General features: G+C 44.2%; 1 protein-coding gene across 1 annotated transcript; it reads left to right on the top strand.

Annotated features, from left to right (window-relative positions):
- The first annotated feature begins 21,816 nt into the window (after window positions 1-21,816).
- On the top strand, window positions 21,817-48,757 carry ENDOD1 (endonuclease domain containing 1). Its single transcript, XM_077484947.1, has 2 exons — window positions 21,817-22,168; window positions 44,753-48,757. Exons 1-2 carry the CDS (start codon window positions 21,872-21,874, stop codon window positions 45,797-45,799), a joined length of 1,344 nt encoding a protein of 447 aa, XP_077341073.1. The 5' UTR covers window positions 21,817-21,871; the 3' UTR covers window positions 45,800-48,757.
- Window positions 48,758-72,089: the final 23,332 nt, after the last annotated feature.

The following is a 72,089-nucleotide window of genomic DNA, read 5'->3' as shown; positions in this document are numbered from 1 at the left end:
TAGAGTCAAGCCTTTGACTTTGTTGAGGTAGGTCGTCCCCTTGCCCTGGTAACATTTAGTTTAATGGCATGTGTGGATGGGGTCCTATACTCCTCCCTCCTACAGATCCTTGCTATATGACCTCACTGGCTGCACAGCCAACACCTCTGGTCCATGTTAGGGCCATAACAGATAAGGGCCTGACCAATTCCCTTTCAGAGACTTCTTGTTAGATGGATGCGATGGACTCAGTCAAACCTCTCACCATAGTTTCTAAGGCAGAGCGAGGAAAGGGAGTTTCCTCTCTTTAACAGTACAACTGAACCTCACTGCTACATTAGCTCTCACACCATCCTGTAACACTTTTATAAGGGGACCAGCTTGAATCTCTGAGATAAACTGGTCCCTTAAAGTGGAAGTAAACTCCCCTATCGTTTTCATCCACGGAAGCTGCCATCTTTGCCTCTGTTTAATCTACAGTTGCCACGGTGCTGCACATGTGATCCGTTATGACACCAGCCATTGGGTGATTTGACAGTTTGGTTGAGAGCACAGCCAACGTGCAGTTAGCATTCCCGGCATGCCATTTTTTGAAACTGTTTAACCAGTTGCCGACCGCCGCACGGCGTTGTACGTCGACAGAATGGCACGGGCAGGCATATTGGCGTACAGGTACGTCCATGCCTTCCCGATCGGGCCCCCCCCCGGTGCCAGCGGCGGTCAGATTCCGTGCAGGAGCGATCCGGGATGAGGGGGCGGCCATTCATTCATGGCCACCCTCTCGCGATCGCTCCTGATGAATGAAATGGTAGCACTACATCAATTCCTCTCCTGTAATGTAAACACAGGAAGTGATGTAATCTCTCCTCGTGTCGGTCTTTTGCGTTCCGGCACCGAGGAGAGAGGATCAGTGAGTTTCACCAACATACTACACTAACAGTAGAACACGCCAGGCACACTTTCACCCCCCTTCACCCCCCGATCAACCCCCAATCACCCCTGCACCCCCAGTCACAGTGACACCAATTTTTTTTTATTATTGCATTGGTGTCATTTGTGACTGCAATAACTGTTAGGGCAGTTAGGGTTAGCTCCCTTTAGCTCTAGGGTACCCCCCTAACCCCCCCAATAAAGGTTTAACCCCGTGATCACCCCCCGTCGCCAGTGTCACTAATAAGCGATCGTTTTTCTGATCGCTGTATTAGTGTCACAGGTGACGCTAGTTAGGCAGGTAGGTATTTAGGTTCGCCGCAGCTTTTTATAGCGTCAGGGACCCCCATATACTACCGCATAAAGCCCCCTGATTGCCCCCTAGTTAACCCTTTCACCAGTGATCACCATATAACTGTTACAGGTGACGCTGGTTGGTTAGTTATTTTTTTATAGTTTCAGGGCACCCGCCATTTATTACCTAATAAAGGTTTAACCCCCTGATCACCCGGCAGGTGATATAAGTTTGAGGGTCAGATAAGGTCAGCGTCGCCCCAGGCAGCGTCAGGTTAGTGCCAGTACCGCTAACACCCATGCGCATACACCTCCCTTAGTAATATAGTATCTGATCAGATCTATATTAGCGTCACCAGCAGTTTAGGTTTCCCAAAACGCATTGTTAGCGGGATACCTGCTAGCACCTGCGTTTAGCCCCTCCGCCAAGCCCAGCCCAGCCCACCCAAGTGCAGTATCGATCGATCACTGTCACTTACAAAACACAACACACATAACTGCAGCGTTCGCAGAGTCAGGCCTGATCCCTGCGATCGCTAACAGTTTTTTTTGTAGCGTTTTGATACAGTCGCTGACAGCCTAGGTGCTTTTTTACCTGTGAGTCTCACTAGTGTACCCCTAAATTTAGAGCCCAAAATGGCAAAGCGAAGGTACACTAGTGAAGAAGCCTACACGTTTCTGAGCATGACAGATAGTGAAGAGGAAGTCACTCATCTGTCAGATTCAGGCTCAGAATACGATCCTGTAGAGGACAGCAGCTCCATGACAGATAGCTCTGGCGATGGAGATGAGGTCCCTGTTAAGGGCAGGTGTACCCGATCCCGTATTTTTTCTGTTGTTCAGGTGCAGGAACCGCAGGTCCCTCGTATGGAGCAGAGACGTACTAGAGCCGCTCATCCTTCTGGTGAACTGGCAAGCACCAGCGGCCTAGTACACCCTGGACGTACATCCAGCACTGCAGTAGCACGTGGTGACATGGCGAGTCCCATAAGTGCAGTTCAAGCTGGCGAGGTGGCAAGCACAAGTAGTGTCCCGCTGCTACCAAGACGAAGACAAAGAAAGGCCTGTCGTACCCATAGTGCCCTTCCTGCAGAATTCGCCAATCCTGATTGGGTGCCCACCACTTCTGCAGAACCCGTACTTCCCCCATTCACTGGCCAACCTGGCATTAACGTGGAAACAGTTGATTTTACGACACTTGATTTTTACTCACTGTTTTTCACCGAAGATCTCTATAGATCTATTGTGGACCAAAGCAATTTGTACGCTGGTCAACACATCGCCACTGTTCCCCAGTCCGCCCTTGCCAGACAATGGAAACCAATTACGGTTTCCGAATTTAAGATCTTTCTGGGCCTCTCCCTCAACATGGGCATAACCAAAAAGAGCGAGTTGCGGTCATATTGGTCCACTGACCCAATTCACCATATGCGCGTGTTCTCTGCTTCCATGTCCAGGGCACGATACGAGCAGATTTTGCGGTTCATGCACTTCAGCGACAATGAACTCTGTCGTCCTCGTGGAGACCCTGCATACGATCGGTTCTACAAAATTCGGCCCCTCATAAACCACTTCAACCAACGTTTTGCAGACTTGTTTACTCCCCATCAAGTTGTCTGCGTTGATGAGTGCCTGATTAAGTTTTCTGGTCGCTAGTTATTCAAACAATACATTCCCAACAAGCGTTCCAGATACGGGGTCAAGATGTATAAGCTCTGTGACAGGGCCACAGGCTATACACGTAGTTTTATGGTTTATGAGGGTAAAGATAGTCACGTAGAGCCAGAGAACTGCCCTGACTACATAGGAAGCGCTGGCAAGATAGTGTGGGACATGGTGTCACCCTTATTCGGAAAGGGGTACCATTTATATGTGGACAATTATTACACGAGTGTGCCACTGTTTAGTCACTTGTTTGATCAGCAGATTGGAGTATGTGGCACCGTGCGACCTAATCGCCGGGGCTTTCCCCAGTGGCTTGTAGAGTCTCGTCTTAGGCTGGGATAGAGAGCCTGCTTGCGGAGTAATAATTTGCTCGCTATGAAGTGGAGGGATAATAAGAATGTTTTCGTTCTTACCTCCCTTCATGCAGACACGACGGTCCAAATTCCTACGGCGACTGGTATTGTGGAGAAACCCCTCTGTGTCCACAAATATAACCAAAATATGGGAGGGGTGGACCTCAATGACCAGTTGTTGGCGCCGTATCTAGTTGCCCGTAAGGCCAGACGCTGGTACAAAAAAGTGTCTGTTTATTTATTCCAATTGGCTATGCTGAATGCTTATGTGCTACACAAAGCTTCAGGACTGACTGGATCCTTCCTTAAATTCCAGGAGGATATCGTCAGGGCCCTTCTGTATCCAGGCGGTGCTCCACCTCACCTTCCCCAACCAAATGCAGTAAGCCTGCATGAGAGGCATTATCCTTATGTCCTCCCGAGTACCCCTACCCAATGAGCCCCCCAAAGAAAATGTTGTGTCTGCAGAAAGCGCGGATATAGGCGTGACACCCGTCATTATTGTCCCCGCTGTCCTGACAATCCTGCTCTTTGCATTGGTGAATGTTTTGAACGCTACCATGAACTAGTTGAGTATTAGCGTAGGGTACAGCATTGCACAGGCTAGGCACACGTTCACAGGGTCTCCCAAGATGCCATCGCATTTTGAGAGACCCAAACCACTGGAACCGTTACAACAGAAGTGTTAAAGTTACATAAAAAAGTGTTTAAAAAATAACAAAAAAAAAGGTAAAAAAACAAAAAAATATAAAATAAAAAAACAAAAAATAGTTGTCGTTTTATTGTTCTCTCTCTCTCTATTCTTTCTCTATTGTTCTGCTCCTTTGTACTGTATTCTATTCTGCAATGTTTTATTGTTAACCATCATTTGCTTAGCAGGTACGCCATTCTGCTGCAGCGCGGATTTATTTATCTTGACAGCAACAGCGTTTTGCTCCCACGATACATAAAGCCATGACTCCAGCACTGTTGGAGGTGATTTCACCACCACAGTTAAAAAAGAGCATATATGCCGAAGCATGGGGGCATAAGGGGTGGAGGAGCGATTTGCTCCTACCTTTTGCGGGAGGATGCCCCCATGCTTCGGCATATATAAATGGTGCATGTATGCCCACCATTAGAAGTGGGTGGATGAAGGGAGGTATTCTAATGGTGGGCATACCCACCGATCAATATTTTTTTTTTCGTTCAGCCCACAGGCTGCATGAAAAAAAAATTACAATATATGCCCAACCAGTTCCAGCAACCTACTGGTAAGTTGCTGGACTTTGAGTGCTTATACCAGAATGATGCCTGCAGGTTTAGGTATCATCTTGGTATAATTCTTTTCAGCCAGCGGTCGGCTTTAATCTAAAAGCAATCCTAGTGGCTAATTAGCCTCTAGACTACTTTTACAAGCAGTGGGAGGGAATGTCCCCCCCCCCCGCACCATCTTCCATGGTTTTCTCAGGCTCTCCTGTCCCAACAGGGAACCTGAGAATGCAGCCGGTGGTTCCGCCAGCTGACCATAGAGCTGATCAGAGACCAGAATGGCTCCAATCATCTCTATGGCCTAAGAAACCGGAAGCTACGAGCATTTCATGACTTAGATTTTGCGGGATGTAAACAGCGCCATTGGGAAATTGGGAAAGCATTTTATCACACCGATCTTGGTGTGGTCAGATGCTTTGAGGACAGAGGAGAGATCTAGGGTCTGATAGACCCTAATTTTTTCAAAAAAGAGTACCTGTCACTACCTATTGCAATTATAGGGGATATTTACATTCCCTGAGATAACAATAAAAATGATAAAAAAATATATAAATGAAAGGAACAGTTTAAAAATAAAATAAAAAAGCAAAATAAATAATAAAAAACAAAAAAACCACCCCTGTCCCCCCTGCTAAGGCGCAACGTCGAACGCAAGCGTCGGTCTGGTGTCATATGTAAACAGCAATTGCACCATGCATGTGAGGTATCACCGCGAAGGTCAGATCGAGGGTACTAATTTTAGCAGTAGACCTCCTCCGTAAATCTAAAGTGGTCACCTGTAAAGGCATTTAAAGGCTTTTAAAAATGTATGTAGTTTGTCGCCGCTGCACGTTTCTGCGCAGTTTTAAAGCATGTCGTGTTTGGTATCCATGTACTCAGCCTAAGATCATATTTTTTATTTCATCAAACATTTGGGCAATATAGTGATTTTTAGTGCATTAAAATTAAAAAAAGTGTGTTTTTTCCCCAAAAAATGCGTTTGAAAAATCGCTGCGCAAATACCGTGTGAAAAAAAAAATTAAACACCCACCATTTTAATCTGTAGGGCCTTTGCTTTAAAAAAAATACTTCATGTTTGGGGGTTCAACGTAATTTTCTTGCAAAAAAAATATTTTTTCATGTAAACAAAAAGTGTCAGAAAGGGCTTTTTCTTCAAGTGGTAAGAAGAGTGGGTGATGTGTGACATAAGCTTCTAAATGTTTTTCATAAAATGCCAGGACAGTTCAAAACCTCCCCAAAGTAGACACCCCAAGCTATTTTCTGAAAGGCATGTCGAGTCCATGGAATATTTTATATTTTGACAAAAGTTGCGGAAAAAATACATTATTATTATTTATTTTTTTTTGCACAAAGTTGTCATTAAATGATATATTGCTCAAACATGCCATGGTTATATGTGAAATTACACCCCAAAATACATTCTGTTGCTTCTCCTGAGTACGGGGATACCACAAGTGTGAGACCTTTTGCAGCCTAACCGCGTACGGTACCCCAAAATCCAAGCACCACCTTCAGGCTTTCTAAGGGTGTAAATTTTTGATTTCTCGTTTCAATATATTTTATTTGCATCAATAAAATGTAACAGAGACATTGTAGAAAAGATTAAAACACAGCAAGAGGTAATACAGATGTGAAACCATTCATAGTCCTGTACCGCCTAGCGGGTGTACAGGCAATCAATATAATTGGAGATAAACCATGAGTCAAAATAAAGTAAGGGTTATAGGGAGTACAAACTTATACATCTGGAAAAGCCAATAGCCTCTAATAGACCGGAACTAACTAATGCATTTGTGCAGAATCCTAGTTAGAAGAAATGTCCAGGAAGAAGGTAGAGTCCTCCACCACCCCATAAGGGCTCTTGCTGTGGCCGAGAACCCCCCAACCCCCACCTTAACTCAGATCAGAGAACACCAGGAACATGCACATCAGAGGTATTGATCTACTCAATGAAACCAAAATAGGAAACCCAAACAAATTGCATACTACTGTGCTAGAGAAAACCAGGGGTGAAAATAACACTATCCTGGAAGATTCTGGGGGCCCAACATAACTGGTTAGGTGTAAAGGAGCCCAGGTTCCCGGTAACCGAGAACAACATACTGAGGCCTACATGGTAGCGCAAGGGCAGGTACTGAGTTCAACTGACTTGACCTCGCTCTACAATGAAGCGCCTATTACAGATTGTACTCCGCTAGGCGTCATAGAAAAAGGCTACAAGTGGGGGAAAAGAAAGGGAACGGAGAAGAGGGGAAAAGAAGGAAAAGAAAAGGAAAATAAAGATAAAAAGATGAAGGATATCTTCAAGCAGGAGTCGACCGTGGGGGAGTAAAACTATATTCAGGGTCCAAATCCTAGCGCAATTATGAGGACAGAGCGACTCCCACGAAGCGCGCCCAGGGCTCCCAAATGGCCCTGAATTTGTCCGAGCGGTCCAGGAGTACGCTTGCCGTCTTTTCTTGGAGCATGATCCAGGACACTTTTCTCTTGGCCATTACAGTAGAAATAGTGGGTTGTTTCCAGGCTTTGGCAAGAGTGAGCTTAGCTCCTAGTAAAATAAAAGTGATGAGGCGTTGCGTATTCCTGGAGGCTCCCTCTACAGGGAAATTGAGGAGCGCCACCAGAGGAGACATCTGAACCGGTGTGGCAGAGAGTTTGGAGATCCAGGTAAAAATCCTATACCAGAACTGCCGTATTCTAGGGCAAGTCCACCAGGTGTGTAACATGTCACCCCGTAGGCCGCAACCCCGGAAACACAGAGGGGAAGTGGATGGAAACATTTTAGCTCATTTCGAAGGAACCAGGTACCATCTTATTAGCACCTTGACACCGGCTTCTATCATACTCGGGTTAAGGATGCCTTTGAAGGATTTGAGAAAAAGCCCTTGCCATAAGTCAATGTTCCAGGATTGGTTGAGATCCTCTTCCCATGCTAACATGTAAGTTGTTTTGGAGCGTGTGGAAGAGAGTGCTTTATAAACAACTGAAATCCCCCCCCCTCTGCTCGCTGGACTGACCGCACCAAGTTTCATATGAAGTCACTTGGGGACCACTAGAAAGAGATCTACATTTTTTGTGCAGGAAATTTGAGATCTGAGAGAAACGAAAGAGTTCGGTAGAGGGCATGTCAAGTTTGCTGATACAGTAGGCTTTAGAAATAGGGCCCAAAGGCCTAAGGAAGTGACCTATTCTATAAAGCCCCTTGTCCAGCCACCATTGAAAGGCTTTAATGTCCAGGCCCGGAGGAAATTCTGGGTTATGGAAGAGGTGGGATAAAGGTTTTAGCGGGGAGATAAGGCAACAATTATTTTTTAGACCATCCCAAACTGAAAAGGAGTGGGAAAGAGTTGGAGAAAGTATCGGGGGCCTCATTTTCTTGGGGCACCACATAAGAAAGTCCAACGTGTGCCTGGGAACCGCCTGCCTCTCGATCTGTATCCAGTCAGGCTTCTCCCATCTAGAATAGATAGCTGATACCTGTGCCAGCTGGGCTGCTTGGTAGTATAGACGTAGGTTTGGGAGACCCAAACCTCCTTCTGATTTGGATCTGAATAATATGGATTTAGAGAATCTATGTCCTCCCTTTCCCCAAACAAATTTAACAACTTTAGCTTGAAAACGTTCTAAGCGCACCCTGTCTACTGGGATGGGAAGAGCTCTGAAATGATACAGAATACGAGGGAGCAGCGTCATCTTAATGGTGTTGATTCTACCAAGCCAGCTCAGGGACAGCCCAGACTACCTGTTTAGATCCTCCTCCAGTTTGTGGAATAACGGTGGGTAATTGGCTTGATGGAGGAGATCAATCCTGGAGGTTAATTTGATCCCCAGGTATGATATCGTAGAATCACTCCAGGTGAGCTTGAAGCTGTCCCCGAGCCTTTCCAGGAGTGGGCCAGGGATATTAACTTAGAGAGCCTGAGATTTATGATAATTGACCCTGAGACCTGAAACTGAACCAAATTCCTCAAGGAGACTGCAAATGTTGGGTAACGAGGTCAGGGGAGACGAGACGAACATCAGAATGTCGTCTGCAAATAAGGCACATTTGTGCTGTTGAGAACCACAATGAATACCCTGAATATTTGGGTTATGCCTAATGGCTATAGCCAAGGATTCGATTGCTATTGCAAAAACCAAAGGGGATAGCGGACAACATTGTCTGGTACCTCTTGAAATGGGGAAAGATTCTGAGTAAAATCCCTGCAGACGAACCTGGGCTGTAGGAGACGAGTATAGGGCACGCAAAACATTGAGGAAGGAATCGCCAAAACCCCAACGTTGTAAGGTTGTAAAAATATATGACCAGTGCACGGAGTCAAACGCTTTTTGGAGATCTAAAGACAAGAGGCAACCCTGTCTGGCAGAATTCCCGTCCCAATTAGAATTAAGAAACGACACGATGTCTATGGCCCTACGAGTTTGATCAGGGCCCTGTCTTCCCGGAATGAATCCTACTTGATCTTTGTGTATGTATAAACTAATGAATGAAGCCAGACGGTCCGCAAGGATTTTGGTCAGAACCTTCAAGTCATTGTTGATGAGAGAAATTGGTCTATAATTACTGACCGAGCTAGCATCTTTATTTGGTTTAGGGAGGACCGTGATATAAGCCTCATTGAGAGAGGAATCAAGACTCCCCCCCCTACGGAGGTTGTTGAAGAAACGGGCCATGTATGGGGCAAGAGTGGGGGCGAACGCTTTATAGTACGGTATCGAAAAGCCGTCCGGTCCAGGGGCCGAATGCATTTTCAAATTTTTAATCACTGCACACACCTCATCTGCTGAAATGGGCGAATCCAACCTTGCTCTGTGTCTATCCTCCAACGAGGGGATCGGGAGGGTGTCAAGGAATTTGTTGATGTCCGCAGGGGATGGGCTGTGGGTACCACTGTATAATGATGTGTAAAAGTCACGGAATTCGTGCATGATGCGCTGGGGGTTTTGGGACATGGAGCCGCCTTGGATTCTGATTCTAGGGAGGGCCGGGGCTCGGAATTTAGGTGTCAGTCTCTTGGCCAGCATAGAACCAATATTATCGCCCTGATAGTAGAATCTGGCTCTGTTCCAGCGCAGCCATTTTTCGGCTTTGGTGGTCAGGGCCAGGTTCAAAGCCAATTTAGCAGCATCCAGTTTGGAGACTGGAACAGAACTTGGGTTCTTTTTATGTTGTTTGGCTAGCTTTGTGTAGTCCCTGTCTAAATTATCAATATTAGTTTTGTTGGTTTTGTTAATTTGGGAAGAAATTTGAATAAGATGACCCCTAATTACTGCCTTATGGGCGGCCCACAGACAGGTATCATCTATGTCGGGAGTGTCATTAGTAGCAAAGTATTGTAGAATACTTCGTTCAATTTCCTGTGCTCTAGCGGGATCATTCAAAACAGACTCGTTGAGTCTCCAACGTCTACTCGGCCTGTGGCAAGCAGGACGAGAGAGAGTCAAAACAACCATTGAGTGATCCGACCAGACCACTTCTTTAATACTAGCCCTTTGAGCAAGAGAAATAGAAGCAGATTCAACAAGAATGTGGTCTATCCGGGAGAAGGAACCGTGAGGATTAGAATAGTGTGTAAAGTCTCTTAAAGTCGGGTTAACTTCTCTCCAGATATCAACCAGGCCTTGCTGGAAAAGCAGCTTGGCTATACGTAGGCTTTGATTAGTGGGTCTAGTCAGGCGTTTGCCAAGGGGGCGTGATGTGTCTAAACCCTGGTCAAACGCGGTGTTGGAGTCCCCTCCAAAAAGTACTGTACCCTCAAGTAATGGTGTTAAGGTGGAGAGCATACGGAGGAAAAAGGCTAACTGGCCCTTGTTGGGGGCATAGTAAGATACAAAGGAGTATAGTTTACCATCAAGCTCACCCACTAATAACAAAAACCTACCCTCCTCATCCTTGAATTCAGATTTCAGTGTGAATTTGCATCTATTAGAGATAAAGATGCCCACTCCCCTAGTTTTATCCTCTGCGTTGGCCAGAAAAAATAGGGGAAATTTGGAGTGTATAAAGGAGGGGTTAAATCTTTTAGGGAAGTGTGTCTCCTGAAGCAGAGCTACGTCCACCCCATGTTTGTGTAGATACTGAAATACTTTGCGACGTTTAAGGGGAGAGTTTAGACCTTGGGAGTTGTGGGAAATTATTTTGAGTGGAGGTAGTGGAGGTAAGGTCGTATCAGCCATTGAGCAGAGAGGGAGGACCGCCAGCAAAAACATAAGCACTTACTCTGCAAAATCCACTATACCCAATCCAACTTACATTCCATAGAGGAGGACCCCGATGGGGATGAGCGCTTCGCCGAAAGGTCCCCCCGGCGACTCCTGCAATGATAAGGGAATAATTAATACAGAAAGAAGGAGAAAAGGATATAGGAAAGAAGAGAAAGTCGGGTGACAAGAGAGTCATCCGTAAAGTGGAGGGGACAGAGTCCTCCACCTGTGAAGACAAATCAATCAAACAACCCAACCCTACTAAAAGTAGGGATAAGGTTTGTCCAGTTACCAGGACCAAAAAGTCCCAGTGAGCCAGACAAATGGGGGGTACATGAGCACCGCCCCAGCAGGTAGGCCTCAACAATTATAGAAAACCATAATACATAGTAAAATAAACTTGAACACGGCACCCATAGAGCGATGGCCCTCGTGTCTCCTCCATTGGCAGTAAATTGGGATAAGCTAAAATGACGGAAGGAGGACCGGGAGCCCAATATGTAGCAATAATAGTAATACATATGAACAGAACTATATATAACACCTGAAACTCAGGGGAAGTGAAAGTCTCGGATATTTGGCAGGGGAAATGGTGTAACACAGCAGTAAGGGGAGGCAAGGAGAGGGGCCTCTGAGGCGACCCCCAGAGACATCAAAGGAGAAAAAGAAAAGTACCAATCTCTTTCACCCCCCCCCCCCACCCCCACCCCCAAAAAAATGTTAGGATGAGAAGGGGCATTGTGAGTCACAAAGGAAAGTCCCATGGGGATAGCACGGCCTAGACACCCTCCAATGCCCGCCGCACCACCGCTGTAGAAGGGTGCGAAAATAGGGGACAGAGGAAGGGGCTAGGGTCCAAGGCACAAGTGGGGTGGCAATTGCTCCCAGGGAGCATCTGAGAGGTTGCAAAGTACTCGAAGGTCTTGTGGTTGATACACTCAGGGGGGTCCAGTATCCTTAGATTTCTTGGATCGTACAGTCTCCCACACTGGGGGCAGGGGGCTGGTGGGCAGTTGTCGTTTAGCCGACTGGTACGTGTTTCCTTGAGGAGTGGGATTTGGAGTTTGGCTGACGAGGCCTAGCTGCAGCAGTAGTTTTTCCCCTTCATGCAGGGAACCAAAAGTGTAGGCTTTGCCACGCAGCATGAATTTGAGCTGGAAAGGAAAAAGCCACCAGTATTTAATTTCTTTGTCCAACAAGACTTGAAGCAGGGGTTTCAGGGCTCTTCTTTTTTGGATGGTGGACGGGGATAAGTCTGCAAAGATCTGTAAATGATGCCCTTGGAAAATGATCTTTGGTAGGGATCTTGATTTGCGCATTATTTCCTCTTTGACTGAATAAAAGTGGGGTTTAACCACAATGTCTCGGGGGAGCCCATCCGCTCTGGGGGGCCTGAGAGCCCTGTGAGCTCTGTCTAGTTCCAGTCGGTGGTGCGGAATATCCGGAATAAGTGTTTTGATGAGAGATGAGACCGTTTCAGGAACATCCTTGTAGGTTTCAGGGAGCCCCCTGATCCTAAAATTATACCTTCGATTTCTATTTTCGAGGTCGTCAATTTTAGCTTGTGCAGTCTCCAATTGCTCCTGTAGATTCTGTATGCAAGCCGTATTTTGATTGGTCCTGGAAATAGTGGTTTCCAAATTAGATTCTACTATTTCTATGCGGGAGCCAATATTGTGAAGGTCAGCCTTAATATCGCTTGTAATTTTATGTGCTGTTATATTCAGGAGATCCGCAAATCTTGCAAAGAGATCAGCCACATTCAGATTTTGCGGTAGGCCTGAAGCCTCAGGCTGTAGTGTGTGATGGGACTGAGGTGGGCCAGCCTCCATTGGTGAGAGTCCCAGGTCCGCTAGGGTATGCTCCAGGAGGGATGCTGTGGAAGCAGGAGATGTGGCTCCCAGGGGGGGGAAGTCAGGCAAGGGGTCCGGTGCCAAAATGGATGGGGATGCCGCATTATGTGAGGTAGGCAAGCAAGCGGGGCCCGGGCAGCGCGGGGCCGCCGCCATCTTAGCTGATTCTGACAGGGACACTGCTGCTTCAAATGCGGGCTTTAAGTTTCTCCTCACCGCTCCCGCGTACATCGGAGGTGTTCCCGAGGCTTCCGCCTGCTTTGTGGCTTCGTTTCAGGCGAAGATTGCTTCCGAGGGTGCCGGTATAGAGGCCGGAGCTGCTGCGGCGGGACGGAGCTCTCAGACTAAGCGTCCATCTTCGGAGCCTCCGCGCATGCGCCCCCGTAAATTTTTGATTTCATTCCTCACTGCCTATCACAGTTTCGGAGGCCATGGAATGCCCAGATAGCACAAAATCCCCCCATGTGACCATTTTGGAAAGGAGACACCCCAAGCTATTTGCCGAGAGGTATGGTGAGTATTTTGCAGACCTTCATTTTTGTCACAAAGTTTTGAAAATTTAAAAAAAGAAAAAATATATACATTTTTCTTTTTTTTCTTCATTTTTAAAAATAAATTAGAGCTGCAAAATACTCACCATGCCTCTCGGCAAATAGCTTGGGGTGTCTACTTTCCAAAATGGGGTAATTTGGGGGGGTTTGTGCCACCTTGGCATTTTATGGCCTTCAAAACTGCGATAGGTAGTGAGGAGTGAAATCAAAAATTTACACCCTTAGAAATCCTGAAGGCGGTGCTTGGATTTCGGGGCCCCGTATGCGGCTAGGCTCCCAAAAAGTCCCACACATGTGGTATCCCCGTACTCAGGAGAAGCAGCAGAATCTATTTTGGGGTGTCATTTCACATATGCCCATGGCATGTGTGAGCAATATATCATTTAGTGACAACTTTGTGAAACAAAAAAAAAGTTTGTAATTTTCCCGCAACTTGTGGCAAAATATAAAATATTCCATGGACTCAACATGCCTCTCAGCAAATAGCTTGGGGTGTCTACTTTCTAAAATGGGGTCATTTGTGGGGGTTTTGTGCCATCTTGGCATTTTATGGCCTTCAAAACTGTAATAGGTAGTGAGGAGTGAAATCAAAAATTTACGCCCTTAGAAAGCCTGAAGGCGGTGCTTGGTTTTCGGGGCCCCGTACGCGGCTAGGCTCCCAAAAAGTCCCACACATGTGGTATCCCTGTACTCAGGAGAAGCAGCTGAATTTATTTTGGGGTGTAATTCCACATATGCCCATGGAATGTGTGAGCAATATATCATGTAGTGACCATCTTGGGCAAAAAAAAGGTTGTCATATTCCCGCAACTTGTGGCTAAATATAAAATATTCCATGGACTCAACATGCCTCTCAGCAAATATCTTGGGGTGTCTACTTTCTAAAATGGGGTCATTTGGGGGGGTTTTGTGCCATCTTGGCATTTTATGGCCTTCAAAACTGTAATAGGTGCTGAGGAGTGAAATCAAAAATTTATGCCCTTAGAAAACCTGAAGATGGTGCTTGGCTTTCGGGGCCCTGTACGCAGCTAGGCTCCCAAAAAATCCCACACATGTGGTATCCCCGTACTCAGGAGAAGCAGCAGAATTTATTTTGGGGTGTCATTTCACATATGCCCATGGCATGTGTGAGCAATATATCATTTATTGACAACTTTGTGAAAAAAAATAAAAGTTTGTAATTTTCCCGCAACTTGTGGCAAAATATAAAATATTCCATGGACTCAACATGCCTCTCAGCAAATAGCTTGGGGTGTCTACTTTCTAAAATGGGGTCATTTGTGGGGGTTTTGTGCCATCTTGGCATTTTATGGCCTTCAAAATTGTGATAGGTAGTGAGGAGTGAAATTACAAATGTATGCCCTTAGAAATCCTGAAGGCGGTGCTTGGCTTTCGGGGCCCCGTACGCGGCTAGGCTTCCAAAAAGTCGACCACATGTGGTATCCCCGTACTCAGGAGAAGCAGCAAAATGTATTTTGGGGTACAATTCCACATATAACCATGGCATGTGTGAGCAATATATCATTTAGTGACAACTTTGTATAAAAAAAAGTCATTATTCAATCGCTTGAGGCAAAAAAATAAAATATTCAATGGGCTCAACATGCCTCTTTTCAATTTCCTTAGGGTGTCTACTTTCCAAAATGGGGTCATTTGGGGGGGGGGGTTTATACTGCCCTGCCATTTTAGCACCTCAAGAAATGAGATAGGCAGTCATAAACTAAAAGCTGCGTAAATTCCAGAAAATGTACCTTAGTTTGTAGATGTGACAACTTTTGCGCAAACCAATAAATATACAGTTATTGACTTTTTTTTTACCAAAGACATGTGGCTGAATACATTTTGGCCTAAATGTATGACTAAAATAGAGTTTATTGGATTTTTCTAATAACAAAAATTAGAAATTATTATTTCTTTTTAAAAATTTCGGTCTTTTTACGTTTATATCGCAAAAAATAAAAATCACAGAGTCAGTCAAATACCTTTAAAAGAAAGCTCTATTTGTGGGAAAAAAAGGACGCAAATTTTGTTTGGGTACAACATTGCATGACCGCGCAATTACCAGTTAAAGCAGCGCAGTGCCAAATTGTAAAAAGACCTCTGGTCATTGACCAGGAAAATGGTCCGGTCTGAAAGTGGTTAAATCGATGGGTTTACTTCCACTTTAAGGCATGATACAGAGTACATAAGGTGGTCCTTTTCCTCCGACCACTTCCTAAATTCCTGAATGACCACCACAGATTGCGGACAGGCTCAACCCCGCCTGCCAGCTCCGTAGGAAAAACATTTGCCGCAGCTTGACTAAAGGAGTTACTTCACAGTATCTCTCTAGGGAGGACTGGACCCTATGTACAAGACTCTCTCTGGGTTGTACAGGATTGTATTTGGAGTGTAAAGATCCTTATGTACAAGGCTTACTGGGGAGGACAGGTCTCTATGTACAGGGCCCTCTGGGGATGACAGGATTCTGTGTACAGGACTATATCTGGGGAGGACAGGTCCCTATGTACTAGATTCTCTCTGAATTGTAAAAGTCCCTATTTATTAAGCCTCTCCCTATGAACAAGGCCCTCTGGGGAGGACAAGTCCCTATGTACAAGGCTCTCTGGGGAGGACGAGTCCCTATGTACAAGGCTCTCTGGGGAGGATGGGTCCCTATTTACAAAGCTCTCTGGGGAGGACATGCCCCTATGTACAAGGCTCTCTGGGGAGGATGGGTTCCTTGGTACAAGGCTCTCTGGGGAGGACGGGTCCCTATGTACTAGGCTCTCTGGGGAGGATGGGTTCCTATGTACAAGGCTCTCTGGGGAGGATGGGTCCCTTGGTACAAGGCTCTCTGGGGAGGACGGGTCCCTATGTACAAGGCTCTCTGGGGAGGATGGGTCCCTTGGTACAAGGCTCTCTGGGGAGGATGGGTCCCTATTTACAAGGCTCTCTGGGGAGGACATGCCCCTATGTACAAGGCTCTCTGGGGAGGATGGGTTCCTTGGTACAAGGCTCTCTGGGGAGGACGGGTCCCTATGTACTAGGCTCTCTGGGGAGGACAAGTTCCTATGTACAAGGCTCTCTGGGGAGGACATGCCCCTATCTACAAGGCTCTCTGGGGAGGATGGGTCCCTTGGTACAAGGCTCTCTGGGGAGGACGGGTCCCTATGTACTAGGCTCTCTGGGGAGGACAAGTTCCTATGTACAAGGCTCTCTGGGGAGGACATGCCCCTATCTACAAGGCTCTCTGGGGAGGATGGGTCCCTTGGTACAAGGCTCTCTGGGGAGGACGGGTCCCTATGTACTAGGCTCTCTGGGGAGGACAAGTTCCTATGTACAAGGCTCTCTGGGGAGGACAGGTCCCTATGTACAGGACTCTCTGGGTGGGCAGGTCCATATGTACAGGACTCTCTGGGGAAGGCATGTCCCTACGTACAGGACTTATACAGGACAGGTCCCTATTTACAAGGCTTTCTGGGGAGGACTGGTCCCTATGTACAAGGCTCTCTAGGGAGGACAGATTCCTGTGTACACGGCTTTCTGGGGAGGACAGGTCTCTATGTACAGCCATGGCCAAAAGTTGCGAGAATGATACAAATATTAATTTTCACAAAGTCTGCTGCTTCAGTGTTTTTCAATCTTTTTGTTAGATGTTACCATGGTATACTAAAGTATAATTACAAGCATTTTATAATGGCTTTTATTGACCATTACATTTATGCAAAGAGTCAATATTTGAAGTGTTGACCTTTCTTTTTCAAGATCTGTGCAATTCTTCCTGGCATGCGGTCAATCAACTTCTGGGCCACATTCTGACTAATGACAGCACATTCTTGTACAATCAACGCTTTGAGTTTGTCACAATTTATGGGGGTTTTTTGACCACAGGATTGACCACAAGTTCTCAATGGGATTAAGGTCTGGGGAGTTTCCTGGTCATGGACCCAAAATTTTGATGTTCTGTTCCCCAAACCACTTAGTTATCATGTTTGCCTTTGCTGAAAAAGGCATTGTCCATCACCAAACTTTTCCTGGATGGTTGGGAGAAGTTGCTCTTGGAGGATGTTTTTGTACAATTTTGTATTCATGGCTGTGATCTTAGGCAAAATTGTGAGTGAGCCCTACTCCCTTGGCTGAGAAGCAACCCCACACATGAATGGTCTCAGGATGCCCTACTGTTGGCATGACACAGGACTGATGGTAGCACTCACCTTTTCTTCTCTGGATAAGGTTTTTTCTGGATGCCCCAAACAATCGGAAAGGGGAATCATCAGAGAAAATGACTTTACCCCAGTCATCAGCAGTCCAATCCCTGTACCTTTTACAGAATATCAGTCTGTCCTCCCTGATGTTTTTCCTGGAGAGTAGTGAGAAGTGGCTTCTTGTCTGCCCTTCTTAACATCAGGCCATCCTCCAAAAGTCTTCTCCACACTATGAGTGTAGATGAACTCACACCTGCCATCTGCCGTTTCTGAGCAAACTCTGCACTGGTGGTGCCCCGATCCCGCAGCTGAATCAACTGTAATGCCCCATACACACGGTCGGACATTCCGATGACAAAATCCGACGGATTTTGGCCCAAACTTGTCTTGCATACACACGGTCGCACAAAGTTGACGGAAAATCCCATCGTTCAGAACGCAATGACGTAGAACACTTACAACGGGACTATAAAAGGGCAGTAGCCAATAGCTTTTGTCTCGTAATTTATTCTGAGCATGCGTGGCACTTTTTAAATCGGAATTGTCTACATAAGATTGGGATTTAAACGATCGGACTTTGTTGTTGGAAAATTTTAGATCCAGCTCTCAAACTTTGTGTGTCGGAAATTCTGACGGAAAAAGTCAGATGGAGCCCACACACGATCGGATTTTCCGACAACGCGATCCAAACGCACATTTTCCTGGCGCTTACTAGACTTTTTTGGGTGGCCTAAAGCCTTCTTCACAAATGTAATGGAACTTTTATTATGGGATTAAGTTCATTTTCATGGCAAAGAGGGACTTTGCAATTAATTGCAATTCATCTGATCACTCTTCATAACATTCTGGAGTATATGCAAATTACCATCATAAAAACTGCGGCAGAAGACTGAAAATTTATATTTCTATCATTCTCAAACCCTTTGGCCATGGCTGTACAAGTCTTTCTAGGGAGGACAGGTCCTTATGTACAGGACTCTCTGGGGAGAATGGGTCCCTATGTACAGGACTCTCTGGGGAGGACGGGGCCCTATGTACAGGACTCTCTGGGGAGGACGGGTCCTTATGTACAAGACTCTCTGGGGAGGACGGGTCCCTATGTACAGGACTCTCTGGGGAGGACAGGTCCTTATGTACAGGACTCTCTGGGGAGGACGGGGCCCTATGTACAGGACTCTCTGGGGAGGACGGGTCCTTATGTACAGGACTCTCTGGGGAGGACAGGTCCCTATGTACAGGATTCTCTGGGGAGGACAGGTCCCTATGTACAGGACTCTCTGGGGAGGACGGGGCCCTATGTACAGGACTCTCTGGGGAGGACAGGTCCCTATGTACAGGACTCTCTGGGGAGGACGGGTCCTTATGTACAGGACTCTCTGGGGAGGACGGGTCCCTATGTACAGGACTCTCTGGGGAGGACAGGTCCCTATGTACAGGACTCTCTGGGGAGGACGGGTCCTTATGTACAGGACTCTCTCCTTTCTACTGACACAACACCCTACATATAGGGACCTGACACCACACATCCCTCCCTCTCCCTGTATGTAGGACTGTGCGATGTCAGTAGAAGGGAGGGATGTGTATGGTGTCGGGTCCCTGTGTATAGGACTGTATGGAGTCGGGTCCCTGTGTATAGGACTGTATGGAGTTGGGTCCCTGTGTATAGGACTGTATGGAGTCGGGTCCCTGTGTATAGGACTGGGTGGAGTCGGGTCCCTGTGTATAGGACTGTGTGGAGTCGGGGCCCTGTGTATAGGACTGTGTGGAGTCGGGTCCCTGTGTATAGGACTGTATGGAGTCGGGTCCCTGTGTATAGGACTGTGTGGAGTCGGGTCCCTGTGTATAGGACTGGATGGAGTCGGGTCCCTGTGTATAGGACTGTGTGGAGTCAGGTCCCTGTGTATGGGACTCTATGGAGTCAGGTCCCTGTGTATAGGACTGTATGGAGTCAGGTCCCTGTGTATAGGACTGGATGGAGTCAGGTCTCTGTGTATAGGACTGTATGGAGTCAGGTCCCTGTGTATAGGACTGTATGGAGTCAGATCCCTGTGTGTAGGACTGTGTGGAGTCGGGTCCCTGTGTATAGGACTGGATGGAGTCGGGTCCCTGTGTATAGGACTGTGTGGAGTCAGGTCCCTGTGTATAGGACTGGATGGAGTCAGGTCCCTGTGTATAGGACTGGATGGAGTCAGGTCCCTGTGTATAGGACTGTGTGGAGTCAGGTCCCTGTGTATGGGACTCTATGGAGTCAGGTCCCTGTGTATAGGACTGGATGGAGTCAGGTCTCTGTGTAAATGACTGGATGGAGTCAGGTCTCTGTGTATAGGACTGGATGGAGTCAGGTCTCTGTGTATAGGACTGGATGGAGTCAGGTCTCTGTGTATAGAACTGTATGGAGTCGGGTCCCTGTGTATAGGACTGGATGGAGTCAGGTCCCTGTGTATAGGACTGGATGGAGTCAGGTCCCTGTGTATAGGACTGTGTGGAGTCAGGTCCCTGTGTATAGGACTGGATGGAGTCAGGTCCCTGTGTATAGGACTGGATGGAGTCAGGTCCCTGTGTATAGGACTGTGTGGAGTCAGGTCCCTGTGTATAGGACTGTGTGGAGTCAGGTCCCTGTGTATAGGACTGTGTGGAGTCAGGTCCCTGTGTATAGGACTGGATGGAGTCAGGTCCCTGTGTATAGGACTGTGTGGAGTCAGGTCCCTGTGTATAGGACTGTGTGGAGTCAGGTCCCTGTGTATAGAACTGTGTGGAGTCAGGTCCCTGTGTATAGAACTGTGTGGAGTCAGGTCCCTGTGTATAGGACTGGATGGAGTCAGGTCTCTGTGTATAGGACTGGATGGAGTCAGGTCCCTGTGTATAGGACTGTGTGGAGTCAGATCCCTGTGTATAGGACTGTGTGGAGTCAGGTCCCTGTGTATAGGACTGTGTGGAGTCAGGTCCCTGTGTATAGAACTGTGTGGAGTCAGGTCCCTGTGTATAGGACTGTGTGGAGTCAGGTCCCTGTGTATAGGACTGGATGGAGTCAGGTCCCTGTGTATAGGACTGTGTGGAGTCAGGTCCCTGTGTATAGGACTGTGTGGAGTCAGGTCCCTGTGTATAGAACTGTGTGGAGTCAGGTCCCTGTGTATAGAACTGTGTGGAGTCAGGTCCCTGTGTATAGGACTGGATGGAGTCAGGTCTCTGTGTATAGGACTGGATGGAGTCAGGTCCCTGTGTATAGGACTGGATGGAGTCAGGTCCCTGTGTATAGGACTGTGTGGAGTCAGGTCCCTGTGTATAGGACTGTGTGGAGTCAGGTCCCTGTGTATAGAACTGTGTGGAGTCAGGTCCCTGTGTATAGGACTGGATGGAGTCAGGTCCCTGTATATAGGACTGTGTGGAGTCAGGTCCCTGTGTATAGAACTGTGTGGAGTCAGGTCCCTGTGTATAGGACTGGATGGAGTCAGGTCCCTGTATATAGGACTGTGTGGAGTCAGGTCCCTGTGTATAGGACTGGATGGAGTCGGGTCCCTGTGTATAGGACTGGATGGAGTCAGGTCCCTGTGTATAGGACTGGATGGAGTCGGGTCCCTGTGTATAGGACTGGATGGAGTCAGGTCCCTGTGTATAGGACTGGATGGAGTCAGGTCCCTGTGTATAGGACTGGATGGAGTCGGGTCCCTGTGTATAGGACTGTGTGGAGTCAGGTCCCTGTGTATAGGACTGGATGGAGTCAGGTCCCTGTGTATAGGACTGTGTGGAGTCAGGTCCCTGTGTATAGGACTGGATGGAGTCGGGTCCCTGTGTATAGGACTGTGTGGAGTCAGGTCCCTGTGTATAGGACTGGATGGAGTCAGGTCCCTGTGTATAGGACTGTATGGAGTCAGGTCCCTGTGTATAGGACTGGATGGAGTCGGGTCCCTGTGTATAGGACTGTATGGAGTCAGGTCCCTGTGTATAGGACTGGATGGAGTCGGGTCCCTGTGTATAGGACTGTGTGGAGTCAGGTCCCTGTGTATAGGACTGGATGGAGTCAGGTCCCTGTGTATAGGACTGGATGGAGTCAGGTCCCTGTGTATAGGACTGGATGGAGTCAGGTCCCTGTGTATAGGACTGGATGGAGTCAGGTCCCTGTGTATAGGACTGGATGGAGTCGGGTCCCTGTGTATAGGACTGGATGGAGTCGGGTCCCTGTGTATAGGACTGTATGGAGTCGGGTCCCTGTGTATAGGACTGTATGGAGTCAGGTCCCTGTGTATAGGACTGGATGGAGTCGGGTCCCTGTGTATAGGACTGTATGGAGTCAGGTCCCTGTGTATAGGACTGGATGGAGTCGGGTCCCTGTGTATAGGACTGTATGGAGTCAGGTCCCTGTGTATAGGACTGGATGGAGTCAGGTCCCTAGGACTGGATGGTAGAAGGGAGAGGGATCTCCCGGCAGGCAGTGCGCGGTGTCTGCAGTCGGTCACACTGCGGAGTTGGGTGGGTAGTGGGCGGTGTTGGGATGGTAGTGGGCGGAGTTGGGAGGATAGTGGGCGGGGAGTGGCTCTTCTCCTCCCGCATTCCTCTCCTCCTCCTGCAGGTAGTGTGTGCGGTACGGGAGGATTCCGGGCAGGACGATGTCGGTGGCGGCGCTGGTGATGATCTTGGCGGCTCTGCCCTGTGTTCTATACGGTCGGGTGGTGCAGGACGGGGAGGATGGCTTCGCGGAGTGTAATCGCTTCTTCTACCGGGAGAGCCCGCCGGAGGGATTCGCCCACCCGGGACAGGTCCGCATCTGCCAGAGGTACCGGGGGGACCCGCACTCCGCCACCTTGTACAGCACCGAGCACCGGATCCCCCTCTACTCCGCATTCATCTACCGAGAGGCGGAGGCGGCCACCCCGGGGGCGGAGGAATGGATGCTGGAGCCGCAGGTAAGAGGAGCATCACCGGGGACCGACCATAGACCACCAGGTGTGACCATGTATAGGCTGATCCCTGCCCATGTGTGACCACTGACCATACATCAGGTGTGATCATTGGAGACCATGGAGGACCGCTGCCCATAGATCTCTGGAGACCATGGAGGATCACTGATCACTGCCCATGGATCTCTGGTGACCATGCCCATAGATCACTGCCCATGGATCTCTGGTGACCATGCCCATAGATCACTGCCCATGGATCTCTGGTGACCATGCCCATAGATCCCTGCCCATGGATCTCTGGTGACCCTGCCCATGGATCTCTGGTGACCCTGCCCATGGATCTCTGGTGACCCTGCCCATGGATCTCTGGTGACCCTGCCCATGGATCTCTGGTGACCCTGCCCATGGATCGCTGCCCATGGATCTCTGGTGACCCTGCCCATGGATCTCTGGTGACCATGTCCATAGATCAGGTGTGATCATTGGAGACCATGTAGGACCACTGCCCATAGATCTCTGGAGACCATGGAAGATCACTGATCACTGCCCATGGATCTCTGGAGATCATGCCCATGGATCTCTGGAGATCATGCCCATGGATCTCTGGAGATCATGCCCATGGATCTCTGGAGATCATGCCCATGGATCCCTGGAGACCATGGATAGACTAATCATTAACCACTGGTCATTGGAAACCATGAAGGATCATTGCCCATCGATCACTGGGGGTGATCTTTGCCCATAGTCCAGGTGTGATCAGTGGAGGGTGCTCAATGGAGGATCATTGACCATGGAGCACTGAGAACAACGGATGTTACCATGACTGCCCAGGTCAATGGTCACTGTCTTTTAGACCAGGTGAACTCACTGGGAACGACGGATAGGCTGGTCACTAGAAACCGCATATGGGCTGATCGCGGCCCATAGACTAGTTGAGACAATAAAGGATCGTTGTCCATGGATCAACTGTCTATATATCACTGGATAATGCTGACTGGAAGGGGGTGGGGGTGATTACTGCCCATAGTATCACTGGAGACAGTAGATGAAGGGCCTTGTGAGCAATGCCTATGGACAAGGTGTGATCACTGGAGACACTGTATGGGTATCCTATGATCACTGCCCATAGATCCCTGGAGATCAGGGGTGCGTGAGGTTTAGTGACAACAGATCCACTGGATATAATAGTTTTGAGTCCTATGGTCACTATTAATAGACCAGGTGTTCTTGCTGCACACTATTTATATGGCAACATTGCCATCAGTTTAAATGGCCATTCAGGCAGTGTATGGGGTTGATAGTCCATTGACGTAAGTGGGTCATCACAAGATCTGTCCAATGACTCTCCACCTGGGGAATGTTTAGGTGTACCAACTCACCCGCCGCAAAGTCCTCAGGGGGAGGTTGATGGGTTTTCCTGGATGGTCACTCTGGTTTCCCAAAGATGAGGCCTGTACTGTGGTTATGAATTTGCACTTTACCTCGTGTGTCCATGCATGCTTCTTCCAATACAGGAGGAGCCTGCTGTGGTCAGTTTTTCCAACCAACATCTTATGTCCATGGGTACCCAAGTGGTAATGATGTAACCATACGGGAATTGTGCCTATATCTCCAAAAATGTCCATATGCATTCAGTCATTGCCCCAGATGGTCAGCAAAGCGGAGGCCAATCTGGCCGTGGATAATTTGGAGGCAAATGGGTAGACTTCCTAATGTTTTCTTTGAGATCCATCATCAAGAAGATCAAAGACCTGGTAGACCCGACAAGATTTTTTTACCTTTTTTTTTATGATTGGATTTGTGGAAAATAGATCAATAATTTTTCTGTGTAGCTAAGGCAATAATTGCCAGTCTGGTAACCCCAGGGCTCAGCACGTTTCATGGGGCTCCCCAGGGATCGTCGCGGGGCACCACGTGGTATAGCACGGTATGTAGGGCTCCCCAGGGATCAGTCCCATGCTGCAAGTTTCTTAAAACCTTAAAGTGTTACTAAACCCACAACTGTAAACATCAGTCTGTATATGCAGCATAGCATGCTTGTTATACTCACTGTGGAACTTAAGGTGTTAATCCTCTGCATTGTGTAAAAAAAAAAAAAAAAAAAAAAAAAGTTTGAGCCTGTATGTACAGATCCTCCCCCCTCCTGCACTGTCTATCTGGAGAAGGCTAGCTAACTCAGACAGGGTAGCCGAATGGCACATGCTCAGTTGTCTTTTATTCTGGAGAGAACATTTAGGCTGGGTTTACACCATTGTGAATTGGATGTGGTTTCAATGCATCCAATTTGCAATAGCAGGAGATTTTGACCGTCTCTCTATGTAGCCGGTTCACATATCTCCACAGCAGGTCAGGTGCATTTTGCAGAAAAGGCTGTGCGTCTTTTGGTCCGAATTCAGCCCAAAATGCAGGCTGAAATCGGACCTGAAATGGTGAATATAACTTATTTTTGTTTTATTTTTTTATTGAATTTTGATGGCAGCCAGTATCTTATTCTTGGTGGCTCTATGTTGCTTGACTGTCCATTTTTTTTTTAAATGTTGAATAACTACCATACTCAGCAAGCCCTGTCAGTTGAGTCGCTGTCTTGGAATGCAGTTGACACTGAACAGATTACGCATATCTGCAGGTTTGGCAGCAGTTCCTAATTTCTGTCCGGTCCCTGGATTTTAAAGCTTTGTCCCTGGAAATGACACAGATATTATTTATTTTTTATTTTTTTATGACTTGCCAACTGTTGGTGCTATATAAATCATGTATTATTAATAATTTATCATACAGGATTTATATAATGCCAACAGTTTGCAAGTCCTTTAAAAGACTATTTATTATTTAATAATAAATATTTTCCTTTATATGACTTGCAAACTTTTGGCGTTTATATAAATTCTGTATAATTATTTATTATTATACAGGATTTATATAGCGCCAACACTTATATATATATATATATATATATATATATATATATATATATATATATATATCTCGCTAGCTATTAGTATTGTCCTTTTTATATGACTTGAAAACTGGCGCTATCTAAATCCTGAATAATTTATTGTTATTATACAGGATTTATATAGTGCCAACAGTTTGCAGGTCAGATAAAGGATAATATTATTATTAATAATATTTTATTAATATTCAGGAATCTGTATAGGGCCAACAGTTTGCGCCATGCTTTTCAGCAATATTATAAAGGAATAGCTGGCACTCCCTGGCAGCACTGTGCTGAATCTTGTGGATATATCAGATTACAATAATTTAGTATAATCTTGCATTTTCCCCTCCTAGGTGTATAATGGATTGCCCTGGTGTACAGGAGAGCTTTGGGATTCTTTGATATCGGTATACAGAATATACAGGTCTCTATGAATCCTTCGCAGTTGATCTGCAGTCCCTGCACTGAGCCTGATTATTCTCTTGTAAATATATTCAATTCATGATTGTAGCCGTTTTGCTTATTTCATTGCAGCATTGCGGCTTCTCTGCGTGCAGCTGGAATAATCAGCGTTTTGTTGCACGCCCCACCTCGCCTTTCAGCCAGCCTTCATTACACAGACATGTGGGTTTGACAACCACTTTCACTGACGGCACAGGATGGGCTTTTAAAATAATCGGTCTATTTTGCATGGCTTTCCGCTATTTATGGAAATCCAGCCGACGGCTGCGCCGGGAAGCTTTTAATGTGACACAGCATATTGTGACAACTGCGGATGGGGGGGGGAGAAAAAGGGAATCTTGGTGGATCAGCTGAAAAGAATTAAGTCCTTGTATTTACTGTAGCAGAACGGGGTGACGTCAGCTGTGAACAAGGGGTATTGTCACCACGCCTGGCTTCCCTGCTGGTTGTGTTTGTGACTGGTGCCGGTGTCATTGTGTCAGGATGAGTGACACCATTGCTAGGCACATCGCATCAAACAATGCATTTTACAGGGATAACCATTAAGGCTTTGTTTAGAAAAATAAACGCTGTACTCTCCACCTTGTAAAAGCCATAGAAACACATACAAGCTTTGGAAATCTGATCAAAGGGAATGTGGAATGTTAACTGCACTTGATTCCAAAGGGAATGGATGCTGCATAGCTAGGGGCAGGCACAGTAAGCACTTTGCAATTGTAAAAGCCTTTTGTAGAAACAAACTGTTTTGGTTACCTGATTAGAAAGACAAAGGGCGTGTGTGTGGTGTGTGTGTTTTTTTTTTTTTTTTTTTTTGGGGCAGTGGTTACTAAGTGTGACGTGGTTACCTGGTTAGATATACAAAGGCCTCCTAGGCAGTGGTTCCATTGTGTGGTTTTAGAGGAATGTTGCCTTCTCAGGTGATATTTCAGCTAAGCAGGTCTTCAGCTGGGTATAGACACTAAAGGGGCAGTGCCATGTGCCTGCATAATGGTACCAGCGTATGCCAACAGCCTTCTGGTGGCTTGTGTTTAGGCCTATCGAAGGAAGTACTCTACAGGCACATTGGTTGGACAAGATTTTCTAACCTGTGAGCTTCATTATCTTCTGGTGGCTAATGGAAGTTGGACGTTCTCCGTGGGTGCCTTTAAAGTGAAAGTAAACCCTGCTATCGTTTTCAGCCAAGGAAGCTGCCATTTTGCCCCCTGTTTAATCTACAGCTTCCATGGTGCTGCACATGTGATCAGTTAAGCTGACACTAGCCAATGGGATGGTTTGACAGTCTGGTTGAGAGGACAACCAATGGAAGGGTTGCGTTCCTGGCATGTGTCAGAAATATAACTTATTTAAAATGGTTAAAGGGATGGGTTTAATTCAACTTTGGGTGGAACTCCACTTTAAAAATGGAAGCTCCGCTTATCTGCCTTTTCCAGGGGGAGTAGGCACCTGTGTTTGACAGGCTCCCGTCCCCACTTCCGGGAGACTGCGCTGGGCGACCTTGGGGGGAGGGCCTCCTTCCTCTGGAACCGGGGCCAGTTAGAAAGCGCAGTACGCTTCGCGTATGCGCAGTAGGGAACCGGCTGTGAAACCGAAAGGCTTCACTGCCAGTTTCCCTTACCACGATTGGCGGCAGCAGCACCCCGAGAGCTGATCGGAAAAATTGGCTGGGGTGCTGACTTTTACAAGATCCTTGGACAGGTAAGTGTCCTAATATTAAAGGTCAGCAGCTACAGTATTTGTAGCTGTTGGCTTTTTAAAAAAAAAATTTGGGGGGGGGGGGGGGGCACAAACTACTTTTTAAGCTGGCCATACATGGTTGAGTTCTGAAAGCATTTTCTTTCAAAAATGGTACCATTACTGGGCTGCAGCAATGGATGATTATCGGGTATGTTGGAAATTTATTCTGAAATTAGCAATTTTATAATTAATGATGGGAAAACTGTGCAAGAATTATAATCAAAAAAAGAAATGCGCATGAGCTGTGACCTGGAAAGAAGATTCCCGGCCACAATTTCTTTTCTGTAGCAACATGGGGTGAAATTGAAGGCTTGGTTGGTCAGATTTCAAAATCAATGGAGGGACCATCAGATCACAAAACGCACAATTTCTGATTTTTCAATAGAAAATGTATTTGGAGTTTGACTAGTATATGGCCTGTGAAAGGAAGTACACTAGATACCTCTTACTATAGGTTCGTCAGAGGGACAACGTTGGTTGAACAAGGTTTTATAACCTGTGAGCTTATGTTGGCATTATCAGCAGGTGGTGAATAGACATTGGAATTTGATTATCAGTGGGCATCTTGCGGAAAGGCGGCAAGATTGAATCGCTTGATTTTCAGTTACTTAGATGGATGCTTATGGAGGAAAGAAGGGTTGTAGTGCTAGATACCTTCCTGTTTTGGCATCTTATGCCAAAATGATCTAACAACTCAATAACTCCAGTTTCCTTCACCCAAGATCAGTTGGACAGCTTTGCTTAATGGGAGGGGTGATGATGGCACACTGAAGTTGAGCCCCAGGAGACACCAGAGGTGGACCAGTCTCTGGAAGTAGCATTCAACCATTCTCAATAGTTTTGTTCAGTTGCTGCTGCCCTAGAGCTAGGTTGGACTTGGAGTGCCTGGTAGTAAATCCTCATGTTGTATTGACTCAGAGGGATTTCAATCTCCTGTGTTTTTAGTATTTTATTTATTTTTTCTTTTCCTTATTGCATGACTTCCTCTACTCTCATGTCCAGATAATCCAGTGTTTGTCCTCCTGTAATTTGTAGTAGGCCGCCACATACCGGCCATGTGCCTTCACCAGCTCCAATGACTTGGCAGATGAAGATGATCTCTTCTGGGGCCTAGCCCCCCACGATGTGGCAGTACGTATGTGCCCTGTGTTCTACATTGCCTCAAAGCCTCTTGCTATGCTTGATTTGGGTATCGCAGGAATCTTCGTGGAGGGGGAGAAGGAATGTGATTCTTGTTTAGGCGAGAAAGGCAAAAGTCTGAGCTGTGCTCTCAAGAAGATATATTTCCTCCTTTTTTTTAAAGTAGAGCATGAGTGTAAGTCTGGCTTAAACCGTAAGGCCTCATGTACACTGCTGCTGGTAAATGGATGTTTAGGATCAGTTGCGTGGTGTGTTCATGGGAATTTAAAATGCCAAATGCCTGTAACTGCTTGTAAACGCGGTAACTCTAAACTATTTTTAATGGCGATACATTTCTGACCATTTGCAATGCAAAAAACGCTTCTAAACATGTGAAAAACTGACGCTTCTTTTTTTTTTTTTTTTTTAACCACTTCAATACTGGCCTATAGTAATATGACGTCTGCAGATGGGATCCTGGGCGGGCGTTCTGACGTCCTCGGCTTCCGGCCGGCATAGGGGGCGCACAGCCACCACCGGCGAGCCGATGTGCATGCTCAGCGGATGCAATGTCCGCTGGGCACCCACGATTGCTCGTGACAGAGCAGGGACGTGGATCTGTGTGTGAGAGCACAGATCCACATCCCGTTGGGAGAGGAGACAGATCGTGTGTTCCTAGTATATAGTAACACCGATCGGTCTCCTCCCCCAGTCAGTCCCATCACCCCTACAGTTAGAATCACTCCCTAGGTAACACATTTAACCCCTTGACCGCTCCCTAGTGTTTACTCCTTCCCTGCCAGTGACTTTTATACAGTAATCAATAGCTATTTATAGCTCCGATCGCTGTATAAATGTCAGTGGTGTCAAGTGTCCGATCTGTCTGCCGTAATGTTGTAGTCCTGATAAAAATCGCAGATCGCCGCCATTACTAGTAAAGTAAAAAATAATAAAAATGCCATAAACCAATAACCTATTTTGTAGATGCTCTAACTTTTGCGCAAACCAATATACGCTTTGTGTGTGTGTGTGTGTTTGTTTGTTTGTTTGTTTGTTTGTTTGTTTTTCTCCCAAAAATGGCATATGGGCCTAAACTGAGGTAAACACTTTTTATTTTTATTTTTTTTTTTATTTTATTTTTTTCAAAATTGGGATATTTATTATAGCAAAATATGTTTGGTTTGTCGCTCTTTTTGTTTATAGCGCATAAAATAAAATAAAACGCTGATGTGATCAAATACCACCAAAAGAAAGCTCTATTTGTGTGACAAAAAAGTACCAATTTCATTTGGGTACAGTGTAGCATGACTGTGCAATTGTCATTCAAAACGTTTCAGAGCAGAAAATTGACTTGGGGAGAAAGAGAGAGGGTGAAAGTGGCCAGTATTGAAGTGGTTAAACATCGGTTACTAGCTGTCAAGTTCCATTGTTAAGTAGAGGTTTTAAAATTGTCCCGTGTACATGAAGCCTAAAGGTGTAGATGTTCATTTTTTTTCCTCATAGTCTCTGTTCAGGGAAGCAATCCATGCACAAAGGTCTTTACAGTTGTTGTTCATGCACTTAACAGCATTGAGCTTCCAATTCTTGGCCTTGGAACTAAAAGGTAATATCTGTATATCTCGGTCCACAAAGGTATTCTAAGGAGCTTGGTGTTTTGCCCCTGGATTCTATATAAAGCTTGGCCCAAATTTTGTAACTGATAAGGCCCTAATACACAAAACCATTAAGGAGGAATTCCAGGTATGGATATATTACAATGTTACATTGGTGCAGCTTGGACCAACATACCTGGCTGATGCCCCTGGAAACTGGAAATCACTGGAAGTAGACACTGCTACTCCAGTGAACTTCACTTGGTTCCAGGTCCCGTGTCAAGCATCTGTCATGCATTCTGGAGGCTGGACACTCGGAGAATGCTTTGCATTGTGATGTCACCACCCACCTCTCCACCTCATCCATGCAAAGCATTCGCTGCATGACACCCACGTGGAGCGCCTAACCTCCCGTGCCCAGAACAATGGGGTAGCTGCTTGGCACATGACCTGGAAGCCAGTGTAGATCACCAGAGTAACGCGTGTATAAATCGGAGATGTATCTTTTTTTTTTTTTTTTTTTTTTTTTTTGTATTACTCTCTATCCACTGCACATGAACACCCAAAATCTTTTTGGCATAAGTCGCCTCGCATGACAGGATTTTAAGATTACCTGTCAAGGTAATGAATCATCTAAAGCAGACCTTGCATAACTATTTGAGGCAAATGTATAAGACGCCTTTTGCATTTTTCTTAATGCGTCATTTGAAGGAGTTGTAAAGCCTTTAATCAGATGACATTTAGGCCTCATTCATACTGGCACTGAAGATCTGTGATTATGTGTTTATAGGACATATCTAAATACAGGTAATGATTTTAAATGGTATTATTCACTGCACGTTTATCTTCTTTTAGATGAAAATTAAATAAATTCTGTGCATTCAGGATCAGATGTGAACGTGGCTAAAAGGAGGTGGCATGCATATGAAGGCACGTGAACTCGGGTAAGGGTAGGTATAGCTTGGACCATGTTCACACTGGGTGTTTAGCCGCCTATACCGGGTGTTTTCATGCACCCGCCAGGCACAGGTGTAGCCTGTCAAGGTCTATGACAGGCTGAAATATACTGCGGCTGGGCATTTTACAGAGTGGTACTCATGTTTTAGGACTTTTGTACTCAGGGACATATGTCTAGAACCTGATACCCACGTTCTAGGCATTTGCATCTGAATGTATGTGATGCAAGCGTAAGTACTGCTCAATACTGTCCTACCGCAGCATATTCCAGCCTGTAATAAGACTTTGGCAGTCTACAGGTCTGGACGCTGCCCCTGTATCTCCTGAGTGCTCAGATGCCTGGATTGGGTGCACGGCGACTAAACGCATATTGTGCATGTGACACACACACACACACACACACACACACACACACACACACACACACACACATATTTCCTTCTGTATTAAGAGATTAGCAGCAGTGCCAGTATGAATGATGCCGGCCATAAGGCCCGTACACACGATCGGACTTTTTGACAACAAATATGCAAATTGGCTGTTTTAAGACAACATCCGACCGTGTGTACACTCCTTCGGACAAACTCTTTCGGTTTTCATCGGACAAATGTTACCTGTCCGAACAGACAAACTTTTCGACAACATAAGTCCAATCATGCGTTCAGTAAACCTACGGACTTGACAAACCTGCTCAGAACCTATGCAAAAGATCAGACAACAATACAGAAATTGACCAAAGGTGGCGGTAAAAGTGCAGGAAAACCATGTGATTTGGTGAAAGTTGGCTGAAAAAGTCAGATCGTAAGTATGCTTAACAATTTCACGGCCGACGCCCTTTGTACAGAAATCCATGGGGAAGTTTGTTTAAAGTCTGATCGTGTGTGAGGCTTTACACAGATCAATTGTTGGCTGAAATGCGTTCGGTGGGTTGGCTTGTCTGGATCACCTGGCTGTGTGGGTTTTTTTTAATTTTTTCTCCTCCATACTGTCTCAATTATCACAAACATCTCCTCACGGCTGATCTTTTCCAGCCTCTTTTAGCGACTTGCTGTAAAACGCATTTAAAACATTGCGCAGTTTACTTTTCCTAACTTTATTGAAATGTTTCTTTTTAACTTTATGCACCCCAGTGCATCGTCCTCTGATGTAAAGGATAGGGCAGTCTAGCTTGTTTTATGTGAATGTGGCAAGTTTGGTCTTTCTTCACATTCCTGTTATTCCTGCTTTAATTCAGTCCTAGAACATGACTCCACCCTGACATACGTGAACCGCAGCATACCTCACCCTCTGGGCGTTCTCTGATCACTGAGCTTGTCTAAGTTCTATTCTCCTTTTTTATTTTCAGGTGTTTGTACTACTGGTTCACTAGCATATTTTAAAGGTCTTTGACACAGAGCAGGTGGCTCAGCTTCACCTTCGTCTCCCTCATCAAAGCATTTGGCAATGGCACCCGCTGCCATCAATCTGCCCAGTGAGGAAGGTGAGAGCAGTGAGAGCTGCTTCTCTCATGCACATCACTGGATCAGGCTTGGGTAAGAACGGGGGGGGGGGGGGAATCCTACAGCACAGAAGTTGGTTTTGTGTGTGTTATTTTATTTTAAATTTTTTTTCTCACCAAGTGATTGTAAAGGCTTGTGGTGTAGTAGTAGTAGTAGTAGTATTATTATTATTATTATTATTATTATTATTATTATTATTATTATAAACCCTGGTGAGTTTACTTCCTCTGATTCCCTGAAAAGGTAAAGCATAATGAACTACTATGCATCGCATAGTAGTCCATTATGTGGCACTTACCTGACACAGGAGCCAGCGAAGTCATCGCTGTCCCCTGTAGTCCGGAGCATTCATCTTCTCGGTGGGTCTCGCTGATCCGCCGCGGTCATTCAATGAAGCCGCGATGACGTCACTCCCGCGCATGCGCGCAGGAGCTGCCACTCGCGGCATAGCGCGTGTGCCGTAGACAGCAGTGCCTGTGTTTTTGGCAAATATCTCCTAAACCAGGGATATGCAATTAGTGGACCCCCAGCTGTTGCAGAACTACAAGTCCCATGAGGCATAGCAAGACTCTGAAAGCCACCAGCATGACAACCAGAGGCAGAGGCATGATGGAACTTGTAGTTTTGCAACAGCTGGAGGTCTGCTAATTGCATATCCCTGTCCAAAACCCTGTAGGTTTAGGAGATATTTATTGGATCTACAGGTAAGCCTTAATCTAGGCTTACCTGTAGGTCAAAGTGGTTTGTAAGGGTTTACAACCACTTTAAATGTCATACTTGCCTCCACTGTGTAGCTCGTTTTTAACAAAGTGGCCCAATCCTCGACCTCTGGGGCCCCTTATCAGCTCTCGTGGCTCCTCCCTGCATCAGATACCCCCCCCCCCCCTAGGAGAAGCATTCACCTGGGGGAGTTACCTTGCGGGCGCGCTCCCCAGTCGAGCATTTGCGTCCATAGACACAAATTCCGGACTCGGCTCCACCACACGTGTCATTGGATTTGATTGACAGCAGTGGGCGCCAATGGCTGTGCTGCTATCAGTCTATCCAATTAAGAGCCGGGACCCCGTGGAGAGAGGGTGAGCTGGGGTGAACATCACTGCCAGGGTGTTTTTTATTTTTTTATTTTTTTTTTTTCACTTTTTTAATGCATAGGATGCATTAGAGTGAAAAAACACAATGGTTTACAACCCCTTTAATGCATTAAGATATATATTAAAAAAAAAAAAAAAAAAAAAACCTTGAGGCTTTAGAACCACTTTAATTCAGAGCTGTCTTCTGTTCACCTGTTATTTTATTGGAGCTCTACCCAAAGCTTGTAGTAGATTTTCGGACAAACATTCGTTTTAAATTCTCAGTGCATTCAATGGTGTGGCGAGTGATTCAAAATGTTTTCAAAAGTACATTTGTTCCAAAATTCAACATTGAAAGCAAACGAAAATCACATTCACTATTGGGGATTTAGTTTAAAATTTTCTCATCACTGTGCTAGAAAACCAATGCCAATCTGATCCCAGTAAGGCTGGATTCACACCTATGCAGTTTTAGTGCTTTTTGCATTTTGCAGATTTGCACTGCAGTCCATCTAACATGGCTTCCTATGGAACACATTCTGTAGAGCAAATCTGCAAAATGCAAAAAGCACTAAAACTGCATAAGTGTGAATCCAGCCTAACGGAACATAAAGAGAGCCTTCTTAAAATTTTCTGACGAGATCCTACTAGTGTAGGGCTGAAACCACTAATTCACTAATCGATTATGAAATTAATTGATTATGAAAATAGTAATCGATTAATCGCCTGTAACATATTGGGGTTAAAAAAAAACTAAATTGAGCCCTTTATCGTACAAAAAGAGCTAATCGCTACTGTAAATATTACTTTCACTGTTCTACAGTAAAAAAATGAACCCCTTACAGTAGTCATTATCTGCTTTCTTTTGCTATAAAGGGCTAATTTTAGTTTGGTGTTTTTTTTTTATTTTTTTTTTGTTTTTTTTAACCCCATTATGTTACTAGACGTCTTAGACCGGGTTCTGATCTATGTGTTTGTTGGTGCTTTTTGCAGAAATGCACTACAGTTCATTTACATGGTTTCCTATGGGACACGTTCACATCTGAAGGAGTCGGGGACTTTTAACGCAAAATGGTGCTTTATTGGTTCAATATACTTCAATGGCTGCAGAAAAGCATGTAATGTGTTTTTGCAGCAATTTCGTATTTTTTAATCTGCCCAAAAAAAATGCTAATTGCAGTAAAATCACATGTGCAAAAAGCACTGCAGAAACAAAAAGAAAACTGCATAGGTGTGTACCGAGCCTTATGCTGGTCACACAGATTAATTTTCAGATGAGAATATTCAGACGAAAAATCGTTGTACATTAGCTGAAAGAATTTTGAAATTTTCACTTGTTTTTAACATTCCGTTTTTAAAATGAATGTAATTTCTGAACGAAAACCATACACTGTCTGAAAATTCCTTTTGACTAAGAAGTTTTCTATTTCCAAATTTTCCCATCACTGTGGTTGAAAATGTATGTCAATTTGACCCACTTTGAAAAAAAAAAAGTTATTCAAACAATAATTGGCCAACTAATTGATTATGAAAATAATTGTTAGTTGCAGCCCTATACTAGTGTATGGCCTGTTTTGGGCTTCATGCATGTGGCCGTACAGGGATTGGACAATGTACCTAGCTTGTGTAATGCCTCCGTAACGAATGAGAGAAGGCGGCTGTACAGTCTGTGTCAGGCCTTACACAAAGCACCCCTATATACTTTCTATCTACAATCAGAGACTACATCCATGCGCATGTGGTTGCTTTACGAAACTCTTGGTGCAAGACCGCATACAATCACCTCTTCCTATTCATTTCAGTGGGCCACTGAGTGTGGCTGCAGCAGGTCTCGGGGCAGGCATTAAACAAGGTAACCAAGCTGTACATCCCCTGTATGGCCATGTACATGTAGCCTAAGGTAGGCCATTGATTATGCCATTTTTATTTCCTGCAACCATGGGAAGCTGTCCCTGCCGGGAGAACACTATTATTTTTATTTTTTCTATAAAATGCCAATAATCGCATGCTAGAAATCCAATATGCTGGTTGTACCCAAGTTATTCCAATCAGCTTGCTCATAAATAGATTGAATCACGGCTGGTCTCTACTGAACAGGTCGAGATTCGAACCATCTATGGCTGGCTTAATGCTTGGGCACACCATGGGTCTTTTTCCATCAGCCAAGGAGACGATAGAGAAAAAAACAAATGGATTTTCCAACAAGAAGAAAGGTGTGCCCTGACACTCCAGGCTCCCCTTCACATTGGTCTGCATGTTAGTCTAGCAATCTCTCTGTTCCTGTCATACACCATTTTGTATGCCTGAGATCAGGTTCTCGCATATTGCTTCAGGTCGGTCTGCACTTTTATTTCTCTGCTTTCTACTGGTGGTCAATCTATTTTCCTTATTTCTCACTTCACTTTCCAATTCAGCCTTGGGATATTGGTCCTAGCCCCTCGCTTTTTGGTGGTTTCCATCCACTCCTTCATACCCTTCTTCCCAAGCATTTGTACTTGGGTTCACTCTTCACATTTAGATTGCTTAGGGTTTCTATGCTTGTCCCGGTTGGTGCTTGTGGGGCGCCTCTGGTGTGTCGTCCGCCGCGGCTCCCGCTGTGGGGTGCTTCCATATGGACGGATCTGGTGCCTGGTACCACACCATCACCACATGAACTATGGAGTAGTCAATAGGTTTTGCAAGTATGAGAGAGAGATTGATTCCGGTAAACCTTGGAAGGTTTTTTTTGCTTGCCATAGCATGTGCTACTATTTTATGACTTTATGTACTCCAATATGTTTACCAATTTATCGTTTTTGAAACCATGCTGTTGTATGCTGACAGTGGTCTATCCACTTACTATCTGCAATCTTGGCTTCTAGTAAGCTGTTCTACTTGCCTGCTATAGTAGTGGTGTTCAACTTTATTAGAGTGCCAGCTGTCTCAGGACCATGGGTATTCTTCTGTTGGATCACCCCCCCCCCCCCCAGTAGTCTCCATACTGCAGCCCCTTGCATGCCTTTTATCTGCCCTTTGGGATTTCCTCCTGCAGATATGAAGCGCTATTCCTCCTGCTGCCACCAGTGGTGGGGCACTGTTCCTGCCACCAGGTTTTATCTCTATCTCTCTCATCTCCCTTTTTTTTTTTTTTTTAAGTTTGGGGACCCCCCTGCCCTAGACAAAAGCATATACTGGAGGGTGGCAATTTTTTTATCCTATTGGGCAGCATGGCGTTCGGTTTTAACAAACATTGCTCCTTCTAAAGAGTATGTGGAGATCCAGAAGAATTGCTTATCGTTGCCCCTGACAACTTTCACTTTGCTTTCTCTTGGAAACTGTAGGACAGTGATTCTCAATCGGGGGTTCCTGCAGAGGTTGCTAGGGGTTCCTTCAGCATTGGGCAGTTTCTGCCTCTCAGATAAGTTCCCACTGACACCATTGATCTTATTCGCTATCTGTAAGGAGGTAATTCTTCCCAATAACCCAATAACAATAAAGTGTAAGGACCATTCCTCTCACTGACCATCACACAAATGTGTCATTAGTTGTAGATTTCACATTTTTAGAAGGGGTTCCCCCGAGACCAGAGAACTATTTCAAGGGTTCCTCAGTGTTGAAAAGGTTGAGAGAGGCTGCTGTAGGAGTTCATGAGAGGTTATAATTGAAGGCCTTTTTTCTTCAACCTAAGTAATTATGGATATGGATTCTTTGCACTGATTAAATTAAGCAGAAAGACTTTTTGAGGTTGCAGACCCTATTAAGTATGATGTCATCTCCTGGATGACTGTAATGCATTAGGCTTTGTCATAACCACCAAATTAATGTACATTGCATGATGTGATGAAGGTTCTTCTTCTGCTGAAATTATAAATGAATCAAAAACGCTATGGAAATATTGTCTGGCAAAGCATTTCCATTCAGCATTGTTGTCAGGATAATACAATTCTGCCTCTAGAAAGACCAGGCTTAATACAAAATGCTTCTAAAGACAATATTTCATCGTATTACCCCCCTAGTAGTCTATGGATGTGACATGAGGGAGATGTCTTGGCAGTAAAGAGCTTTATTATTTAAATGGATTATATTAGTGCTTTTTCTTTTTTTTTTTTTTTTTTTTTTTTACTACAATAATGAAAGGGATATCGTACAGCTTGATATAAACACATAAGATTGGCATATTTTTTATATCCATTTTAAACCTTTTTATGTTGAAAAGTAGACTTGAATCTGCAAGGTGTTGCACCGAAGGCAGTTCTTTACACATCTGCTGAGTTATTTTACTGCTGTGATGTGTATAGCCTGGTGTTGAGCTCCTTCACAACACACGAGCTGAATGAGACCATACAATAGTCGGCGGGCTCTGCTGGGTTTTAATAAAAGAATCCCAGTAAAACTATTTATGCTCCCTGCTAAGACCACCTGTGGAAGGGAATTCAACATCCTTGCCGCTCTTACAGTAAAGAACCCTCTACATAGTTTAAGGTTAAACCTCTTTTCTTCTAATTTTAATGAGTGGCCACGTGTCTTGTTAAACTCCCTTCCACAAAAAAGTTTTATCCCTATTGTGGGGTCACCAGAATGCTATTTGTATATTGAAATCATATCCCCTCTCAAGCATCTTTTCTCTATAGAGAATAAGTTCAGTGCTCACAACCTTTCCTCATAACATATATCCTCCAGACCCTTTATTGGCTTTGTTGCCCTTCTTTGTAGTCGCTCTATTTCCAGTACATCTTTCCTGGGGACTGGTGCCCAGAACTGGACAGCATATTCCAGGTGCGGCTGGACCAGAGTCTTGTAAAGCGGGAGAATTATTGCTTTTTCTCTGGAGATGATCCCGGTTTTCATGCATGCCAAAATAGTTACATAGTAGAAATGGTGTGTGGTGAAAGACAGACAGTACTGCTTGCACTTTTTTGCACAGTGGTCTGCAAGGCAAACCACTGCATTGCAATGCCGCCATGGTGCATAGCGCTGGAGTGAAATGTCACTCTCTTGGCATTTTATTAAAGTTTGGTGAAATAAAAGTACGCAATGTGGTGTGGCCAAATCGGAGTGATGGCAATGTATCGCACAGCATACGCCAGTGGCCATGCGTTCTTCTGATCACTCGTGTGAACAGGCCCCTAAACACTGTATTTTGATGCAGTGGCTTGTTGCGTCTTTGGAGCACTTTCCTTACAACGCTCCATAGGAATGAATGGTGAAACTTGTGAAATGATTCTAAAACGATTCACACGGTTAATTTACTAAAACTAAAGAATGCAAATTCTGGTGCAGCTCTGCATTATAACTTGTAATCGGCTTCTAACTTCAGCTTGTTCAGTTAAGCTTTGACCATTTAAAGCTGGAAGCCGATTGGTTTCTCTGCAGAGATGCATCAGATTTTGCACTCCCATTTTAGTAAATGAACCGTACCACCTTCCCCACTCTCTTCACATCGTGGTATCGAGAGCTTGGTTCACAAAACCGGCAGGACATCATTAAAAAAACATTTGGCAGCATTAAAATGTTAAAATATCAGAATACTGTAGAAAGTGTGTACTTGTAAGGGGGTGATCCTAAAATGCTCACATGAGCCCTTCAATGTACCCAGGAGAGCAAACCCAAGAAATCCAACAAATGAAAATCTGTATGAAATCCTGCCAATCAAGGAGAGCTGGAATGTGGTTTCTAGGCCTGGAATAGTTTGAATTAATGTGAGGTATGTGCCTCTCCCCAACTGTACAAACATTAGGAGTGCTACACTTAAGATTCATGTAAACAGAGGCTTATTTCTTCATCTCCAGCACGTTGGCACCTCAGCACACCACAAATAATGCTTCTAATGGCTGTCGACCACATGTATAGGAAGATTATTTTTTTTTTTTTTTTGGGACATTCTCTGGAATTGCTTCTGTCGCTTGACTTGCTTAAGGCAAAATGACAGGTTCTCTTCAAGGAGAACCCTAAAGCCCCATACACACTATCAGTTTTTCCTCCCAGATTTACCAAAACCATATAATATGAGGTCAAACCTTAGGAGTTTCAATGTGTATGCAATCAGGCAGGCCCTTGCATTACATGGTTTTGGTAAACCTGAAGGAAAAACTCAGCAGAAAAATTGATAGTGTGTATGGGGCTTGTAATGCAGAGCGCCACAATATATGGTAGTGCATTTCTGCGCAGTGATGGTGTGTTGAGGGGGCAATAAGGAATGGGTGGCACCGCAGTACATCAGCACACAGAACTAATGTGCTGCACATAACTGCAGTGCAGCAGTGTGAATCCAGCCCTATGGACATGGCCTCATGGACCCAAGTTGAAATTATTATTATTATTATTATTATTATAATATTTTTTTTTTTTTTTAACATATTGAAATCCTGAGATTTTAGAAATCTGGGTTTGTATCTACTGAAACCTCCTCCCTACACTTGAAATTGACTCTTTTGAAATAAACAGATTCTTGCCATTCCTCTTACTTCCCCATCTAATTGTACCTGTGCAGGTCCAGGCTAGTTCTTTATCGATCCTTCTCCAGTATCACAGCTGTAGACTTCCCAATAATCTCATGGGGTTTCCACAAACTGGTCAGTCTTTCCTTTACTGGCTTGCATCGGATGTCAGTTGGCGAAACTACAATCGTCAACCTTGTAATTTCATATTTAACATCATTTTAGCATCAAAAATGTAAACTTAATTGAACTGGGGGGTGGCTGCAGAGGTTTTGCCCCCATGCACGTGATATTAAGGTTTTTCTTTTGCATGCAAAATAAATTGTACTTATAATAAAATATATTTTATTATAATTACAATTTTTATTTTGGAAGTGTAATGTTCTGGCAAAGATTAAGAGCTCTTGCATTTGGGAAGGTTACAAGTAACCAAAATGGTGGTGAACGCAACCTTGCATTTTGGCATGTGGAGAATATCCCTGACTCCACGCGGGAAGTGGGCGTCACACACAATGACTCTGGGGGAATCCAGCTCTAGGTCTTCAGAAGAGTTGGTGGGTCGAAGTCCTGGGCACAGAAAAGAAAACCCTAGAGTTTAATGCGGCAGAGGCCCTATTGGGAGTATAGGGTGGTGGTCTTGGAAGGGTCAACGTAATCCAAAGTACTGAATAGACATTTATTGGCAACACCAAAGGCGTCTCTTGTGGCCAATACACCACTTCATCGGTTTGTGGTGTTTCGCAGAGGTTTGGCAATCCTCTGTCTTTGGTGTTGCCAATAAATGTCTAGTCAGCACTTCTGATGACTTTGACCCTTCCATGACCACCACCCCACACTACCAAGGGCGCCTCTGCCACATAGCCCCTAAGGGTTGTTTCTCGTCACCCATGAATCCACAATATGTTGACACCATATGGAAAAGGAAAAACATAAATGTACAAAACCCCTGCCATGTGTTCATAGAGTATAAGCTCCAAGTATGGATTTGCAATTTGCTGTCTCTTTTCTTGTGCTGTGTTGAAGTCAAGCATTCTCCATTGTCCCAGATCAATATCTGTGCTGCACAGTCAGCTGTTAAGACCTCCCTGATGAAATAAGAGATTCTGAAAGCTTGCATTGCAGGACATTATCTAATAGTGGTGTTAAACAGACATCAATCATTGGATCCTCTTAATGGGCACGCTTTTTCTAATTGATGCCATAAGCTTATTTCATTGCTCAGACCGAGTCAGGATTTTAAACATTTTTTTTTTTTATTTTTTTCCTAGGCTAGTATTGACTGTGCTGACACACAGAAGAGCAATAATCTGTCATATCAAGGTCATTATCTAAGGACGAGAGCAAAATATATATATTCGATTTTTTTTTTTTTTTTTTTTTATTAATGTGTTTCCGATTGATGCCTTAAAGGAGCAGTTCAGGAAAAAGATTAGCAATATTGCCAGTAAATTGCTAATGGTTATTACTATAGACAAGGCTGCATAGTTACGTCAATAAAATGTCCACTCCTAAATTAGTTTTGCAGGGCCTGCTGTTGTCTTGCATTCTGTCAGTGGCTGGGCTGGTGTGCTATCATTCTTGCCTGCGGCAACTGTATGAAATGACTTGGATGTGGGGAGGAGTCTGTAGCGGAGAAGAGAATCGGATGAGGGGGGGGGGGGAGCAAACCAATGGTGTTGATTATAATTATATTCAATTAAAAAAGAGGACACACACACATATATCCTGTTTCCCCGAAAATAAGTCCTAGCGTGATTGTCGGTGATGGCTGCAATATAAGCCCTACCCTGTTTCCCCAAAAATAAGCCCTACCCTGAAAATAAGACCTATAAGGACTTTAACTAGGGCTTATATTGCAGCCATCACCGACAATCGCGATAGGACTTATTTTCGGGGAAACAGGATATACCGTATATACTCGAGTATAGGCCGACCCGAATATAAGCCGAGGCCCCCAATTTACCCCCAAAAAACTGGAAAAAATTATTGACTCGTGTATAAGCCGAGGGTGAGACATGTCCGTCCATCCATCCCTGTGTGTGTCCATGCATCCGTGTGTGTGTGTGTGTGTGTGTGTGTCCATGCATCCGTGTGTGTGTGTGCATGCATCTGTGTGTGTGTGTGTGTGTGTGTGTGTGTGTGTGTGTGTGTCCGTGCAGCCTACCTGTGTCCAGCCTGCCTGTGTCCGTCCAGCCTGCGTCCCGTCCAGCCTGCGTCCCGTCCAGCCTGCGTCCCATCCAGCCTGCGTCCCGTCCAGCCTGCGTCCCGTCCCGGCCCGTCCCGAGCCGAGCCTCCGTCCTTCAGCTCTTCGTCGGCGGCCATTCTAGGATTCAAAAGCCGCGCCTCCGTCGGTGATAGGCGGAACACTCAATTTCCCACTGACTGCTGGGAAATTGAGTGTTCCGCCTATCGGATGTCCGTGATAGGCGGAACACTCAATTTCCCAGCAGTCAGTGGTCCGCCTATCATGGACGTCCGCTCATCCTCATACTACGGACGAGGATGAGACGATGTCCGTGATAGGCGGAACACAGACTGCTGGGAAATTCAGTGTTCCGCCTATCACCGACGGAGGCGCGGCCTTTGAATCCTAGAATGGCCGCTGTCTGTCTGCTCGACACGCTGATCGGGCAGACAGACAGCGATGACTCGAGTATAAGCCGAGGGGGGCACTTTCAGCCTCAAAAAAGAGGCTGAAAATCTCGGCTTATACTCGAGTATATACGGTATGTGTGTGTGTCCTCCCTTTTTTTTTTTTTTTTTTTTCTTAATATGCTGAATAAGAGTGCTGCGGCTTTTCACTAAGGCTTGTTTTTCAGTGACCATCATCAACTGGTTTCTGGTTCTAAGACAAAACTCTTGCAGAGGTGACCTGATGTGTCTCCTCTGCAATAAATCTAAACTTGCCGTATATACTCGCATATAGGCCGACCCGAATATAAGCCGAGGCACCTAATTTTGCCACAGAAAACTGGGAAAACGTATTGACTCGAGTATAAGCCTAGGGTGGGACGTGCCGCTTACCAGTGCCTGGTAATGAGATGTCACACTGTGTGTTTAAAGCTGGATCTGAATCGCTGTGCCGCTGCGGTAACCATGTACTGCCTCCTGTGACACACGGCACAATGATTCCTAGCATTGGATCAGTGTGCCGTCTATCACAAGAGGCGGTCTAGGGGCTGGGACATTGTTACAGCGGCTGCATAGCATTTCAGATCTCTGACACACAACTCGGGAGGGGAAGCTGATGGCACCCAGCGGCATGGCCCCGCCCATTTTTCAGCTCAATTTTCCAGACATTTTTTTATTTTTTCTTAAGTGGAACCTTCACACAAGTATAAGCCATTGGGGTCAGCCAAAAAAAAAATGTGCTGAAAAACACGGCTTATACTTCAGTATATATGGTACCTGCCTGTTTGAAATATTCTTTGCTGGGCAGCTTTACCCACCCCCACCCCCTCCCCCCAGAGTGTATGTGTGTGTGTATATACACAGTGGTAAATGACAGCCAGCTTCCTCCTCCATGCCTACTAACCAGTTCAACACAATGGCGGTGGGATATTACATGTAAATTAATGGTGGCTTCACCTCCCTCATATTCTACGATGCAGGCTGGAGGGGCGGGACATAGCCGGTGACTGGCAGAAATCTGCCCACACCAGGTTATTTCCACAAAATAATTAAGATTTGATTTTAAGTATATTTTGTATGCGTTTTGATATTTATTTTTTCTCTATATTCCAAAGGTGTTTTTTTTTTTTTGTCTTGAACATGTAACCTTCAGCAGATGACTAGAAGCTCCCCTTGCTTATGTTTCCCTGCAGACAAGCTAGGAGGGAGCTGGGTCATGAGATAGCTGTATATTGATTAGGAAAAATTTACTTGGATGGTGGTTTTTGTTTTTCAATAAAATTAGTGCCACTGTCTTGTCATATAACGTCCTCCATCCGATAGTGTCCGCTGCGTACTGCGCATGCGCAGTACACAGCAACACAGACTCCGAAAATTGCTGAGGATGAACGGCGCCTGCGCCGTGAGCCCAGGTTCTAGCCCCACCATCCAAGTGGACATAGAGTAGGAATAAAAAAGAGCCGAGCGCAGCGAGGCCGAGTCCGAAGCGTGGCGAGCGAAGCTCGCCCGCGAGGGGCCCTCCAATATTCACAACCCGCTTGGATGGTGGGGCTACCACCTCCACTCACGGCGCAGGCGCCGTTCAGCTTCGGAGATTCTCCGAAGCTTCGTCTGCTCCGTACTGCGCATGCGCAGTACGGGGCGGACACTATACGGCAGAACACCACCATCCATATACAGAAATAGACGGGAGAATGTAAATTAAACGGTGTGTGTTTAGTATCAGAAGGAATAGAAAGGGCACCAGATCAGAATGGGTTAAAAAGTTGCCTAAAATTGTAGATTGCAATAAATTTATGTTGCTTTTAACCCATGCTGATCTGGTGCCCTTTTTCAATTTCTTCATATGCTCATGAGGGATTCCCAGACCTTGATTAGGAGTTGCCGGTGATCTTATGTGTTTACCGTACCTGACTTGAACATCCAGACATTCCACCCCACTGTCTTCTCTACCAACTGATGTACTATATGGACTTGTATGTAATTTTGCAATCTGTATGTCATTGAAGTGCTGATTCAATTGCTATTTTTACTTGGTTTAGTTTTACTTTTAAGTGAGATCTAGTTTACTGTATGTATTATTATTCTAAGTTCTCAAAAGCTGGTATTACCATTTTTACTATGTATATTTAAGCATATTCTTAGAACTTTTTGTTCTTCTTCTTTCTGCAGCTGGATGATTCAAAAAGCAGTTTGGATGAAGCCACCAAAGGCTCGGAGCAGACTGAAGGCCTTGGTACTAACCAGGCCTTAGAGGAAGATTACGCCTCAACGGATTACCAGCCAGGACTGCTCTTTCACAGAGCTCCAGCCATGCTTACTAATGCTGTGCCACTCCCTCAGAACTTCAAGGAGAAATGGGCTGCGGATGTGGATGAGCTGATTAAGGAGAAGTTGGTACCTCAATGCGGCAGCGATGGGAATTTGCACATTATTGCTGGTGCTGTTCCGTCTAGTAATCAAATGAAAGACAAAGTGAGCATTCCAGAATATGTCTGGCTTGCAGCTTATTGCAGTGTTCCTGAGGCATGGTCTTTAGGAGTCATCAAGACAGTCCAAGACGTAGATGGTCTGAAACAGGTCACTTTGGAAGAACTGGAAAGTAGGTTGCCTGGTGATGTAAAGTTATTCTCCAGCCAGGATGGGGGAGATGCTATGCCTCCTGAACAAAAAACATCTGAATCTGCCACCCAAACAGAAGACGAGGGTCCCGCCGAGCCAGGAGCCTTTTCTAGGTTCTTCCAGCTCCTTTTCTGCATTGTCTATGAGGTTGTGAAGAACATCTTTTGCCTAGTGTGGTTCCTGGTCAAACAAGTCCTTAATTTAGTTTTTGGAAGACTGTACTGGATCTGGACTGCGGCCACCACTTACATTTTTGCTCTGAGCAAAGTTTTGTTGAACATCCCATGTGACATCCTCCGAGTTCTCGCAAATATCCTCTGTGGTTTTTTCCGCATTCTTGACAATGTGTTTTCTGCTGTTTGCCTCGTACTTAGGCTGCCGGCAAGATTCCTGTGTGACATGGCCTGCTTTCCATATTATACAATTTGTGCCATCCCAGACGTGGGCATTGACATACTAAGTGGTATCTGGGGTGTGATCGGTTTGGGGTTCCATGCTGTGTTTGGTGCATTTGGGGGCTCATTCTCTGTGGCTTCCTTTGCAGGCAACAGTTTTTTCTCAAAGTTAATTGGACAGTCCGAGGGTTATGAAAACTAACTAATCTCACTAACCTAGAACCGTGACCATACTGCTGATTGATGTGCTAGCACTTTCCTGCAAGTCATTTTAATTTCCTGTGGAAACTAGATCAAATTAGATTTTTTTAAAAAAATTTTTTTTAATCCTATCAGAATATTGTACTTCCGCAGGAGTTAAACATGTTTAGGCGCCAGGAACGCTCTGGCTTTTTTTAGTATATTTAATAGAAACAACCAGCTAGCTTTTGGAGCTCATCAGATTTAGAGATGTCACCTGTATGACTGAGTTTCTGTTTATTCATAGACAGAAATTGGCTTGTGCAATGGTAGTTTGAAATACACTGTTCGAACTCTGAGTAATAAAAAAATACATATGTGTATATATGGTACATGCATAGGAAAAGCCAGGTTGAGCCAATATTGGTAAGTGGATCAACGAGACAGGTAACTTGATTGTTTTATGAGAGAGAATTTTGACATGACTTTGCGTCGCCTGTTTAATTTATTTTTTAGAACAAAAAACCAAACTTGTGCAATTGTTTTGTAAGTTAATGTCCTATGGGTGTTCTCTTTTATTATTGTTAGTTTAGGAAAAATTTTTAATTTTTTTGCATCGCCTTCATGTTACAAGTACTTCTTCTCCTGGTGAAGATTGCCTCTGTGGAGCAAATTTGCAGTTTTAGTGCTGCGTTGCTCAGCTACACAGATATAAAATGTACTTAAGTGTTATGTTTTTATACATTCATCTGATGGTCATAGTTCAGCAGTTCTTTTATGATATAGTTAAAGGATCAGTCCATGTATACTGGTATTATGGTTAAGTGTCTTTTCTGGAGGGTTAAAATGGGCGCTGGATTCCATAGTGAAGGTTATCTGGGGTGTGGGTACCTTTTTTAGTCTGGGGAAGGAGTAGAGGGGTCAGTTTATCTTTTATGGGGATAGAACAGGGATTTGGGAGAGCTTTCATCTTTCTCCATAGAGAGGTCCTAATGGAGGGGGATCTAATCTTTATTTAAAGGATGCCTGTAGTACCATTGTTCTTTTAGATTTAAAATCTAGGCTCCCTGGCTGTATGCTGATCCTACAGCTTCAGTACTTTCTGTATCATTGATTCGGTAGTGCAGATTTCCGGATCTAAAGTCTCTTGACTTTCCTGACCTGTCTGCATGTGTCCCAAAGTATTGAAGTATTGTCATCCAGGTGATTGGCGTTTTTAGAAGATGATCAGTAGCGGTGGCTTCAATATTGCTCTGTGTACAGGTTTCCTTTAAAAGTGCAGAATGCTTTTTGAACTAAATGTTAAAGATTTTGCAGCCTGCATTAACTGTAGTGCATTGTAGCATGCGGTGGACTAAAAGCTTTTAAGCATTGAGGCATGCTCTGTACCCCACCCGGGTCAGGGAACGTTCAGAGGGTTTTGTAAAACGCTTCAGGCTTCCAGTTTTGGCCTTCCTCTGGGGGACAAGGCATGCTCTCTACTTAACCTGGGTCAGGGAAGATTTAAGAGGGGTTTAGTAAAACACTCTGGCCCTTCTCTGGGGACAAGCATGCTCTTGACCCAACTTGGGTCAAGGAATATTCAAGAGGGTTTGGTAAAGTGCTTGAGGCTTCCAGTTTTTATCCTGTAGGGACATGACCACAAGGCCATCAAGCTTTCTGTGAATGGAAAAACATGTATATTACCTCAGCAGACAAATACGAATTCCTCAGTGTATAGTAACAAAATCACTTGAAGATGCCAAGCCTGTAAATATAAAAGGGTTAGCTGAATTAAAGGGTCAATCCACCAATAAATGTTCCAATTACCAAGCCTGGTTGGCAGCAATACCAGCTAATTTCTTGTATCTTTTGGGGACTCCCTTGCTGAAAACAGTTGGAATCCCCTTTTTGTAGATGCTGAAGGCCCAGACACTTGGTCACCGAGATCCTTCCAACAGAGTCCCATAAAACGAAAACAAAGGTTAGGTGATTAACTTTCCAGCTATCTACCAAAAAGTGACTGGAAACGTTTGGATGAAGTGGCTCTCTAAAGATTTTGTTTTAGATGGGTGTGCCCTATTTCTTTCGGCACAGAAATAGTTAATGGGAGTTGCTAGGTTGGATCAAACCATCTTCATATGCCCTATAAATTGCTTTGTCAACTGTTTATGCATGGCCTTTGCAGCTAGTGAAATAGTCGTATTGTGTGGGGGAAGTTTGTGAAATGTTGCTGGAGCCAGCCAGTTCCTTCGTGTGCACTTCTTGCTACTAAAGGCTTTTGCCAAATAAATAAATAAATAAATTGCTTGCTCAGTGATGCAACTAATAGGGAATCGATTATGCCCTTTTGAACAGACATGCAAAAAGACAAGCACATTATTTAAATATGAATGTGAGCTGACAGCGAACAAAATTCCTTCTTTTGGCAGTCTCACCCTGATGAGGAATGAGAAAACAAGTCCAGTCTCCATATTGGCATCTGTTTTGTGACCCATCCTCCTCTTTGTGTACTCACAAGCAGACTTGCGTTTCCCTTAAGGCCTCTTGCACACAGGCATTTGTAATGTGGTGGGGTGTTGTTGTTTGGTGTTTGTTTTTTTTTTTTTGTTTTTTGTTTTTTTAGATCTGAACATGGGCGCATTGTTGTCTATGGGGAAACGTGTATTTTCACCCCCTTCCTGCCCAGGCCAATTTTCAGCTTTCAGTGCATTGTGTGGTCATGCAACACTGAAAAAAAATAATAATAATTTGTTTGGTTAATGTGACCGAACGCTTTCATTCAGTAGTATTTAGTTGGCACTGGGTCTATTGCTAACAAAGTTAAAGAAAATGTTGAAAACATTCGGTTTGGGCGTACAGATCGGTACATTCGTGAAAATAAGGCCCAAATGCACTTTGTGTGTGTGTGTGTGTGTGTGTGTGTGTGTGTGTGTGTGTGTGTGTGTGTGTGTGTGTGTGTGTGTGTGTGTAAACTGCAACATAATTTATGTGGTTGTGTGTGGTGTGTTTTTTTTTTTTTTTTTTTTTTTTTTTTCTCAGGATCTTTCTGCCAGGTAAATTCTGAATGTAAATTATTATGCCTGTGTGCAAGAGGCTTAAAAGCAAGAGGGAAACTGCAGCAATACAGTGTGTGTTTGTTTTTTTTAATTTTTTTTTTCCTATTTCACACTTTTTTTTAAAAAATTTTTTTTTTATTAATGCTGGTTAACCCCATGTCCCTTGAGTTGCTTTTTTTTCTGCATGCCAGAGCACATAGAAAAGTGTTTTTTCCATGTGCCTTGTTCACACCATACACATGCATGGTGTGAACAAGGCCTCCATGCTTTACCTGCTTTTTAAAGCAGTTTTATTTTGTTACTTTGTTCTGTATTGAATTCCATTCATTTTATTGTTTAGTTTTATTCAAAAAGTGTTGAAAATGCAGTGAAGACTGAGTGAAAATATAAGCGCTGTATAAAAGAGGGATTACGGCTGCATTCACACCTGAGCGTACCGTGATTTTGTACAGGTCAAAAGGTCACCAATGTAAAAAGCAGAAAAACGCTTGTTTTTTGAGCTTCAGGCGTTTTGCTTCAGATGACAGAACGCTCAGATGTGGACAGGGGCCATTTAAATGAATGGGTTTTTGGAACTTTTGAGATGAGCGTTTTCAGCTCTTGAAATGCTCGGGTACGAATGCCACTTCCAATTTTTTTTTTTTTTTACACATTTTATTGAAAATTGCATCTTCTGAAAGTTGTGGTGTGTGTGTGTGGGTGTTTTTTTTTTTTTTTTTTCCCCCTTTCTTCTCTCTTCCCTTCCTGCTTTTGGCGACAGTATGCACCTTTGTTAATAGGCTTTGGGCTTGTGTTGATGGCCTCAATATGAGATGCTTCTGAGTTCATCCTTGGTACATTGACAAGCGTACCGTATTTTTCGGACTATAAGGCGCACGTAAAAGCCTAAATTTTCTCCCAAAAACGACCGTGCGCCTTATAGTCCGGTGCGCCTTATATATGACCTGTTGACATCGCTGGAGTTCTTTGTTAACAGTATCTGTCATCTTGACGTAAACCTTCGGACTATAAGGCGCACGTAAAAGCCTAAATTTTCTCACAAAATCGACCGTGCGCCTTATAGTCCGATGCGCTTTATATATATGGAAATATCCATTTTATCAGCCGGTCGTTGCTAGTGCGCCTTATAATCCGGTGCGCCTTATAGTCCGATGCGCCTTATATATGGAAATATCCATTTTATCAGCCGGTCGTGGCTAGTGCGCCTTATAATCCGGTGCGCCTTATAGTCCGAAAAATACGGTAATTGATTTTCTTCAAGAGAGATTTGTATTCTCATAGACCTGTATGGAAATAAAAACCAGTTCAAGTCAGCAAGTCTGTTACCACGTGTGTGGAGACTTGTATGCATTGGCTTTTTTAAGGCCGGGTTCACAAGTGTGGCTGCGGGTTCATCCCTGGGGTCCAGTGTGTTTGTTTACCGGTTGAGATGCCTGCCTGTCATCCAGATTGGATGTGGAGAAATGCGCATCCAATTCACACATGTGAGAACCCAACCTAAAGGATTAGTCCTCGGGCAGTAAAAAAGATAATCAAAAACCCTTTGGCGTGAGATCAAAAACTTCCTGTATGCATTGCCAGAAAACTTTTTGTGTGCATTATCTTAAAGGGTTAATTCACCTTTTTTTTTTGGAAAAAATTTAACGCTCAGCACCATCCCCTCCTCACATCCCTGTGTCCCCCGTTTCACCACCTTCATTGATTATCTTCTGATGCCCACATCAGCCATTGTAGTGATCTGGAGGCATAGCATCATAAAGCTCATGATGGTAAGCGTGCATTAATCAGTGCCGGCACATGACTATGCAGACAAATGAGACTCCTCCTGAGCTGTCCTGGAAAAAGAGGGTGAAGAGCTAGGCTTTTCAAATGGCTGGACCACTGTTACATCGGCTACCATGGGCAGTAATGGATAATCATCCGAGGATAAATTGGACTGGGGGGTATGAAAAAGGTGTTTGGCGTTTGTTTAGCTGTCATGTTTTGTGAAAAGGTGAACTAACCCTTTAACCAAAAACACTTGGCCATTGGGGAGATGCATTAAAAGCTTGGGGGTTCATGAGGTAAATTTTTAAGGTAACTTGGTGTATCCCATCTTTCGTGACAGAATATTTTTATACTCCACACACATGCTCGGTTTCTGTCACCAAGCGATATTGCTACCAGTTTGCAGCTGTGGCTGAATTGAATATAAAGAAGAAGAGGAAAAAAAAAATCGGCCCCATGTGAGGGCAGCCAACCGCAGCCAGGTAATTGGTTCCTCCATGTGCTGTTTAGTCAGTGTTAAATCGTTCTGGTAATTGAAACTGACCTGATGATAACCGCTCCCTGTCTGTCTAGTTTATAGGTTTAGTGTCCTTTCTGGTCCTGTGCTTTTACCCGTTCTAGTTTATACGCAGCAAGTGTAGCACGGGGAGCTAGTTACAAAGGGAGGGGATCCTGGGAGGATTATGGCTGTAAATAACTTGTAAAGTTTGTCATGTAAACTTTTATATTCCACCATTTCCGGACCTAGGAGTCCTTTTCTTAGAAGGTGTGGTGTGTTTTATTTTTTATTTTTTTGTGTTTTAAAGTAGGCCTCTGGCACGGACAGCCGTTGATTAAACCAATGCAGTATTCGGCTTGAGGCAGCCATTTTCTAGATGGAGTCATTTTGTAATGAAATGTCTGTGTTTTAGGGGAAATCCCCCTAATGGAAGACAGACGGTTATAGTTTATAGAAAAGTTATAGTTTTTCCTTACACGCCTAACCAATTATTTCTTGTGCAACTCTATTGGCTATATTAAAGGCTCACGAGCAGAAATGGGATTCTAGGCCCAGAATTCAAACTTTTATTCAGAATCGCTCAGCTGATGGTCACAAAACACATTCCTCCTGTGTATTAAATCATAAAGTCTACACGCAGCATTGTTCTTTCTGAATCACCTTTGCTGCTTGAAAGGGAAAAACTTCTTAGAATCATTTCCTTGGCCTCATACGTTGAACCTGCTGCGTTTTTCTTTACCTAGACCTTCTTCCGGTTAAGTTGGTAGGTTTCTATTCTAATGCCACGTACACACGATCGGAATTCCGGCCAGAAAAAGACAGATGAGAGCTTTTCATCGGAAAATGCGACCGTGTGTATGCTCCATCGGAATTTAGCTGTCCGTATTTCCGCCAACCAAAAATTTATAGCATCTTCTCAATTTTCCAGACATAAAATCTTTCTATTGGTAATTCCGATCGTGTGTCTGCAATTCCGACACGCCAAAAATCACGCATGCTCAGATTCAACTACGAGACAGAAGCTACTGGCTATTGAACTTCCTTTTTCTAGTCCAGTCGTACGTGTTGTACGTTACCGCGTTATAAATGATCGGAATTTGATGCGACCGTGTGTAGGCAAAACAGCTTGAGCCAAATTCCGTCGAAGAACCATCAGAGCTTTTTCCGACGAGAATTCCGATCGTGTGTACTCGGCATAATAGTTCAAGCAGCTTTGACAGCCCCTTTAGCTTCTTCATTCAGTTTGGCCATGTAATCTAACAACTCCTGCCTCAGCTTTTTTCTCAGTAGCTTCTTATAGTTCCACATGCTTTGACTGCCCCTCTTGTCGTCTTTTTTTTTCCATTTTGGCCATGTGACCCTTCAATTCTTGCCTCGTTAGCCATTTTCTCAGTGGATTCAGAGTTTTGACTGCCTGTTAAAACATTTTCTTGAGTAAGCCCATCTGACCTCCCAGGCTCTTGCTTTATAAACTGAACCCCCACTGCATTCTCATGAACTGGATCCTCAGATTAAAGCAAAACTACACTGCATCCGAGTACCACAAACCAAAAACCTGATTGCATTATCCATCTATGTCTCCATGCTTTGGTCAGAAAAACACTTCCTTAGCATTTCTGGCTGTGGTCATCTTGAGTAAGGACAGATGAAGAGAATTACTTCCTGAAATCCATATATCCTTAGCTTAGGCATGCAGGCAAGAGGTTGTGCTTATCTGAGAAAACTTCTTTCATTCTTCCAGCTTTGTAACACAGAGGTATGGGCACAAAGCTGCAGGGCGTGCCTGCAACAACCTGCCATTGCACCCATGATCTGCTGACTGAAAGTACAATGTTCTGTCGTCTTTCCTGCAAAAATATGTGCATTTTGAATTAAAAAAAAAAGAATAAAAGGTGAACTTGGTCTTTAGGTTTGCTGTTTTGTCTCAGAATTTTGAGTTTCAGCAACTTTGACTGCTTGTTTCTTTTTTTGCTTGATTTCATCCATCTTGCCCTCAACTCTTGCAAAATTTCATCTGCCTCATGAGCTGAACGGGCTGCATCTTCATGGCCTGGATTTTCAGGTTGGGTTTCCTGCTTTCCCAGTGGATTCTCAGGGTCAGCAGCTTTGAATGCTTGTTCCGCTTTTCTTTGTGTTCAACCATCTGACCTTTCAACTCTTGCTTTGTTGGTCATTTGCTTGGCTTTATGTTTTTGGCAGTGAAGAGCCATACTCGGCTCATGCTCCTACTTTTCGCACACCCTCTACCTTTTTAATTTCCAGGTTCTTTATCTTATGCCCCACTGTTTCTCTAATCACTTGCAGGAGCCCCCAAACGCATTGATGACTTGTAGACCAACCTATGATTCCAGGTCCAAAATTCCATATTCACAAACGCCCAGCTGATGATCAGAAAACGCATTCCTCATGAGTACATGAAAGTCTATATACAGCATGCCTTTCTGAATCGCCACTCAACACATGACACGTTATTGAAAAGACTTGGCCTAGCTGTTTTTACAGCATTTGTACATGTCTTTTCAAGAAAATAATTCTTTTTTATTTATTTTTTTGGTTGTCATGAGTGCTGACCATCTCTTTCCTTATTCTGGCATGTTGGAGGTGTCGGGAGCCTCGAGGTCTGAGCACTGGGCGGCGATGTTATGAGGGACGTTTGTAGCACCTACATACCTGTTTACACTACACTGTCTCCCTCCAGCCATTTAAATTCCACAAGAAGACACCTGTGAGGACAGGAATCTTTTTAAATGTTTAGGCCACGAACACCTATTTCCCCTCCCCTTAAGAACCTTTAAGAACAAGTGCTAGGTGTTATGTGTTTTTTTTATTTATTTTTTTTATTTGTCAATTCTAAACAAGCTATATTCTCAATGTTGGCCCAGCTGACAAAATGGCTTCCCAGCATCAAAAAAATGGCTGCTTTAATACATAGGCCAGAGACCCACTTTAAAATACTAGCACCATCTTGGCACCAGAACTGCTGCAGTGGCTAGCTAGTGACTTGAGCATCTTATGCAGTCATAGGAATGACATTGATGCATACTAATCTTGTGTGTTGCTAGTAGATGAGCAATATAATAGTGTTCACTATCAAGTCACCTCATAGGTTGCTTTTTAATGGGATGGTACAAATTTTAGACTGCAATCTGCTGCAGAGCAATTAAATAGACCTCACTGAATTGACCGGTGTGCTTGTGCTATATATCCCTCCCTTGGTGAAACCTGTCATGTGGTCATTTACTATGTCCTGTATGTAAAATATATGTTTCTGTTCTACTTTTTCATATGTATGACTACAAGAAAAATAAACAACTTAAGACACTGTGTCTCCTTCCTCCTTCCTTCTTTATTTTTTTGTTTTGTTTTCTACCAGCGGGAGAATACAGTGGGGAAGCCAGTGGTTGCTAGCGGCTATACCAGCTGCTAGCAATTAATTGCATGTAAAAATCCAGCAGGATCGTTGCACCCAAGTTAATCAACTTGGTACATTCAGCCTGCCCATACATGGTTCCAATCTCAGCCGGTTCCTGCTGAACCGACAGCTTTGAGCCATCTATGGCCGGCCTAAGCCATGTCCCTTTTGGGCTTTAAAGCGGAACATTCCACCCTTTTACTAAAATTCACAACATGCATCTATGCATACAGGTGAGAAATCTAACATCGAATTAAAGGGGAATTTTTTTTTTTTTTTTTTTTTCACTTAAATGAGTGTAATGTTGTACCGTGCATGTGCTTGATGTCACGATTGCACAAGAGGACATATATTCTTAAAATGTCCGTGCGGGAGCATGCACAGAGGCAGCCTGAAAAGGGAACCGCAAGCCAGAAAAGGTAGCATGGGCATAGGTACTGTAAGTGTACTTATCTGTAATATATTATGTATTTGTCATTTTCTTGTGGTAAGGGGGATTGAAGGTCCTCCTTTTTAATAGTTCAATCTTAAAATTGGGAAATTAAATGGGAGAAGAGGGAGAGGGGGTCTTCTCCTAAAGTTTTCATTCTCCTTCTCCAAACACCAGGACTTTGTCCTTTTTGGACCACACCAGAACAGTCTAGAACAAATCACATGCTTGATCCATAATTTAGGAAATCCACCAGACATCATGAGACGTTCAACTATGTCCCAAGCACTGCGTATTTTTGAGCAGATGATTATGCAGGATAAAAGTATGATTTGTAATGCTTCTGCTACTGTACTTAACAGGTGTGGACAGCAAATGCCACCAGAGGGGACTTGCTGACCTATGTGATAACCATCTGAATTCATCCATTAATGTGGAAGAAAAGCCTAACTATATCTATTCTTAAAAGCATTGAGGGGGGGGTCACTGAGGGTAGAGGTTGGGGGTGGGGGGGATATTGGGTGTACTTGTGTGTACAGATGTGTATTGGAGGGGTTTAGTGTATACAGGTGGCAGCTGTAAGTGTACAAGAGGGATGGGGGCCAGTTAGGCTATATAGGCTCTTATGGCAGTCCTGCTTATCCCACCCGGGGAACTCGGACCCCCAGGTGAAATGTGGAGAGAGTCTTTGAATACAGGACTATGGATTGTGACTCGCTAAGTGTTGGGGTACTGTATTTGGGAGGGGAAGGGGGCAGGAAGAGCTTTGCTGGACACCTAGAGACAATTGTCAAAACTCAGGAGAAGTCTGACCAACAAACAAGGAGAATGGAGATGACCACCTCGGGGAAGAGATCCTGCAGGTCCTCCCCAACCAGAAGGTAAGTGTCTAATACTGCACAGTCTATGGGAAGATCCCCTATGTATAGGAAGGCTTTCTGCAACGATACATAGATAATGTGTAATGTGACAATGAGAATTTCCTCTGGATGCAATGACTGACGTGTGCCCACTAAATTGTTCTTTCGGGACATTCTTCTCCAGCTGTATGTAGAGTGTGCATTCTTTATCACCTATACAAGCGCAGCTCCGGGAAGTATTGGAACACTTCAGACTTGTTGCAGGTATTTGTCTGGAAGCTGCAAGTTAGCGAAATGCACTCTAAGGGTACACAGTATTGATGTATGAACATCACATTCTTGGCAGAAAATTCCTGTGTAAAAATGCAAGGATGAGCAGTATAGTAACTGCAAGTATCTGTAAGTGTGCATCAAAATTCGTTTTTTGTTGGGATGTGTCATATGTGCATAAAATGCTGTTTAGCAATGCAGATGTTTGTAGTATTTTTATATATATATAAAATAATTTTTAATTTTTTTTTATTGATCTATTCGCAGCCCAAGTTTCTGTGCCTGTGTGTAAATGTGCAGCATTTAGATCAGTAAAAATACCCATTCCCACCCTGCCTGCAGCCTCATGGGACACATCACAGGTCCCATAAGGCTGAGGGACCATCCACAAAAGTGCAGCACAGCTCGCTCATGCACATTGGGAAGGCAACTGTGATGCCGCAAGGAGTCGCATAAAAGGTGTCGCAACTGTCTTCTTCCCACACTAAAGATGCCAGGGACCCAAAGACTGGCGAAGAACTGGCTTGGGTGAGGATGGCACTGGATCCCTGGACAGGCAAGTGTCCTTTTTATTAAAAGTCAACAGCTACAGTATTTGTAGATCAACTGAAGACCCACTTTAATACTCATCTGTGAGTAAGATTTGTTACTTCTATTTCAATAAATGGTGCCACTTTTAATGCATTAGGCCAGTGTGCCCCCTTTTTGCTTTTTCCAATGTCTAGGAAGCATTGGGAGACCTGACCTATGCCAACTGTAGGACATCATTAAAAGGAATAAAATGTATTACCCCTAGATATGTAATACAATTCTGTCCAAAAAAACTGGTATAAAATTATTCTAGACACATCTATAAAACATTTGTAGTATGCTTGTGAAAATATTGAAAATTCAACCTATGATTTGGGGTTGGGGGTTAACTAACGAGTAAGGTCATTGACTTCATTGTACAGAAGGCGCGTGTTGAAGCTTTACCATCTTTTATACTCAATACTCCACATTTGTTGGATGTGACGGCATAGGTGACCATAATGTGTTCCTGCTAAGGTGGTTATATTTCCTGCTGACCCACAATTTATTTATGCTTGATGGCTCCTACTACTAGGTGTAAGGCACGGCGATGGGGACTACCTGTGCCATGTTATACACAACCTGTACCTGAATTTTGACCCATCTATGGTCAGCACATAATAGCTATGTGCTTTAGTAAAAGCGAATGGTTTTTACACCATTTTTTTAAGGTGGCAATAGACGGATCGTAATTTGTCCAGTTCAACGGGGACCTGGATGAATTTTGACCCATGGGTGGATGTCCCCGCTCCACAGAAGTCAGTCATTTTAGATCTAGATTCTTTTATCCACCTTGCTTTTGTGGATGGAGGAATCTGGTCCCTGGCTGAATAAGAAAAACAAATCCGCTTTCAGAAACAGAATAAGGCCGGGTTCACATATGTGTGACCGTGGTTCCCAGCATGGATTTTCTTATCGTGTGTACGGGCCTCTAGTGTGCAAAGACTAAGGCCTCATGCACACTGGACGTTATAATAACATTATAAAAACACCAGTAGCTTTTATTTATTTTTTTCAATTTAAACGTTAAACACTGGTAAGCCGTTTGAGTGTTTATTTGCGTATTTTATTTTTTGCGTTTTTACAGCTGAAAACTGCCTCTCACAGCCCACTAGTTGTCTGGTTATTTTACAGCCAAATAGAAGGGGAAGGCACTTAGGCCGCGTACACACGGGCGGACTGTTCGCCCAACTTTGTCCGCTGAACAGTGTTTGGGCGGACAGTCCGCTCGTGTGTGGGCTTTCAGCGGACAGTTTCAGCTGACAGTTTGACGAACAAGGTTTTTCGGAAATTCCGTAAAACTGTCCGCTGAAACCTTGTTTCAGCGAACAGTCCGCTCGTGTGTAGGCTTGTTCGTCAAACAAAGTTGCGCGCATGCTCAGAAAGGATTTTCACGCCGAAAGTTATAATGCAGTGTATAGGACGTCGTATTTTTCGTCCCGTCGTACGTGCCGTTCACGTCATCGCGCACGGTTTCAGCAAACTGTTCGTTCGTCGTGTGTGGCCATGTCCGTCCATGCTAATTTTGAGCGGACTGTTTGCCGAAACTGTTTGACGGACAAAGTTGGGCGAACAGTCCGCCCGTGTGTACGCGGCCTTACAGGAGAAAAGAATGCTGCACACCCTGAGTAATGTCGAAAAAGGGAGTGTCCCCCCCACAAGGGTTTTTCTAGGCAGCGGGTATGGTAGAAAAATACTACATAGGGTTTAAATTTACTTGGATTTTATTGACAATAGTATCAAAGAAAATTTATGACAGTGAAAATATAAGCTGTGGTACAGGAGATATGAAAACACAAATGAAGCAAAACACAATAGTACACAACATTAAAATGCAAAAATGTTGATAGTATTCGAACACTGACGCGTTTCGACCCCCGCAGGGTCGTCTTCGGCTATTTTACAGCCAAAAAAAAGCTGCAGCGGAAAACGGTTGATAATGGGCTGTGTGTGCATAGACACATGGGATAACATGCTGGAGAGTTTGACTGTAGAAAAAAAAACAGGTCTAATAGTAATGGTATAAATGTTTGGAGATTGATTAAAAAAAAAAAAAAAAATCTGAGACTTCATGAAGGGGTTGATGGATTATAACAAATTTTGTTGACCCCGGATTTAAAACTTTTACTCTTTCAGCTAATACCACGATTAAACATTTACATAAAAAAAATGGAACCGCCAACTAGTTTATCGCTAGTGCTCAACTTCTGTTTTTTAAGTCTTGGTAAACTTCACTTTGATTTTTACCTACAGTACAGGTAAGCTTATTGTGACAGACCTAGCCGGGACATGGGCTTTTTGAGAGGACTGAATGCGAGCCTCTTGCCGACTGATTATGGGCCCTGGATTTTAAGGGGCACAGGGTGAATGAGAACCCCACTATAATCTATGCTAGTCAGATTCAATGCTGTATTTATAATGTGTGTTGTCTCCTGCTGTTGGGACACAAACTGTTAGATGCTAATGTCATGAACTCCAGCCATCTGTATGTTGTGTAAATGAGTCTAGTCTGAGTATTGAGTATTCACACATTGTTGTTTGTGCTAATTAACCCTGTGTTTGTTTATGGTAATGTTTATTGAATTGTTAGTGAGCTAGGAGCCGAAAAGTCTTATCTCTCAGTCAACTAGTCTGGGTGTTGATTTAGATCATTAGCTCATGCTAATTAGGTTAGGTTTTAGTCTTCTACTGTATTATAAATACTTGGCATTTTGGCTCTAATAAATGAGTCCATGTTATCACTAAGCAAGTCTTGTCTTGTTTTGTGCTTGTGAGCGGTTGGAATATCTGATATCTATATTCAGACTTGGGAAGCGGTATACAGATGGAAGCACTCAATCGGAGTGTGGGATCTGTTCTGTCACACTTATAATATAGCTCACTTGTAGGTAAAATGACTATCTCCAGAATACCTCTCAGTGACACGCTTTAACTTGGGGCGCCTTGGATAAAATTCACAGCTACCCCTTATTATAAAGAGCTCATAACACAAACCCATTGAGACTGAGATCATCCCCCAAAAATGTTCTAACTGCTCCCTCCACCTGAAGGTTGAATCTCTTGAGGTTTACGCCTGATTCTTCTCTTGCAAGACCCTAAAGGTTTAGTCACATTTATTTTTCCAGGCATGTCAAAACACCCCCCCCCCCCCCCCCTTTTTTTTTTTTTTTTTTCTAATTCCATTTTCTGAACTTTCTCTCTTTTCTTGATAAACTTTATACACCAAGTTTGCCCCGAATATATACATAGAAGCATACCTTTACCTGACAAAACGTTATATGCATTGGTGCCACTACTTTAACACGCAAAGAGCTCCTCATTATTTGCATCTGGTCTTTAGATGTTCTAATTTGTTCAGGTAAACTATTGCACTTTACATGTAAAATTGTATATTCTCTGTTAATTGTCTATCTTTTTTACCCTTTTAATGTTCCAATAAACAATCACTTATTTATTAAAAAAAAAAAAAAAAAAAAAAAAAAAATCTCCTAAATGTACACAGTTTAGGAGATATTTGCTTGTTTGGCAGCCAACATCACCGGCGCATGCACTATAAAGGAACAGCGTACTCGTACTGTTCCTACAGAGCTCTGTGTCGTGGCCGTGACCTGGAAGGAGGACTGGGAGAAGCTGGAAGCCTTGTCAGTGTGCCACTGGAGGGCTTTGTGTCAAGATAAGTCCCTTTATAATGTGCTAGTAGGTGGTGCATACTAGCACCTTATATTACCTTGCAGGAAGTAATGCAAGGAACATGAGGAACCTGTATTTATTTTTTATTTGTTCGCTATGAGTGTTTTTTTTTTTTTTTTTTTTTTTACAAGCCACATGATTAGAGGCTGAGGTTGGGCTCAGCGAGCAGAGCACATGCGCCCCGAACCCACCCACTCGTAACACTAGCGAATCAATATTCACTATTGTCTTCCAACTTTATCCTCCCAGCCAATCGGGACAGAAGGTGGATCGAGTTGGCCGGGAGGAGAAGCCGTGGAGGGGCTGAGTGCAGGGGGACCCTGGAGGGGCAGAGTGCAGACTTGGGGGGGGGGGGGGGGGAGGGGGGGTGGCTGGGTGTCTGGCACTGCCCCCCCCCCACGTTTAGCACCAGCCGCCACTGATTGTTGCTTTTAGCTTCTGGGTGTATAATTACTGTATACTATGTAGATCCTGTCGCTCAAAAGATGGGTGGCAGAATAATCTGTCCTATTGTTGTTATCTCACATGCACAGTGCTAGATAGAGCTAGGTCTATGGTAGATTTAATATATTTTTTTTTTTTTTAGCAGGGGTTCCCTGAGATTTCAAAAATTATTTCAAAGGTTCCTGTGGAGTAAAAAGTTTTGAGAGATGTATCCACTGCAAGGTCAAATATGTTCTGGAATGAATGACCCAATATAAACATCTTTAGAGTTGGGGGGGGTTATATATCTTGTTAATGCTTTAACAGAGCCATTTCCCTACTTTTGCTTTAAATTTAATTAGAATTCTGCAAAGACTCAGCCAATCGAGCAAATTTGATTATACTACAAGCACTTCTCTGTCGAAGGATTTGATGGTAATGAGATTTTTATGACGGTCATCCGAGGCTGGTGTGTAGAACACTTTTATTTCCAAGATGTTACTGTAGCAGTTTTGTAGAATTATTTTTAAAGGAATGCCATATCAGTTTTTTTGTTTCCTAGAAATACATCTGCATGTAATCAGATTAATATAAACATGTAAAGCCCAACTTTTTTTGTAAAGTTTTAAATAGGGAAGGGTTGAGCTCTCTATTGTCTCGCTGATGAGATTTACCTTCATTTTCCTGTGCTGAAGACACAACAAGAAATGAGAGAAAATCTCTCCAAAGTGAAGGGAATTCCCATTTTTAAGGATCCGTCACACCGGGGAAAATAAAGCGGTGAATCTCCCCGAAATATAAACACTTCCGCACTCTATCCAAAACGAATGGATAGACCTTTCAAGTAAATACAAAGCCATTTTTTCTTTTAATGAATTTAAAATTTTAATTACAATTTCAATTTAGAAAAGAGTACAGGATGTTGTGCGTTTGTTTTGTTTTTTTTGTTTTTCCTTAACTAGAGAAATAACAATCTTCCCTGAAACAAGTGTCCCTATTGTGATTTCATTTGTGAGAACAATCATAAGAGGCAATTTCGTGTTTGTCAGCCCCCCCATCCGCATTAATTTCTATGGGGGGGTGTGTTTTTTTTTTTTTTATGCACTGATTAGAGCCAAAGGCTCTAATAGGCTTCAATATAGGGTGGGCTTAGGGCACAGAGTGCGCTCACAGCCCACCCAGGTGTGTTAAAATAGCAAATGAATATTTGCTATTGTAACACTGATCCTCCTCCCGCCCAATCAGGAAGTGGGTCTGAGACCCATCACCCGATTGCCTGAAAGGACAGGTGATCCTGTTAGATGCCTAGGAGGAGAGGAAACAGGAGCTGATGCCGCTGCCCGCCACCTAGATGGTTTAAGTGCCCGGATTGGCAGACGGGGTGGGGGGTGTGGGTTGAGGTGCTGCTGGAGGGGTTGGGCGTTTGCAGCCCCCCCCCCCCCCCAATAAAAAAAAAAACAGCCGCCTGCAGAATCCTTTATACTCATTTCTGGGCAAACATGAAATGGTTCTAAAGGCTCAAGGGGTTTTTATTTTATTTATTTTTTTTACAGTAATGTATTATATGCACAGTTTTAAAACAATTCAATGCAGGAGGGATCACTGCTTGATGGTGGTAATCAGGGAACAGAGAGGGAGAACTTATCAGTAGGTTCATTCATTTATGGTTAATGCAAGAGCCATGAACAAGGAATCTATTTATAAAGATGGATGCTTGGCACACCACTGAAATGCTGTACTTGACACAATTCTTGTGCCTGGCACATGTATGAACAAAGCTAGGGAGATCGGATTACTTTGCCACTCCAGCTGCTGTGGAACTACACCTTCCAGATGGCATTTGTAAATCCACACTAACTAGAGAATTGCAGAAAGCTTAGACTCTAGGGATCAGTGGAATGATTTTGGCAAAAATTTGCCAAAGCATAAATTCTCAATTTCTCTCATTAAGCAGCTTAGACAAAATTTGTTGACAAAAAAAGTAGATTTTCTTTTTTTTTGTGGTGTAGTTTAATTTGCTTAAGGCCTCTTTCACACTAACGTCCCGTTCAGGCCCGCCTGTCAGTTTTTCAGGCGGACCTGAACGGGTGCTCCATAGAGCTCTATGGAGCGTCGGATGTCAGCGGTGACATGTCCGCTGACATCCGACCCGCTCCGATCCGAAAAAGTGTAACGGAGGAAAAAACTATTTTTCCATCCGTCATCGGATCGGGTGACGACGGGCACTGCGGTCCGTCGTCACCCGATCTCCCATAGGGGAGAGCGGCGCTGTGACAGGTCCGTCCCTGCGCAGTGTGCAGAGACAGACCTGTCATCTCCCTGCTCAGCGGGGATCGGCGGAGTGATCCCCGCTGAGCAAACGGATATCCACGGGGCGGATCAGAACTGATCCGCCCCGTGTGAAAGGACCCTAACTTGGGAATCTATTTATCAAGCAATGAATCTGATGTTTCACATACATCCACTGCATGTGAATCTTCCTGGTGCATATGTGAATGTGTGGTTAAAGTCGCACTCGCTGCTTTTTAAATACGTCCTTATTGTATGTGTGTTTTTTGGATTTTTTATTTTTTATTTATCTTTAATTTTTTTTTCAAATATTCTGTGTAAGTGATTGTATTGTCTCGCTTTGAAAAAAAATATCTATCTATCTATCTATCTATCTATCTATATCATTTTTTTTTTTTTTTTCTGTTAAAGCAGAATTTTTCCCCATAGCAAGGTTTGACTGCTTGTTTTGCTGGGGGGGGGGGCTGAAAAATAAGGTGATATACTGTATACACTATATTCCTTGTGCTTCCGCAGGCTTCCTCCTCTTTGTGTGACTGGTCCCCAAAGCCTCTGACATCATCCCGTACAACACAGATCTAGCAAATCTGTTGTACAGGAGGATACTGAGGGCCCATCCACATTCCAGGCTGGAAGAGGAGAGGGTTGGCTGCTGAGGAAGCAAGAAATCATAATCTCCTAGGTAAAACAAGCACTTAACCCTTTCAGGGGGCCAGGCACTCAAATGCCCTGTACACATGGGAAAAGGTCCAATGGGATTATATTGTCGGAAAATCCGATCTTGAAAAAAATCAGATCAGACTTTTTGGGTTAGTTTGTAGAGAATTCCGACAGACAAAGTGCCACGCATGCTCTAATAAAATTACGAGACCAAAGCTATTGGCTACTAGCCTCTACATAGTCCTGTCGTACGCAACAAACGTCACCAGGTTCCAAACTATGGGATTTTCCGACAACTTTGTCTGACCGTGTGTGTGCAACACCAGTTTCGGACAAAAGCTGTTGGAAAAATATCCAGATTTTGTGGTCGGAATGTCTGACCGTGTGTTCAAGGCATGAGAGTAATCATTTCTTTCCCCCCAATGTACAGCTTTAAGTGAAGATTAACTACAAACAGAACAACATAAAATTGACCAAGAACAATTCTAGTTTTCAATTTATCAAACTTTAGTGGGCTTTAGTAAGCTTTAAGCAGTACTAAGGTTGGTAAAAACTGGAAAAGTGGACTGAACTCAAAATGTAAAGGTTTGCTATGTTATAAGGCACATCTAGAAATGGTAATTGTGCTTAAAGCGGTAGTTCCGCCATTTTTTTTTTTTTAAAGTCCGCAGCTACAAATACTGCAGCTGCTGAGTTTTAAAATAAGAACACTAGCGCTCCCGCGATGTCGGCACCCGATGCCGATCTCTCGATCGGCTCTCGGGTGCTGCTGCCGCCGCCATCTTGGGTATGGGAATCGGGAAGTGGAGCCTTGTGGCTTCACTTCCCAGTGCGCAATAAGGATGGTCCCCGCTGTCTTTAGGATCCGTGTGTTTCCCAGCAGACAGCGGGGGACCCGCAGGAAGTGGCATACATATCCACAGATTCTGCGCATATCTATGCCGGAAGTGGGTGCAAATACCTGTACTATACAGGTATCTGCACCCCCTCCCCCCTGAAAGGTGCCAGTTATGGCGCCGGAGCGGGGGGAGGGTTCCAATGAGCGGAAGTTCCACTTTAGGGTGGAGCTCCACTTTTAAGCAATACCCAAGAAAAAAATGACTTTTGTATGGAAATGAAAAATAGTAGTGCACTTCTTGATGTGTGACTACGCCGTAGAATTACTAGACCTACAGCCTCAAATCATTGATGTCAGTGGGATAGTTGCCCCAGTTGGAAAATAGGCCTCCAACTCATTGGCTTCAGTGGGATAGATGGTCGCTCTCAGTTGGAGAATAGTCCCTCAAATCATTAGTGTCAGGGGGATAGCTGCTCCCAGTCGGAGAATAGTCCCCCCCAAATTATTGGGGTCAGTGTTAATTTCATCAAAGAAAACATTTTAGTCGGCTGCATTTTTACGTTTCGTGAATTTTAATAGTCCCCAACAGACGTTCCTCTGGTGGCACACTCTTCCTCATGTTCATGTCCGAGCATGTCAGACTGGCCCAAACTTTTTTCCTAATAGATTGTCAAATGAGATAATGAACATGTGTGTAAAATTAAGAAAAATGATCAGGGTAGGTATGCAGCTGTACGTACATGTTGCTAAAATATCCTACTGACATGCGCTGCGCGATCAATGGATGGATCCCGTATCGACTAACTCTGGTCCTCGCAGGCAATTTTCTGCGTCATTCTAGCCTCATCAAGAGCAACGCCGGGAACATTTCCTCATATATGCTCATTATGGGATCCATTGTAAAAAACATAGAAATGGGAACAAATACAAGGACCCTACTGCTCTTTCTGCGGCTGCTACTCCCTGTGGTCTCAGAAAATGGCTGAAATAGTTAAATTAAATCTTTTTTTTTTTGAGCTTGGTGAGGGTCTTCTGATTTTCCTTATTAACCACTTACAGACCGGACCACTTTTTTGCGATTCGGCACTGCGTCGCTTTAACTGACAATTGCGCGGTCGTGCGACGTGGCTCCCAAACAAAATTGACGTCCTTTTTTTCACACAAATGGAGCTTTCTTTTGGTTGTATTTGATCACCCCTGCGGTTTTTATTTTTTGCGCTATAAACAAAAATAGAGTGACAATTTTTTGAAAAAAAACACATTATTTTTTACTTTTTGTCATAATAAATATCCCCCAAAAATATATAAAAAAATGATAATTTTTTTCTCCTCCGTTTAAGCCGATGCGTATTCTTCTACATATTTTTGATTAAAAAATCGCAATAAGCGATTATTGATTGGTTTGTGCAAAGGTAATAGCGTTTACAAAATAGGGATAGATTTATGGCATTTTTATTAATATATATTTTTTTTTTTTACTAGTAATGTCGGCGATCAGCGATTTTTATTGTGACTTCGACATTGCGGTGGACACATCGGACATTTTTGACACATTTTTGGGACCATTGACATTTATACAGTAATCACTGCTATATAAATGCAGTGATTCCTGTGTAAATGACACTGGCAGTGAAGGGGTTAACCAGTGGGTGGCAGTGTAGGGGTTAAGTGTTCCTAGGGGTGTGTTACTAACTGTGTGGAGGCTGGGCTTTCATTTAGTGAACACTGATCTCTGCTCCAATCACATGGAGCAGAGATCAGCGTCACTAGTTGCTAGGCAGAAAGGGGAAATGCTGTTTACACGGCATTTCCTCCATTCAGCCGCCCCGTGAGATGATCGCTGGTATGCCCGCAGCGATCGAGTCCGCGAGACCCGCGACCGAACTCACGGGGGTCCCGACCGGCACGCGAGCTGCCGGCGGCGCGCTCGCGATGGCAGGGCGGCATTGAAGATTGGACAGACCTGTAGGCCAGTATGCCTGCCCGTGCCATTCTGCCGACGTACATCGGCGTGCGCCGGTCGGGAACTGGTTAAATGCTTCTAGGCGCAAACACGGCTAAACGCCGGTTTCAAGCTTTCAAAAAAAAAACATTCTGAGGACTTTGCCTCAGCGACCCTTGTACATGGAGCCTATAGACCATCCCTCAGACCTGACCTGAGACCACCATCCAGCACTGCAGCATTACAGGCTTCCTGTGACCACTGGCATCCAGAGCACTGTGCATTACAGGCTGTCCCTTAGACCACCATCCAGCACTGTGCAGCATTACAGGCCTCCTGTGACCACTGGTATCCAGAGCACTGTGCATTACAGGCCATCCCTCAGACCTGAGACCATCCAGTACTGAGCAGCATTACATGCCTCTGACCACTCCAGTGCACTGAGCGCATTACAAACCTCCTCAGACCACCAGCCAGAGCACTGTGCAGCATTACAGGCCTCCTCAGACCATCAACAGTGGCTAAATCTGTATCTGAGTTTGTTCAAACCTTAATACCATATATAATATATTAGAATTTTTTTACTTCAGGTGAAATTCTAGAGAAATGCTTAAATAATGCGTTACAATTTTTAACTAAACCTATTTGATTTTAGTCGACTAAAATGTACTATAGATTTAGTAGACTAAATATGACTAAAACTAAAACCATTGCAGAAGACTAAAATGGGACTAAAACTAAAATGGCATTTTGTCAAAAGATTAAGACTAAAACTAAATCGAAATGTGCTGCCAAAATTAACACTGGTGTCAGTGGGATAGTTGCTCCCAGTAGAACAGTCCCGTAAGTTGTTACAGTGGGATAGTTGCTCCTAGTGGAAGAATAACCTGAAATCAGTGGGAGCATAGTCTCCCATATCATTGGTGTCAGTTGTAAAGTTGCCCCCAGTGAGAGAATAGTTCCCCAAATCATTGGTGTCTAGGATAGTTGCCCCAGTAGGAGAATAGACTCCAAAATCATTGGTGTCAGTAGGATAGTTGCTCCCAGTAGAACAATCCCCCAAGTTCCCCAAATCATTGGTGTCAGTGGTATAGTTGCCCAAATGGGAGATGTGTCTTCCAAATAATTGGTGTTGTTGGGATTAGTGCTCCTAGTGGAAGAATTGTCCCTCAAATCATTGATGTCAGGGGAATAGTTGCCCTCAGTGGGAGAATAGTCCCCAAAATCATTGATGTCAGTTGGTTAGTTGCTTCCGGTAGAAGAATAGTCCTCAAAATGATTGGTGTCAGTGGAATAGTTGCTCCAGTAGGATAATGGTCTCCTAAATAATTGGTGTCAGTAGGATAGTAGCTCTAAGTAGATCATTGATGTCAGAGGAATAGTGGCCCCCAATGGGAGAATAGTTCCCCGAGTCATTGGTGTCGGTTGGGTGATTGCTCCCAGTGGAAGAATAGGCTCCCAAATCATTGGCATCAGTGGGATAGTTGCCTGCTGTGGGGAAATAGTCCCCAAAATACTTGGCGTCGGTGAAATGGTGGCCCCAGTGGCATGATGTTATGTCCACATTGAGATGAGTTTTTTTTGTGCTGCCAAAATGTCCCTTTTCCATTTCTCTCCTTTCTATCTTTCCAATGAAAATTGATACATTTGCTGCCTAATCTTCCTTACCATCACCCCAGATATTTTGTCCCAGCCATTTTTTCACTTTCCACTGTAGTACTAGTTATTCTGCTATCAACAGAATTCTCAATCAATTAAAGCAGTGGTTATTGATGGGCTGTACTTTACTGTCTAACAATGTCAAGCCCAACTCCAGCTACCACTTTTTAAGCAGTTAGTTACATTTTCTTTCCTTTTGGTATACTTTTATTTACATAAAAAAAAAAAAAAAAGCTCATAGTTGTAAGCACCCCTGTCAGTATTAAATGATTTGTCTCAATCCTCTTACTGCTACACCTACAGGACAACTTAGACTGTTAAAGGAAGTTGAAAAAAAATAGACTTAAGCCTCGTACACATGGTATGATTGTTGGACGACCAAGCGTCCTTATTTTTGTCAAAAGGGCGTGTGCAGGGTTTTGTCTTGCATACTATCTGCAAATTGTCGTTTGACAAACCCGAACGGAGTGATGTACTACGAGAGTATAAAGAGGAAGTTAATTTCTCAAGCACCACCCTTTGAGCCCCTTCTGCTAATTTCATGTTAGTAGAAGTTTGAGCGTTGATTCGTGATTTTCAGATCGTACAAAACAAATGGCTTTTAAAATAAGTTTTGCATAACTACATGCAAAGCATCTTCATTATCCCATTAACGAAGATGAGAATTTTGACATTTCATCAGTGGCCGTGTCACGAATGTTATTTCTAAATTACGAACAGTCGTTTACAAGACCGAACTCTTCCCAGTCCGCATATGCGTGTTTTAGACTTTTGTGTGACGGATTTCTGTACTGACCATCCGAAAATCAGACGTTGAGTTCACATCAGACAAAAATTTTATAGTCTGCACATCCAACTTTTTGTCTGATGTAAAAGTCAAATCGTCTGTCAAATACACCGTACTAACGATCCAAAAATCTGCAGACAGCTCATCTTATCAATGCTCCCTTCTGATTTTCGTACCATATGTACGAGTCCTTACAGGCAGGGTCACCATGTAGTAAAATTGTGTTATGGGGGAACTCGGAAACACAAAGATTACTGTGTTGATGCTGCTGACAGACTAAATTATGTCCTTCCTTTTTTTTTTTTTTTGACCATAGTCACACTGGGGGTAAATAAGACCAATGTAATGTTGGGGTAATTTGTGCCGATTGTGACACATGTTTGCAAGAAATGGATGTACATGTTTCTGAGTCTGTTACATGCACTGACTTTTGTCATACGAAAGCGAGACACACTTCTAAAGTCTGTACATCTCTTTATGAATTCCAGGGAAGGTGCTCTCTGCTGTCAACTTAACTGAACTCCCTCCCTGGCTCCTGTCTCCGTCACCCATGTAAAGTGATTGCTGCATTCCTCTCCTGCTTTTTCCCTGTCTGTATGTCCAGGGCTGAAGTTGCTCCTTTTGCAAAGGATAAGTTGTAGGAGAGGAGAAGTCTGTGTAGGAGATCTGGGCAAAGTCAGTCCCAATTATCATGTGTTGCTGTGTCCTTGATGGGGACTGATATCCGTTCAGCAAATTGTATCTGCTGCTGGGAGTTGTTTCTACAAATATATTCTGTGCGACAGCATTAGCTGCCACAGCAACCAGAAAGCCAGAAATGACGGAGGGAGACTGTGGTCAAGTGGTTGGGAACCATTGATCATAGGCACTGCTTCTTATATCTGCTAGTCTCAGGAGATTTGGCCTGAGATTTTGTGATGTCACTAATGCGCTGCTCAATGTTTTCCTTGCTTGGAGGCTCTGACATGAGGAAGCAAAGCCCTGCCTTCACCAGTATGTCTGCCTCCGCACAGAAACAGAGCGCAACAAGGCATGGGCCAAATATAGCCTATCTGATCGGGGGGGACAGTAAAAAAGTCAAGGGTCATGTCAACAGTATGTGTGAGTCATTGCCAGTCTATCACACAGTGTCACAACCTGGAAAACACTATTAACCCGAACCTGTGTCCCCTTATATCAGATGTCTGTTTCCTGGAGCCTCCATGGCAGCATACCAATGGTTGGTGGCACACCAACCAACCCATAGGATCACTTGGAACTCTATGAAAAAAGAGTTGGTCCCCCCTCAGGCATTCTTTCCTGTCCTCATTCCTGCAGGATCATAGATTGGCCCCTGCCTCACTGCCTTATGGTGTAACCATTGCAGTATGGAGTCCCATCACTTGGGCTGCTAAAAGAGCCATATACGTATGGGATCCCCATTTTTCTGTGGATCCTTTTTGGGGCTATAAAGAGATATAGGATCCTTTTTTGTATTCTCCTCCTAATTTTTTTCCCACCTATCGACATGTATCAACCTTGACATCTTGTGAGTGGGTCTCCTCTGCTTTCTTCCCACTGTCTACAGGCTCCTAGCAGCATTCCCATGTGGAGCAGCAGCGTGTACCCTCCCTGTGTGTGCTCAGTGCTTCGCGTGTGCCTCTGGACGCCACTTTGCTGCCTCGGTGGGCAGAGTCTCTGCATGATGTCACAGCACATGCGCAGTAGCAGGTTGATGCGAACGGCAGCCATCTTGGTACACCCTAATCGTATGTATGAGACTGACAGCTCATATAGAGCCAGCTGCCATAAGGAAAACATCTCCATGAGGGCAGTGCCCTATATTTTCTTGGATCGGTACCTCTCCCTTACTTGCTATATATTAAATAGAGTCCGGGGAAGCTGCCTCCAGTAGCCCGATGCCGCATCAAAAAGATCCTCAACATACCACTAGGTAAGGGGCTGCAAAAGGCGGGTAAGTTTCCTTTTCTTCAAAAAAAGAGCATTTCGGGTATGCTGAAGCACAACTTTATTTCTTTGTTTCGCTGCAGCCCGCAACAGGGATTATCCTGCAGATCTGACCACAGAAATTCTCCAGATAGGAGATAAAGAGGCCATAGAAGCTCGGGACTCACACTCATCCTCCGCTCATGCCTTCCACAGTTCTCAGAGGCCACCTCATCATACCTCAGGTAGACATGATACCCAGCGCAAGTCCGCGCATCCAGGAAATAAATCATGTTGTGTTTGTGGAAAGCAAGCCCTCCCGGAGAAATTGGTGTGTGGCCAGTGCCTCCTAGAAGCCACAGGAGACAAATAAAAGGACAAACGGGAATCCATGGAATCAGTAAAAAAAAACTGATAAAGGATTCAATTTCCAGAGCTAGCCTTATCTCAGGATCAAATGGCTCCGTCCACTAGTGATAGAGCAATGGGGACATCTATTCATCAACCAGAAGCAGATTCCAACTCTCAAGACGAGAGGGACACAGCAGAAGAAAACGCTTTAGCGTTTGATTTCGGATTAGTCAAGCCTTTTGTTATCGCAGTCAAAGACGCAATTCAATGGGAAGAAGACCCAGAACCTCCATCCAAGGCTAAGAGATTTTCCCCACCTAAAGAAAAAGTTATCAGCCTTCCCTTTAATGCAGGGTTTCTCAACTCCAGTCCTCAGTGCACCAGCAGGTCATGTTTTCAAGATTTCCACTATTTTGCACAGGTGATTTCATCAGTTTTCACTGCCTTAGTAATTACCACAGCCATTTCATCGGAGGGAAATCCTGAAAACATGACCTGTTGGTGCGCCTTGAGGACTGGATTTGAGAAACACTGCTTTAATGGAAGAGATCAAGGAGGTAGTTATGTACGTGGCGGAAGGTAGACAGGAGGCCCATCACCTATAACAGTTTTCTCAAGCTGTATCCTTTGGCACAATCAGATGCTCAACTTTTCGATTCCCTCTGTGCCAGCTGTGGACGCTTTGATCATGAGATTGGCCAGGAATACAACATTGCCGCTGGAAGACGCTGTCTCCTTCAGAGATGTTCTTGATCGTTGGATCGACAGTGGAGGAAAAAGCACCTAGACCAGATGATACTGATCACTCTCACGATGAAGTCCAGCCTCTGGTGGTGGATGAGACCATCCAATTTTCAGAATCGTTGCCCCCTTGGGCCCATCTCATAGATCACTCTTGCGT

The sequence above is a fragment of the Lithobates pipiens genome, unplaced genomic scaffold, assembly GCF_037356315.1.
Source record: "Lithobates pipiens isolate NorthernLeopardFrog02 unplaced genomic scaffold, aLitPip1_a1.2 Scaffold_17, whole genome shotgun sequence".
Classification (NCBI taxonomy): Eukaryota; Metazoa; Chordata; class Amphibia; order Anura; family Ranidae; genus Lithobates; species Lithobates pipiens.
Note: the sequence above shows the minus strand (reverse complement) of the source record. Positions and strands in the feature narration are given on the sequence as shown.

Bases quoted from the DNA above. Each gene is read 5' to 3' on its own strand.
- ENDOD1 (XM_077484947.1), top strand. From the start codon at position 21,872: ATGTCGGTGGCGGCGCTGGTGATGATCTTGGCGGCTCTGCCCTGTGTT. The intron at 22,169-44,752 runs GTAAGAGGAGCA...TTCTTTCTGCAG, and splicing joins AATGGATGCTGGAGCCGCAG to CTGGATGATTCAAAAAGCAG.